The 72,089-nt window shown below is 35.4% G+C and overlaps 1 protein-coding gene across 1 annotated transcript; it reads right to left on the reverse strand.

Moving 5' to 3' along the window:
• Positions 1-33,168: 33,168 nt before the first annotated feature.
• Top2 (DNA topoisomerase 2) lies at positions 33,169-39,469 on the reverse strand. The gene has a single exon (XM_090409676.1). The coding sequence runs from the start codon at positions 39,029-39,031 to the stop codon at positions 34,118-34,120; it is 4,914 nt and encodes a 1,637-aa protein (XP_090265802.1). The 5' UTR covers positions 39,032-39,469; the 3' UTR covers positions 33,169-34,117.
• Between the last annotated feature and the right edge of the window lie 32,620 nt (positions 39,470-72,089).

Here is a 72,089-nt window from a genome sequence, read left to right on the forward strand (position 1 = left end):
ATATAATTTTAATGAGTCTTATCAAGAAAGCTATCAACAGTTTTAGGCTATTAGTCTCTAGTTCTTCTGAAGATAATACTCAGATTCCATTTCCATATATAAAAAGAATTTCTGAACATATTGCTAAAGTCTTAAGACCCCTTTCTCCTATGGTTTGTCATACTTTGGGCAGTCTGGTAGATCTGCAGCTGTCCATCATGAGGAACGTGACTTGTATCCAGTATCATGAACTGTTTCGATTCAGTATCATGAATCGGAAGAGTCGGACCCATGCCATCTTGATTAAACATGGGATTCTTGGAAGAAAACTAAACTCTCAGATAAAAGTAGATTCCTTGTAGAATAGTTATTACACAAAGAGAGCTGTAAAGAGCCTTTTTAGACTACTCAAATGTAAACAGATCTGATGGTCTTTGGCTATCCCCTTTATGGGATCTTCAGTAAAATCCTGATCTTTAATTATTATTATTTTTTAAATTAGGAATTTACTGATCATCTGCTGTCTTACTTATACTGTAATGGCACTTTTTTAATATTAATTCTTTTATTGTTGAAAGTTTTTTTCCCACTTGGTTATAAATTAAATTAAAGATGCCAAGAACCAAGGATTAAACAAGAATATAATTTTCTGGCATCTTTAATTTAATTTTTTTTTATTGCATTTTACATTGTGTTCCATTGTTAATGTACTGAGGATGCCCTTGATACTTATGTAAAAATTTTATATCAATTAAATTTACTTCCACATAAGTTTGAGTTTCTTCGTCTTTGATTTCTATAAACATGACAGCTTACATGCCTATTTTAAGAGGCATAGATAGGATTCTGATAGTATACGTATAGATAGAATACGATGAAGTGTCATCCAACAATGAGTCTTGCTTCAACTCCATGGAAGTGTTGCATCATCCTTATAATACTGCATATCTTAAATTCATTCAGTCATTTCACTTGTGATATTCTCTGGCAATGCATGCCTATCACCTACCATTTTTCATACAAAAATCTTATGTACACTTATGTAAGTTCCTTCTGCCCTTTAAAAAAAAACCTTAATTATTCATTTCACCTGTATCTCCTATTTAAAATGTACACTCCCTTGATATGCCCTCATAATTTACATTCCTAAATTGCCTCAGTTTACATCTACTGTCTTTCTAAAAGATTTTCATATTACCATAATGCAGGGTCCAAAACCATTATTATCCCAGGTGGGGTCCAATCAATTTTTGGTGAGAGATGAATTTCACTGTGTGGTGTGGAACTAACATCCCATTTATTGGAGGTCCAAAATGGCTTCAAAAAAGTTCCATCTTTCATCTCTAAAGCAAGGTTTCCAAGACTATGTAAAAAATAAATAAAAATCAAAAAAAGTATAAAAAATTAATTTAAATAAAATAAAAAAATACTTAGCCCGTCCATGGTAAATACATAAAAAAAATCAAATTCATGTAGGTATTATTTCTGGAAAAATTTTCATGTTACTCCGCTAAATAAGTATTAATTTTTAAGGCTATTTTTGTTTAGGAGTACCCCTTTTTTGTAATGTTGGCTATTTTACTCAATTTTTAGGCATTATTGATGTTTTAAAGACAGATACATGAAGCATACATGGGAAGAATAATATTGGACATATCTGGTTGTCGTCTTATTGAGCAGCATTCGGTATATGGAGATATACATTTGTATTACTACTGAAGTATGACTGTAGAGAAAGGGAGGGGGGGGTTGGAAATGTAGAGATAGAGAGATGTGGGAGTATTGCAGGTGAGGCAAGAGGTATGTGAATTTTAAAACCTGGGTTTTAAGGGTAGGCTGAGAATTCTATTTCTGAGACTACTATTTCTGTTTTTCCTTGTATTTCGTATTCTGTTTTTCTTTTGGTTATTACATTTCTTATTGTTTAAATATTCTGGAATTGGTATGATGCGGTCATGAAAGTGTTCCTGTAGTCTTGCTCATAAAGATCTGATCGTGGAACCTGCGTAGGTGACATCGCAGTCTTGTTGGCAAGGAAATTTGTAAGCTACACTGTGATGTTCTAGTATTTCTTTATATGTGTGAGATTTTTGTAGGTTTTAGAAGTGTTGCCAATTTTTGGTTCATGATGAACACCAACTTATAGTCAGTGTGTTTAAATATGTACTTTTAGGTTTTGTGTGTGTGTGTTCTGGATATGTGGCAGTTTGATGATTTTTTTGTGTTGGGAAGCTTGTTTTGGTTGTTGGATTGTTTTAAGGGTTTTTGCTGTTTTGTTGGCATAATTTATTAGATGTGTTGGATAATTTCGGTTTTTAAAAATCTGTGTTAATTTCAATGTTGAGATAATTATGTACAGTCGAAAACTTGTATGCATTTATAAATTGTGCTATGAGAATGGGCTTTGTCATGGAAATGTTGATGAGCCGGGAACGACTATGGGTTTGTGTTCGTCTAGTTTGGACCCATCATATGTATGCAAAAGATGTCTACATGTGTAAGGCTTTAGAGAAGAATAGAGATCTGCAAGTTGTCCAACTGTGGCAGGCAGACTGCAAACAAGAGTATACAAAAGAACATTCAGGTAGACCTATGTCTGCGCATTAATGCTAGGAGCATCAGACAAAGGAGTAGAGTTTGTTGCCTTAGTCAATATGTTGCAACCTCAGACTGAGACCTGGCTATCAGAATCAGACCTACTAATTGGTATCGAGTGTCATGGATACGGTATTTTTAGGAAGGATAGAGAGGAGGGGGCGTGCTGCTAATGATATCAGATGACTTAAATCCAGTTTAGAGTTGAGACCTATGATTGTAGTAATACTACTAACAATATTTCATGTGGCAGCGAGTTTGAAGCCATCTGGTGTGAGGTGGAATCTAACAAGACAAATTACACAGTGGGGTGTTGTTACAGACCTGGTGGATCAGTTGCTAGTGATGAAGAAATGCATCACCAAATAGAAAATATGAGTGCAAAAAGAGTAATCATAATGGGAGACTTTAATTATCCAAATATTGATTGGGCAGCAGTAGAATCTCATTAGAAGAATGTAAATGCATTTATTGAGCTGTTGTGGGACAACTTCCTCAAGTGACAGAAGGAACTCGAGGTCAAAGAGTGTTAGATTTGATTATAGTGTCAGACGGTGTTTCAGTTAACGATGTAACTATCCTGCCTCCAGTTGGTGACCGTGATCATGCGGTACTCACTTGGGAAGTGATTAATGTTCAATTCAGAAAAGGTTACATGCTGAACTACAAAGCAGAAAATTATGACCAACTGAGGAGTATACTGGGTTCAGTTGAATGGGATCAGTTGCTGAATGGAAAGAATATTGACAGTGCATGGGAAGCATTTAAACAATACTTAAATGATGCAATATCAGAATGTGTCCCGAGAGTTCTAAGAATAAATAGAGTAGGAGTCAAATGGATGTGTAGTCTTATTAAGCAAGAGATTCGTAAGAAAAGGACAATGTGGAAGGAATACCATTTGCATAAGGATGACGTCCGTTATAAACATTATAAGCAGCAGGCTCGAATAGTCACAACTGTTGTAAGGAAAGCAAAGTCTGAGTATGAAAAGAAAAAAAAAAAAAAAAAGAAAGAAAAGCGCGCTAAAGACAACCCCAGAATTCTATCGATATGTTGCAAGTAAAAGAGAGAATGAATATGAAATACTAACTCTTCTAAATCCAGTGGCATGAGGTTTACAGATGTGCAGAAGAGGTTGTTCACTTAATGAGTGCCCATTTCGTTAAAAGTTATCAACCTAGTGAATGCAACATTGAGCTCACTGTTACCTCTTCACTAGATGAAGAAACGCACGTGTGTGAGGCCAAGGTATTAGAGCTGTTGCACAAACTGAATAGGAATTCAGCAATAGGGCCTGATGGAATATCAGCATGTGTGCTAAAAGTGTTCAGCTGAACTGACCATTCCTTTGACTAGGATGTTTAATATGAATCTCAGAACAGGGAAGATTCCGCAAGAATGAAAGGAACGTATGGTAACTCCACTGCACAAGGGTGGTGCAAAGACTGATGTATCCAACTATCGATCAATTAGTATCTCAGGAGTGTGGTGAAGATTTTGGAAAAATTGGTTAGGGTCTGCATTCAGAAATGGGTTAACAGTGAATCTGTACTGCACAAAGAACAACATGCGTTTACTAAGGGAAGGTCATGTTTTAGCAACTTGTTAAATTGTTTTAGCAACAATGTTACTATTGAACTAGACAAGGGGAATGGATACACCATGAGACTTTTGGATTTTGCTAAAGCTCTTGACAGAATACAGCATAGAAGACTTGCATAAATTGGAGAAAATGGGTTTGGGTTTTGCAATATTAGCATGGATAAGAGGATGGCTGACTGACAGATATCAAAAAGCGGTATATGGGGGATGTGAGTCTGCAAGGTTTAAGGTAACAAGTGGTGTACCACAAGGATCAGTGCTTGGTCCACTGTTATTCAATCTTTACATTAATGATATTGGGAAGGTTTTGAGAAGCGATATACAGCTATTTGCTGATGATGCAAAGATAGGTACAGTAATCAGGAATGCTGCTGATATGCAGTCTTTGCAGAATGATTTGAATAGGCTGGAATTGTGGGCATGGGAAAATAGGAGTCCAATGTCAGTAAATGTAAAGTCATTCACTTTGACATGATTAGATATCCAATGTTGTATTATATTGGTGGGATTAGGCTAGAAGAAACTGGTAAGGCTAGGGATCTTGGAGTGTTAATAGATAGGAAGTTGAAGTTCAGGGGCCATGTGACAAAGATTGCAAATACAACTCAAAAGATAATTGTAATTCTGAAACGAACGTTCACATGTAAAGATAAGGATGTTATTTTGCCTCTTTAAAAGGCCTTGATAAGACCTCATTTGGCCTAATGTGTGCAGGTTTGGTCTCCTGGTTTCCATTGCGATTCTGATATATTGGAGAGAGACAGTACAAAGGAGAGTATTAAAAATTATATCAGGATTCTGGAATACTAATTATGAAGACAGATTGAGAATTTGTAGACTGCAGATACTAGCAAACAGCAGAAAGAGGGGTGATATGATGGAGACTTACAAACTTCTGAAAGGGTCATACAGGATTTCAACTGATGGACGTTTTCAATTTATGGAGAGTGGGTAAAGGATGAGAGGGCATCCTTGGAAGCCGAGAATGAAGGCTACCAAGAAGGGTGTGAGGGCTATATTTTTTTCTCTCAGAGGGTCGTGCATGGTTGGAATGGATTGCCTTTGGATATTGTGAATGCAAGCGGTGTGAATGAATTTAAGAATAAGTATGATAGCTGGTGTGTGTAGTATGTGGCCTCTCTCGATGAGTCTCTCCCTGGAGGTCACTTAATACATCATCATCATTTTCCTGCCATGTACCCTCAAGGGGTGTACAGGATATGATAGTACTACATGAATAAAATTACATCATTACTAACTTCCTATCTACAATTTTCCTCCAAATCAGTCAAGACTCCAACATTATCAGATCTTATATTTCTATCGTCTAAGGCACTTTGTACAGTATCAATCCACCTATATCGTGGTCTTCCTCTGGGTCGTTTTGCTGCCAACCTGGCAGAGAACACTTGTTTTGGTAATCTTTCTTCGCCCATTCTGTTTAAGTAACCATACCACCTGAGATTAGCTCTGCTAATGCATTCCTGGATGCTAACAATGTCAAGTTCTTTCCTAATATCCTCGTTTTTAATATGATATTGCCATTGATGCCATCTGTTCATGCCTCTAATCTTTCTCAGGACTCTCATATCTGCACTCTAGTCTTTGGTCAAGTATTTTACTTCTGACCTAGCTCTCAGATCGATAAGTTATAAATGGTTTGAACACTGTCTTGTATAGAGCTACTTTTGTGTTCCGACTAATTTCTCTCTTATTCCATATGAATTTATTCAATTGACTTCCCACCATACCAGCTTTGCTGATTCTGTTATCTATTTCTATATTTAATTTACCACCTTCACTAAAAATCGTGCCAAAGTAGCTGAAATGTTTTACTTGTTCCACAGGTTCATCATTCACGACACATTTGACATTTTCAATGATACTGCTTGTTTTCATTGTCTTTGTCTTTTTATTGCTGACCTTCATACCATATCTATTACAACAGTTATTCAATTTAGTCAGAGAATCTTGCAGACTTGTAGCGGATTTATTAGAAGTATAACATCATCTGCAAAAAGCAAAGAGCTGACATTAATATCTTCAATTTTGATATCATGTTTAATACCGCTTTCCTTGATAATGTGATCCATATAGATAATGAATAACAGAGGGGGATAATGTACATCCTTGTCTCACACCAGATTTAACATTAAACCATCTTCCTGTACTTCCTTCAATTCTAACTGCTGACTTACAACTCAAATACAGACTAAGTATTGCTTGATATAATGCCCCATTGACACCATATAACTGTACCGTACTGAATAGCTTCTCTCTTGGTACCTTGTCATATGCCTTTTCCAAATCGACAAAACTTAAATACAGATCTTTGTTATATTCCCATGCTTTCTCAACTATTTGTCATAAAGTGAAGATCTGATCCTGACAGCCTCTATTTGGCCTGAATGCAGCTTGTTCTTCACCAAGCTTTTCTTCCACAATTCTTCTCAACCGTTTCTCAAGTATACTTGCATAGATCTTGCCAGGAACATTCAGTAGGGAAATACCTCTGTAATTCTCACATTCAGTTTTATTTCCCTTTTTATATATGGGTACTATGAGAGCTCTACTCCAATCATTGGGAATTCGTCTCTCTGTCCAGGCTTTCTGAACTATGCAGTGCAGCCACTGTAAGACTTTAATACCACCATACTATAGCATTTCTGGTCGAATATCATTACTCCTGCTGCCTCCTTTCCACATTTCAAGCCTTTGATGGCTTTTTCTACTTCAAGTATGGATATGTATTCCTGACTGTATGCCTGGTCAGTGTTTTTTTTACCACTCTGCTATCACTGCTTGTTTCATTTAGCAATTTTTCAAAGTAATTACTCTATACTTCAAGGATATCTTTTTCTCCAGTTTTCATGTCACCTTTATCATCTCTAACTCCTTTTACAACACTCTTTCCTCCATTCCTAAGCTTCTTCAACCTCCAGAATATATTGCCACCTTCTTGATATTCATTTTCTATGATCTTACCAAAGTCCTCCCATGACTTTTGTTTAGCTAGTTTTACACCCTGTTTAGCATTCTTGCATTTGTCTCTGTATTCTCTAAGAGCACAAGCTGACTTATTTGATAGGAACGTTTGATATGCTTTCTTCTTTTCCTTCACTGCCTCTTTAACTTCCTGTGTCCACCATGGAGTTCTGATTTTCCTATCCATGCAGACAACTTCACCACATGCCTCTCTAGCTGAATCAATCAGGGCTTTCTTCAAGGCTTGCCACTGAATCTCCAAGGTTTGATTCCTGTTCTCAAACTCTTTCATTTTTTCTTCAATAATCTTTGTGTATTTTAGTCTACAGTTCACATCTGAGAGCTGCTCAACTTTTATTCGCTTCAAAACTTTCTTAGATATCATTCTTTTCAATATGAAATTCAATTTTATCCTACTCAAGACTAAATAGTGATCACTTCCAATTTCAAATCCTCTGTACACTCTGGTGTCCTGCACCAGGGAGAAAACATCACTATCAACAATAACATAGTCAATGAGACTTTTCTTATTCCTTGCCTCTTCTCTCCATGTGAATTTGTGCACATTTTTATGTTGGAACATGGTGTTAGTAATAACCAGTCCATGTCCTGAGCAGAAATCCAACAGATATTTGCCATTATTATTAGCTTTGCTCTTTTCTCCAAATTTTCCTAAAATATTTTTGTATGTCTCACAATCATTTCCTACTCTGCTATTTAGATCCCCAACAAGGACCAACTTTTCCTTTTTTATTGTGTCAGTTGCTTTTTCTAAAGCATCAAAAAATTCCTCCACTTCTACCTTAGTAGAACCTTCTGTGGGACCATAGGCACAAATAAGTCTCATTTGCAGTTCCCCATTCTCATATTTGCCCACGTTACTCTACTTGAGACTGCCTGCCATTTAAGAAGATTAGCCTCGTATTTTGTGTTGAATACTATGGCTACTCCTTCTTTTCCTTGACTGTCATTGCCTGAATATAATATTTTGTATTTATTGCTCAGAAAGATCTCACCAGTTTTTGTCTTTTTTGTTTCCGTCACCCCTATAATGTCGATCTGGTACTTATCTAATTCCTCAGCTAGCTCCATTTCTTTGCCATTCAGTCTTCTTATGTTGATAGTACCGATCTTTAACTCTGGTGATGTTGAGTTGGGGTGTATTTTCAGATTTCTTAATACTAATAATAATAATGTCAGGTTTAGGAACTTTATGCATTTTTCATGTTCTACAGTGTTTAGTCTGTTGCTGAAGGATATTGTATGCATTGGAGAACCAACATGCCTCATGCATGCTGGTTCTCCAATGCATAGAATATCATCCACATATTGGCCGTAAAAAGTGATGCGGGGGGGGGGGGGGCTGAGCAGGTGTGATAGAAATAATTCAGCTAGTTGTTCACTAATATTTTGCCCCCATAGGAAGTCTGAAAATTTGGATATAGATGTTAAATTAAAGAAGTTTGCTGAGATTATTAACTTTATCAGGTTTATGATATTTCTGGGTGTTAATTTTGTTCGTGATCCTAGGGTGTGGTCTTCTGTGAGCAGTGTGTATGATGGCTAAAGTTCTGGGGATGCTTACACTGGTGTATAGCGACATTGCATCCAGTGAAGTGAGGACATCATTGTGGGATAGAGTTAGGTTTTTTTTTTATTTTTAGAAATAAGTCATCAATGTTTTTTTATCATTGATTTTGACTTGGTTAGTAAAGGTTTGATAAGGGTGAAGTGGTGATGTTTTTGTATAAGAATATTAGACATACTGGGTAACTGTCTTTATGGGTTTTAATTTGTCTAAATATATATAGAATAATTGTGGTGCAGAGTGTTGTGTTTTCCATTTTTTTTTTTTTTTTTTATCTATTTTGTTTTGGTTTTTTAGAACGTGTAGGGTGTTGTTAATTTGTTTTATGAGGTTGGGAGGTGGGATCATTTAGGACTTTTTGGTATGTGTTTTGGTCATTTAAAACAGCTGTTATTTTGTTGTGGTAATCTGTTTTGTTTATGATAACTACATTGTCGCCTCTGTCTACTTTTATGAACATTATATTCGGGTTCTTTTTTAATATCAGAGTTTTTTGTAAGTTTAGAGTAATGTTGGATTTTATTTTGCTATTTAAGATGTTTATTTTATGAAATATTACTTCTTTGTTGGGGTCTGTTTCTGGTTTAGCTTGGATTTTGATAATAATGTCTTTGTTTGGTACATATTTTTGGAATATTACAAAGTTTAGACCCTTTGTTTAGAATGGCGATTTCATCAAGTGAGGTTATAATTTGATAGATTTATAATTGAATTATCGACGTAGGTTGTATGGTGGTGTTGTCCGAAGGGTTGGTAGGCATTCTGTTTTTTGAATGACAAGTTTCAATTAATTGTGTGTAGTCATTGATGTGTGATTGGACAGCTTTTGAAAAAATGTACCCATTCATTTGGGCTTAATAATGTTTTTAGTCTGTTTTTTGTTTGGTGAATGTATAAACATGTCTACTTCTTCTTTTGAAATCTCTTGTTTAGGGCGTTTTATGGGTGCTCTGGATGCACGATAAATTCTTTTATTTCTGGGAATTGTTTTGTTGCCGCATACAATTGCGAATTTTGGGGTGTGTTGTGCTCGAGACAATTCTTAAAGAATTTAATGTGTAGTTTTTGAACGATGTATTTTAGGATGTTTTTTGTATACTTTTTTTCGAGAAGTTGATGCAATCACTGAATGCGTGCCATGAGATCATGACATAGATTTGTGTTTGTGAAAGTGCTAAGCGATTACTATTTAAATTCATTTTATGAGTGGAGGAAAGGGAGTTCAGTAGAGAGCCAATGGTTAAGGTGGTTGTTGGATTACAAAACTTCATATATATATAAAAAACAGAGCCAAGCTAAGCGTCAGCAGAACCAATCTCAGGTAGTATGGTCACTTAAACAGAATGGGAGAGGAAAGATTAGCAAACTGCCAGGTTGGTAGGAAAAAGATCCAGAGGAAGACCAAGATATAGGTGCACTGATACAGTAAAAAGTGCCTTAGAAGATAGGAAGTTAGTAATGATGTAAGTTTTTCATTTAGTACTATCATATCCTGTGCATCCTCTTGAGGGTACATGTCAGGAATTTGATGATGATATAACAGAATAAATCACCTTGTTCGTATATGTCAACATCATCCTCAGAATAACAATAATAATAATTATTATTATTGCGTGACACCTCCATGGAGTCTATGGATTCATCGCAGGAGGGCACTACTTTACTTTGCTAAATACATCTCTCTCTCTCTCTCTCTCCCCACTAATACTTAATTCTCCTGCTACCACACTACTACCATTAACACTATCTCCTGCCCATCACAAGCAACAACAGTACTTTTTTGTCTGTAAATTGCATGTGTTCAGATGGCCGATTTGTATGTACGCGGAATGAAAAACCTGAGTTCCTGGGTGAAAAAACCCTGTTACCACCGTATGAGATTGGCTAACTCACCTTCAATTGAAAAAGTCCATATAAGGCTTCCCCTCGTCATGACGAGAAATGAACCCAGATCTTTTTCAATCAAAGGACGCAATGCTCTGCTCTTCTTCCAATTGCACTATGGAGGCACGATACAGAAATAATACCCTAAGTCAGTGTTTCTCAACCTTTTTCATGCCCCACCTCAACGTCGCAAAGATTTTGATGCCCCCACCCCTAGCATAATAGTCAGCCAAGTTCTGAAAAAGTATAATATAAATATGTATAAATATGCGCATGTACATTTTCTAATTGCCCCCAAAATATTCAAATTTCCCCCCTGTTGGGCATATGCCCCCACGTTAAGAAACACTGCTCTAGGTTGTTTCCACCACCACAGTAGTATGGATATCTATTATTCTTTCAATATCCATCACTAGTTCCACTTCTTCCGGCACAATCCTTCTAACCTTTAGAATCCAGCTCTGAATTCCAAAGTGCAGAAAACCTTACGTTTTAATATACTGAAATGACATTACCTTCAGTCTGTCACATTTCTGTGAACTCTTCTCAAGTTTTGTACCTCAGCAAAGAACTGAGAAGAGGTATCAGAATTTACAACATCAATTTGTATAGCTTGGACCTCTGGTATTCAAGCTTGAAGTACATCATGTCACCATTCTGCTAGTGCTTAGATACTTCTCCATATATTTCTTATATTGTTCTCTCAGCTAGCCGTATGTTCACTTTAAATAATCTACTATCTAATCCCATTTGTTGTGGCTTATGTCACTAATTTGTCATGAGGCAATCTCCCAAAATGCCTTTGCAAAATTCCAGAAATATTTTAGTGTATGTATCTCTACAATATCAGTATATATTTCTTATTATAGCAATGATGTTTCACAATACTTATAATCTTCTCCTGCTGAATTTCAGGCCACTGTCAACTAGATCCTGAATCTTAATCTGCCTTCTGAAGCAGTTTCACTAATACAATACCACATCTTTACACTTATTAACATGCAAAGTGCAACTCCTCATTCGTTCATTCATTCAAGCTAAATGTCTATTTAAAGTCTGAAGAAAGGTGTTCAGTGATGCAGATAAAACAAGTCCTTTGCATCCTAGACAAGACTTGAATTCAGTGTTTCCACGGACATCATCATTAACAAATGAGTTGAGACAAGCAAACAAATGAATACCACTGTCAAATTCACATGAAATTTGATTAACAAATAATGTTATTGTCACTCGATTGCTCTTTTGTAACTACTGTGACTTAGGCATAGTGATAGTTTTAAAATGAATGGAGGCATGGTTTTGACATGTCTGAACCACTTAAAAAATGCTGTAATACTGTAATTCAGTCTGTTAAAGTTCTCTTTCTTACTTGCTCAGATGCTCAATGTCTTTTGAAACTCTCATTCCTTTGATTTATTATACTGCAAAATTGGTGGTCAATCATAAGTATAAATATAAGAATATCAAAGTGCATGGAAATGGAAGGTAACACAAACTGAGTATTAAAGAGAATAATCCCTCTACATGCAGAGTAGGGCTATGTTGTTTGTGAGACTGAGAGGCTCATAAGTCTACCAAATTTTTGGATTTGGGGTAGTCATATTTATATTTAGGTTGGGGGAAACTCAAATTTAAATCTGCATCTATATAATAAGAAAGTTGTTTCTGCTGAACATAATGAGTTGGGTCAACATGGTTTGCAATCCCTGAGTGACTGTAGTATAGGTATTGAATATACTTCTTATGTCCACATATGAAGATCTTGTAGATGACAGAATAATCTTCTTTGAAGCACAGAACTTATGCTATGTTTTTGAGGTGCCCCAGCATTTCTTTGTGATCAGGAGTAGCGAAGTCTCTTGAGAATCATGCATCTTCAGGTAAAACACACAGTAAAATAATTAAATAGTTCTAAGGTTTATCTGTTGCAGAAACATCATCTCAGGACAATATAAAAATTGTTATAATACACACAAAACCACAAACAATATGTAGCAATGTTAGACTAGAAGCCTGAAGTCCTAAAAGGGAAAAACCCTCTATGGGTGCAGGTAGCTAGCCTTGGCTGTTAGGCAGGTGTAGGAATTACTCTTTCATACAACCTTATTTATTCAAATTAACTGAATTCAATTTATTCAAATTAAACTCAGCACCACAAAAACATACTGTTTGGCTATGCTATGTGGATGATGCATTCACTATTGGGCCAGATGGCTTAGATACACTCCACAACTTCTTAACACACTTAATCAACACCCCCAGATTCCAGTTCACCTTAGAAAAGGAAAACAATAAGTCTCCCTTTCCTAGACACTCCGATTACAATCCAACCTGATGGATCCCTGGCTTTCTCTGTTTACAGAAAACCAATCCATACATGTAGATACATTCACCAGTAATCCCCCCCACACATACACAACAATATGAGATTATAAAAACCCTATATAACAGGGCTAAATTAATCTGTTCAGATAACAATGCCTACTGAACTTAACCATATTCTTAACGCCTTAGCCAATGGCTATAAGCCCCAAAAAAATCCAGAAAATATTAAAACCAGTTAACCCCCCCCCTCCCTCAAAACAGAGATTACACTAAATCTATCACCACTCCTTATAACCGGGACACGTATGAAAAGTTAACAAATATCTTAAAAAATTATCACCTGACTATCTGTTACAAACCATATAAGAAATTGGTATCCCTTATCCACGTCCCTTGCAGTTGTAAACTGTCCTACTATGGCCAAACAGGCAGGACAGCTAATGGCAGGATATCTGAACACGAAGACTACATCTGGTTTCACCAATACAGCCACTCAGGACTTGCTGACCATGCACTAGATACCCATCACAGAATATGCTGGAAGAAAGCCACTTTACTATACCACAGCAAATATAAGTATGAAAGATTATTCCTGGAATCAGCCTCAGCTCTAAAAAACTTCCCAAACCTCAACAAATTTGGGTGCATGAGACTGCCCCAAATTTGGGAAGCTTGCATCTTAAGAACATCAGCCCAACAGTGAAGACAACCCAATTTAGCCTGCTTGGAGACACCTTTAGGACTCTAGGACCAACTTCAGTTGCCTTTTTCAGCCTCACTTACTCATTGTTAGTGCCTGCATGCACATATCATAGTTTTATGTTCCCAGAAGATGGCAATGTAACATTGCCAAAATATATTAAAGTATTAATTAAAGTTTTTTCCTGAAAAATTTAAAGCCATGTGTAACCAACATATAAGTTTATCTATAAGAATTTATTCAAATTATTTTTATGTTTTTGTTTAAATCTGCTGCTGATTCCAATAACAAAAACCAATACAGCAATCCCTCGATTAATGCGTTCTTTGAAACAGGCGCATTAATTGAAAACGCACTAATCGAATATAGTAACCTATGGGGAAATGTATAATTCGTTCCTCAGATTTCATTTTTGACCCTTAATTTGTTTTATAAAATAATTAGGGTATGTCTCAGGGTCTAGTTAAAGGAAACCATGAGGCTGAAAGATGATAAAACATTCAGAATATAAATTTATTATTCTGCTCTTCTTAACAAAGAATTGAGCTAATGTAGTTTGGCAGGCATTCTGTTTCTTTTTTCATACAACTGACAGTATGGCCCTATTGCCTCTTCTGCAAACTTTACTGGTTCTCTCTTCACCAGGGTCAATCTCTAAGCATTGCTGCTTAAAAACATCGATTGTACAAAAACTATTTTCAAATTGTTTTTGTAATACCTCTTTGGGCTTGTCAGTAATTAAATTTTCTTCATATTCTTTGGGATCTTCCCATTGTGCATCTAAATTTAGCAGGTCGGAATCACTAACTTCTCAGAATGAGATTTAATTAACTTGCATTCATTTGAAAAGTCTCTAAAAATCATTTGCACAATGTGGAAGAATATGCTTCCAAACGGCTTGCATATTGCTAGCAGTGACTTCATTCAACTTTGCGACTTTATAACCAGGCTGAGATTTCTTTGATTTGGCCAGAAAAATATTGGAAGGCATTCGCTTCCAAAAAAAAGGCCGGTTTCATTGACATTAAATGTTTGTTGATCACAATAGTCCCCTTCTTATGCAGTTTTCTTCAAAATCTCTGGATATCTCCCTATCTGCACTTGCAGCTTTGCATGTGATTAGAACATTAAGTAGGCTATTTCTTTTTGAAATGCTCAAATCACCCAGCACTAGCATGGATTCTTCTTTTCCATCACTGATAGAAAAGAAGAATTCCACGAGAGTTTTGATTTAATAAGGCCAGTGTTTAGCAGGATCCGTTTTTGGTTACAATCTTCAATTCATGTAAAAAGAAGTCTCTCTAATTCAATCATTATAATACTTTGATTTCGAGTGCACGCATGATGAACTTGAAGCAGCCTTATCTTTCTTTTTGTATTCAGCAGTTGATTCACCCATTTTTGTGTTCTTGTCCTATCTTTGCTCTGGACTCGCCTTGTTCATTTTTTATTATTTCAAGTTTTTCTTCCAATCAGATTACTTTTCAAATCATTTTCACGCTTCTTTTTTTTTGTTCACTAATTCTTTTACTCATGATTAAAGGTCAGGAAAATAATATAAAATAAAAAAGGAAAACAACGAGATATGATCAGCAAAATGCTATGTAAAGCAGATGACATAAATTTTGGTGGTAAATTTGGAACATAGTGTACATGAAAATAGTAGTATGCCATTAAAAAATAACTTTGCAAAATGTTTCAAATCAGTAACTAAATTATTTCATCCTGGTGAGTGATTTTTTAAAATAGCTAACCATAAAAAATGTATAGATCAAAAATTTTTAAAATCGGTAACAATTATTTTTAAGATGTATATAGGCGCATTAATCGAATTTCAGTATAAAAAAAAATGACGCACTAATTGGGGCCGCATTAATCGAGAAACATTTATTTTTAAGATGTACATAGACGCACTACTGAATTTTAGAGGTGTACTAATCGAATTTGGGTATCGAAAAAAAATGACGCACTAATCAAAAATGCATTAATCGAGAGATTGCTGTAATTGTTTTCTGTTTCACAAGTTGATGGGCATTAAAATAACAAAAAACATATATTTAGAAACACTGATATCTGAAAACCAGATTAAAAATAAATTATTTTAACACAACAGTAACTGTAATGATAAACCATTTATAAATTTTCATGTCAGAAAATGGCCTAGTAAATCGCATGCATGCCACAATTTGGTCACAAATGCTCTAAATTATTGCGAGTTGAATGAAATGTTAGGAGAGAAAAAAAATTATCTTTTATACAAATAGTATAAAATATTTTCATATATGAATTAAACAATTTTCATGAAGTACAAATTGTAAAATCACACTTCAAAAATCACAAATGGCTACACAGAGAATTCAGGATAGTAATTATTCTACCTGCCACATCTTTTAAGCACCAGTCATATTTCTAACTGGTTAATTTTTTTTATTATGATTATTTTTTAATCTGGAAGTAAAATAACTTTCTGGTGGAAAAATTCCTGCTACCTCTGACAGAAACCATAGGGATTCAATAGTTTTTTAAGTGCTATAAATTCTGATTCAAATATTTTCTCAACCTTACAGTAAGTCTGACATAACAAGCACTGCATAAAAAAGTCCACTGATGAGTGTAATTCAGTCACTACAATAAGTTGCAATGAAGGTGATATAACAAGTTCTTTTTGGGTTATTTTTCTGTTGTATAAATACATCAACATAGTATAGAATAGTTACTATTTAATAACTTTTTACAAAACAAATCTGTCTTAAAAATAATGTAAAATTACATGCAACATGATTTAATTATTACTATTCCAAGTCAACTATATTCTGCTGGAAGCACTATTATTATCAATCTCTGTGACTATCAGTGATATATATTTCAGCTAGTTTCTGATATGATAACATTACTGCACAAGAAAAATGAATTCCAAATGTTTTGCCACTTGCATATAGTATTTATACCATGTAGTAAAAATAAGTGCAAAGTGGCAGTTTATTTACAGAGAACCAGAATATTTCAATATGTCTGGACTAGAGTGACCTAGTCAACCCTGCCACACCTCATAGTGCAGTCCATTTTCATGAATTAACTTTTGCAAAACTTCTAACTATGAAAGATATTATGCCATTTGCAATGGCATAATATCTTTCATAGTTGGAGGAAATGGTAATGAGAGAGAGACTTCCGGTGGATGGATGATCTTCACTGCTCAATGCAACATATCTGCCTTGCTTATTGGATAATACCTAAGTCTTGGTTTCTACCACTCTCCACATGCACCATAGGATGGTAACCTACATGAGAATGCCCTCCCATTTGTGAGGATATCTGGTTTCACAGCAGTATTTCTGTATACAAGTAAAATGACTCTACAATTCTGATGCTACATGGACTAAAGTTGACAATAACAAATCATAAGCCTTCCACACCCGTGCTAGCAAATAATCCTGCCATCATAGAAGTCTGAAGCTGATAATATTCAAGGGGACACTGTTAAAGATAAGCATTGACAAGAGTTTTGGTTTCCTTTGTGTGGGTAGCAATATTGAGTCTTTCACATGCCATAGCATCCCTACTTTTTATTTACTTCACATCAACGAGTGACACCATAATGAAATCCATTCTTTTTCCAATGGATCATAAAAAAAAAAGCAAAAAAATTTTCGACTAATAAAATGATAATAAAATAAAACAATAATAATAATACAGTGAAAAGAACACAAACAAAAAACCATCAATAACACATTTAAAAAAATAAAAAATTCCTATCTACTACACCAGCAACATTCACAGGCTTAAGAGGAATAATGGATGGGATTTGGAAGTCATCAAAAACTAGACCTACTATTCCTAATGGAAACTGAGTAGATAATGTCAAGTGTCCAAACCACATTGCACAATTTCTTCTGTCGCAATGGTGGTATATCCATGCTTGTTAGATCTGACATCCCATGACAAAGAATGGCAAACCTAGAATCCAACTGCTTGATCTGCTGTGGCTTAAAATTTCTTATATAGTACTCATTTGCTATTTTTATTGTTGTCTAAATTCCTATAACCACTCTGATCCATTTAATTAATTATTGTTAAAGGTTGATGTTATACAGTCCAAATACCAAACAGTGAAGTTATATCCCTTGGAAACTGCAACTAACTGCTTCTTTCCTCCACTTCAATGATCAACCTGGAGAATGTTCATTTCATGTTAGCAACAACCTAACACAAATAGTCCATCTACTCACTAAACTATGAGATAATCCTAATCATCTTACTAAATCAGCTCCTCCTTCAAACTATAGATGTCAGTTCTGTTCATTGTAACCATAACCTAATCCAAGCTGCTTTTACCACTGAAGTAAAAGAAATATAGACTACGTCTCATGTCCCCCGGCATTACAACATGCCAATTTGGATAATCTCCATGACAATGCCTGCCACAGTGATTACCATTTCTGTTCTCCTTATCTAAATACTTGCTCCAACCAAATAACAGAAATAATTAAACTGAAATGAAGACCTTCATTCCACCCAGAATCCATTGCCACTATCCAAGCCTAGTTTTTTCAGGTGTCCCAAGGCAGTCTAAGAACATTACAAGTGATTCGAGATCAAAAGTATAGCTTTGTATTCAGCATATACCGCAGTGTCCAACAAATGCAATAAACAAAGCCCAAAAAAGCTACATCTGATTCTCAAAGGATTAGAAACAGAAAATTTGCCTCCTTTTTAAATAGGAGGCAAATTTTCTTTGTTTCTTTTCATTGTCCCTGGCATGCACCTTATGGTTGCATGCCAGTGACAATGGGTGCAAGTTTTCCCCTTCTATACTTCCATATCTTAAACAACCTGTCTACAAATAAGGCAAATGTCATTCATCTAGGAGAAGGGAGAAGTGAGTTATAAAAAAAAATGTATAAGAAGAGCTCCTGATTGGGATAAGTTTTCTAGGAATAATTAAATATATATGCGTAATTTTTTGAGTAAGAGAGGCTGGAAATGTTGTGCGCTACCGGTTTTATTAGTGTGGGGATTTCTTTTTTACCAAAACTTAATTACGAAATTGTTATTATTAGACTTAGTAACCTGCAAAAAATGGTGGCAGCATTGTCATTCCATGACTTTAATTTAGATTTCAGTCATTTCATTAAGTGTGAGGTCTGTTATATGTATTCTTTCGATTACATAAATGATTTGTGGATATTTGGTGAGGATGGAAGGAGGGTGTGTGTGCGAAGTGTGACCTGAACGAGGAATTGATGAATGCAAATTTGAAATTGATGACAGAAAGTGTTAGTAACAAGAATGTCGCGGCGAAAATGGTTGCACATTTGAAAGAGAAGGAGGGTGAGAAAGAGAGGCAAAAAGATGTTAAAACAAAATCACTAAAAAGAAAAAGAGCGATTTGAAAACCATAACGGATGTTAAAAGGGACGAAAGTGAGGCGAGAGTGGCGGAAGGAAACGAAATTGAGAGAACGAATGAAACTAGAAATGGCGTGACGCAGAAATCGAAAGAATGGATGATAGCAAAAAAAGAATCAATGATAGCGAAAGTTCGATGCATGTTGGACTGAAAGAACAGAAAAAAGAAAGATGAATGAGTGCGAAAATGGGAAGAATGATAGCGAATGTTGGACGCATGTTGGACCGAAAGTACAGAAACAAAGAAAGATGAATGAGTGTGAAAATGGGAAGAATGATAGCAAAAGTACTCGGTCAAGTTCCTAAGGAGTGGAAGGAGGGCAAGATTGTGCCACTTCATAAAGGAGGTGATCGAACTCAAGCATCAAACTATAGGCTTATCTGTGTGTCAGGTGTTGTGGTTAAGTTGATGGAGAGATTACCCAAAGATTGTCGGAATAAGTGAGACATGGTTGGAAGAGGATGACATCCTGACAGGAATATAGATGGAAGGGTATGATGTGTTTCGTGAGGAGAGAGGGTGTAAAAAGGGAGTGCTATTGATGATAGAGAAAGAGTTATGTCCATATAAAGTGAAGATGCAAGAGGGAAATAGTGCCAGTGGTTTTGAGGCAGTATGGTGTGAGATAGAGGTGAATGGAATCAAATACTTGGTGGGATGTTGTTATAGACCAGGTAATGTGGATGGTGGTGATAATGAAATGTACAATCAAATTAGCCAAGTAAATAAGAAAAGGGTGATCATTATGGGTGATTTTAATTATGCCAATATAAACTGGAATGATGAGATAGCAACTGGAAGTAAAGAAAATGAGTTTCTTGAGGGATAACTACCTCAGACAGTATGTAACAGAGGGCACACGAGGATTGAGGGTGTTGGATTTGGTAATCTCATTAGAGGATGTAATTGTAAATGAGGTGTCAAATCATCCACCAATTGGTGAGAGTGACCACGAGGTGATTACCTGGGTGGTTGCCAGCAGTGCGAGGATCTCTGTGAAAAAAAAAAGGTATATGTGGAACTACAAGGGAGGTAATTAAGAAGAGCTCAGGAAACAGCTTGTGGGTGTAGCGTGGAATGAGGAGTTAGCTGGAAAAGAGATCAATGCAGCTTGAGGGATTTTCAAAAACTGTTTAGTAGATGCAATGTCTAAATGTATTCCAAGGGTGAGAAGGTTAAATAAGGTGGGTGTGAGATGGATGAATAAAGAGATTAAGCATGCGATACAGAGAAAAAGGGCATTGTGGAGGCAGCATAAGAGAAGTGGAATAACCAATTCCATGAGGTCTACAAAGAACAAGGAGGGTGACTTGGTTGGTGAGGGTAGCTAAAGAGAGGTATGAACAGCAGTTGGCTAATGAAGCCAAAAAGAATCCTAAGGAGTTCTTCTGATATGTAGCCAGCAAAAGAAAGAATGATTATGAAAAGATGACAGTGATTGGAGAAAATGGTATAAAGACAGCTGATGCAGAATGTCTGGAGATACTTAATGAGCAGTTCATAAAGATCTTTCAATCTTTTGAATGTGACTTCATGGAGGGATTGAGAGCAGTTGTTGAAAGTTTATTTTTCACTTTTTTGAGAGCAGTTGATGATGATGGGGAGGAGAGACTGACTGTAGTTGAGCAGTCCATGGGACCAATTCCATGAGGTCTACAAAGAACAAGGAGGGTGACTTGGTTGGTGAGGGGTAGCTAAAGAGAGGTATGAACAGCAGTTGACTAATGAAGCCAAAAAGAATCCTAAGGAGTTCTTTCGATATGTAGCCAGCAAAAGAAAAAATGAGTATGGAAGGATGACAGTGATTGGAGAAAATGGTATAAAGACAGTTGATGCAGAATGTGTGGAGATACTTAATGAGCAGTTCATAAAGATCTTTCAATCTTGTGAATGTGACTTCATGGAGGGATTGAGAGCAGTTGTTGAAAGTTTATTTTTCACTTTTTTGAGAGCAGTTGATGATGGGGAGGAGAGACTGACTGACTGTAGTTGAGCAAGAGGTGTATGGGGAGTTGAGTAAACTAGATGTTAATAAGGCTGTGGGACTTGATAATATATCACCACGTATTCCGAAAGAATGTGCCAGGGAGTTGACATCTGCTTTGATATATTTTTTTAATATGAGTCTTGCACTCAGTCAAGTTCCTAAGGAGTGGAAGGAGGGCAAGATTGTGCCACATAAAGGAGGTGATCGAACTCAAGCATCAAACTATAGGCCTATCTGTGTGTCAGGTGTTGTGGTTAAGTTGTTGAGAAGCTTGTGAGAACTAGGATCCAGAGTAGGGTTGATAACAATGGTATTGGGTATTATCTTTGATGAACAGCATGGATGTGCTAAAGGGAGGTCATGTTTTAGTAATCTAGTTACTTATTACAATAAAGTGACTGCTTCCTTGGACAGAGGAAAAGGATACACAGTAATATATTTGGATTTCGCAAATGCTTTTGATAGAGTACCTCATGATAGGGTGACAGTCAAACTAGAGCGGAAGGGGTTGGATATTAGATTGGTGCATTGGATTGGAGACTGGCTATCTGATAGGTATCAACAAGTTGTGTGTGAGGGAGCAATATCGAGGAAAAGGAACGTCACTAGTGGAGTACCTCAGGGGTCTGTTTTAGGTCCATTGCTGTTTAACTTTTATATTAATGATATATAGGTGAAGATTTGGATGGAGACATTCAGTTGTTTGCAGATGATGCAAAGCTGGGACAAACCATGAAGTGTAGTGAAGATGTTGTGGCCTTACAGGAAGACTTCAATAGATTGAGTGATTGGGCATGGAAATGGGGATGTGAGTTCAATGTTGCAAAATGTAAGGTTTTAAAATTTGGAAAACAAAGATGGGATGCAGAATTTATGCTTGGTGAGAATATATTGTTGGAGGTAGAGGGAAATAAGAGATCTGGGGGTGATAGTGGATAAGGATCTATAATTTAGGGGACACATCGCCAAAATTGTGAAGACAACACAAAGGCTTCTGGGAATGATGCGGAGGACACTGACGTGTAGAAGTAGGGAGATTCTTGTTCCGTTGTATAAGGCTTGGATTAGGCCACACATGGACAATTGTGCCCAGATTTGGTAACCACGTTTTCAGAAGGATGAACAGATGTTGGAAAGGGTCCAAAGGAGACTGACTAAGGTAGTTTCTGATCTCTGGAATGTTGAGTATGAGGAAAGATTGAGAAGATGTAATTTGCAGTCTGGTGGACAGGAAGAAGAGGGGAGATATGATAGAGACCTACAAGCTGATAAGGGGTTGTTATAGGATCAATGCTGAAGAAGTTTTACAGAGAATAGTGTGAGATCAGGGGAGAACCAGAGGTCATCCCTGGAAACTGTATAAAGAGGGTGTGAATAGGGGAATGAGAGGCAGGTTTTTTCCGTGCAGAGTTGTGAATGATTGGAATTCCTTGCCTGAGAATGTGGTGTCTGCAAGAGTTTGAATGTGTTTAAAACATGGTTTGATGAGCTGTGTGTGTGAAAAAAGACCTCCCAGATGAAACTTTGACTCCATGAGGTCTTGGGGTGGTAATAATAATCTCCTCAAGTCCTGCAGAGAATAACACAGCCAATTACCTCTCACATTAGGAATACAGACTATACTCCTTTCTTATTTTAAACAGCTTAGACTATATCCGACTCCACTAATGAAAATCAGGACTGCTAACCATGCCTTGGCTATATAAAGACCACATGATAAAATGAATTTAAAATGTGACTAACTGTGTTGTAAATCCTTCATATTTATGTTTGTTCTGAATCTAAGTTCTCTTAGATCATCAAAATCTAAACAAGAATAATTTGATAGTAGTCATGTGTAGTGGGAGAATTAAGCAGTAGAGCCCTCTCTTCCAATGAGTCCTTGGAGGTGTCACATAATAATAAATTCTTCCACAATTTCTGTGGTTGTAGAGGTAATATTTATTCAGCTGAAACATACTTTATTTTCAATACAAAGGAAAACTGAACCTTAAATTTAAGTCCTACTATGAAATAGATGTTTTAACTGCCTTGAAAATGGATGATTTTCACTTCTTAGTGTGAGACCACATCTTGATTATTGGAGGTTTGAAAAAAGTACCACATCTAGCCTCTAGAAATATGAGGTGTGACAATTTAACTCCAGGAACCGTAAAAAACCTACATTTGGAACTATACATTAGTGGCCACTGTTGCCTTCGAAGTAGTTCCCTTGTGCATTTATACACTGGTTTAGATGGTTCCCCCATTTTTGGAAACAGGTCTGGAACTCTTTTTACGGAATACTATCGAGTTCCTTTATCACATTATGCCGGATATCAGCAATGTCAGAAAATTTTCGTCCTTTTAGCACAGTCTTTAATGCTGGAAATAGCTAGAAATCACAGGGAGCTAAGTCAGGTGAATAAGCAGGATGATCTAATTCGGTAATCATTTTTTTGGCCAGAAACTCTCACGATGAGTGCAGTATGGCTTGGCACATTGTTGCGATTTCTATCAGAATTTTTCACATACCCAATTCTTCATTTAAAATTATCCTGACTGTTTCTCAATTCATTTGTAATTCATCAGCCATTAATCACACATCTGCCAGACCATAAACAAATGTGCACTTGGTTCACATTTGCGTCCATGATTTTTGTTTTTGGCTGCCCACTTCTGTAGTCATCGTTCACATCTTCTCACCCACCTTTGAATCACTTATGCCACTCAAAGACACTTCACTTTTTTTTCAGAGCATCAACACCATATGCCACTTTCAATACCTCCAGCGTTTCAGTAGCTTTCACACAAAATTTGATGTTGCACGCAGCCCCAAATTTTGATCACATATTTTTACATCAAAGTTTACATGAAGATCTCTATAGTTATTGCAATAGCCAACTAGCAAATAATTCTATCAGCTTGAGGTTTATGCATGCATTAGTTAAAAGATGTACAAACACGATTACCATCATGTGACTCCAAAATTCACCACATGGGTGACACTACATGGCCATTCTGGGAATTAAATTGTCACACCTCATATAGGTTCCAGATTATCTAACTCTTAACTCACTCATGGTATTGATGTGCTACACGCAGAATTCACATTAAAAAAAAAAAGTATTCTATAATTTTTCCAATTCAAAAAAAAGTTTTCATTCCCATTACATGTCAAACATCTTCCCTATAGGGAAGGGAGGGGTAATGCACAAGGTTTGAGAATCTTGTTTTATAAGCTATACCCACCATATATTCTGTTATTCAATGTCTTATAAGTTCAAACAAATGAACTTCAATTTTGATATTCTTCTGTTTATTGAAAACAGATGGGAAAAAAATTATAAAATCCTTCTTTCTTACCAAATAAAAAAACAAAACTGGCTTGCAAGAAACAGATTGTAAAGAATTTTGTCCACAAAGACACAGATTTTAATAGTGACATGCTCCAAATTTCAAGATGGTTAATATCAAGCTATTTAAAAAATATCATCCATATTGAAATGAGCTGCTAGTTAAAATCATATACTGGGTATTAGAATTAATAAAGCAAAATAATTAACATGTTAAGGATATAACACATAATATGGCAGTTTATAACCTGCAACCAATCAAAATATAAGCAAAACATTTTAACCCAATCAAATGCTGATATGCAGGTAACATGTCAAAAGAAGTAAAATTATACCCAGTTTTCTATATGTGCCCTTTAAATACACTGCACGGAAAGAAGTCAGTGGACACCCCTCCATGGGCAACGTGAATCATGGCATGTAATGACACGTTTGTAGCTGGTATAAATTGTAGGAATATGATGCTCCCAAATCAGTGCAAGTGTATTTGGATGAAATGGCTGTGAGAAGGGAACTAACAGAATTTGAAAGAGGCATTGCAATAGGATGCCATGTTATAGGCCTATCTCTTTGGCAAACCGTTGACAAATGGGCCATTTCCAGGTCAACAATCAGTGATACCACACTGAGATGGAAGTGCAGGGAGTCAACTGCAAGTGCTACCCACAGTGGATGACCCACACTCACCAAACATGCCAGTAAGGTGCTATGAAGGATAATATGTAAAAACTGCCATTTATCGGCTGACATGTTGAATGAGGAGTTCCAGACATTGAGTGGAATGCAAATCTGCACAAAAACATTCAGAGGCTCGTAACATGGTTTTTCCATTGTAGGACAGCAACATATGCAAGTCCCACATTACCAAAATCAACATGCATCATCTTCAGTGGTGCAAAGAGGTACAGTGGGATGTAGAAGCTTGGAAAGCTGTGTTATGAAGTCACGAATCATGCTACACCCTCCTCTACTGAGCAGATGCCTTTTGAATGTCTCTTACCAGAGTGTGTAACCCTAACTATGAAATTTGGAGGTGGCGATGTGATGGTATGGTCCTGTTTTTAATGCCATGAACATTGAACTCTGAGATATCTGAACATTCTGGACAATGCAATGCTTCCTACAGAATTGATTACTGTTTCTTTCAGTAAGACAATGTGCTGCCATAAGGTTGTTGCTGTAACTGTGTGGTTTGTGGACACAAAATCACATTTGACTGAGAGAGAGACCTGATCTCAACCCTATTGAACATCTAAAGCATCAGGTGAGATGAAGGGACATCTGCCCCCACAATAGTCCAGGACCTTATTACATGCCTGCAGGGAGAATGGTCCAAAATTCCCACTGATCGCTATTGTCAAGTATGCCCTGTAGAATTGCTGCAGTCATTGCAGCAAAAGATCCTACATCTAATTAAGGTGGGTGCCAAGGCTGTTTTTGTTCCTCACAGTATGGTGTCTATTGACTTTCCAAGCAGTGTATTTCTATAAAGTTATTAAGTGCAAAATGATCTCAAAACTAAAAAGATTAACACCATTGTTTAGGCCTAGAGAAATGCAGTACTATTATATCTTTCCAATATCACAATAAACTAGTTCAATTTTCCCATTTTTCTTGATCCAAGACTGAAATAAGAGAATTTACAGAATGACAGGGAACATGATAAAAAATAAAATTTAATCCATAAATCGATGTGTGCTGGAGTATACAATACCTAGTTCTCAGGGGGGGGGAACAAATGTGTATGGCATAAAAAATGTTAAGAACCTTGTAATTATATTAGCAAAATCTCCAATGAAATAATAAGTGAGATATACGAAAAGTTTATTATAATATGAGAGAATTCACAACGGTTAGGGAAAAAATTTCATTAAAACGAATATCTAATTTGGCATTCAGAAACTAAAAACTCCAGAATCAAATGGCAATTAAGTTTATTTCATATTACTACTTATACTGTGACTTTTACCTAAATTAACAGCATATTGATCTCAGTGACAATTTTCAATTGATTTACAAAATACATATATGTTAATTTAACTGAGGGAATTTACACTATGTATTGGGATGAAACAAACTGAACATGTACTGGTGTGGAGAAAATTAAAAAAAAAAAAAAAAAAAAACAGATTCTGCATATCAAGTGCAAATTATCTCTATTCCATTTATACAAAATGTAGAGAGAGAGAGAGAGATCTTATTTTTTTAGAACTTTTTTTGTTAATGATAATCTACAACAATTTAAAAATATAGCAGATTTAGTACTGTTAGTAGTCTAAAGGTCAAACCTGGGAATTCTGCTTTACAGATGAAACATACTCCCCCCCCCCCCTCCCAAGCTGTTTCAATCCTTAAATAAGCAGGTTGATTTCACACAGGGTAATGCAAATCATATACCACGACAATCATATTTCACAAATTTTATGCCACAGAAGAATTTGAACCTAAAGTCAAACAGAGATGCTAATCCAACCTGAAAGACATTTTAACCCAATCATACTGTGTAATAATTCACAAGGCAAATCAGTACTGAAAGAGAGAATGAAAAAGTAATACACTGGGAAACTACATGATCCACAACTATCAGATTCACAGACTTGGATCATTGTACTGAGTTATAATATTGAATACTTTCTACATTATAAGAGTACAGATTTTCTTATTCATGCTCATTATTTTCCATCTGATCTTTGTTATAGCGAAGTGAAGTAACATTACACATAGCAGCAATAATGTCATTGCTGACATTAAATCAAATCATTGCTGACATTAAATGACAATCAAAATATAAGCAAAACATTTTAACCCAATCAAATGCTGATATGCAGGTAACATGTCAAAAGAAGTAAAATTATACCCAGTTTTCTATATGTGCCCTTTAAATACACTGCACGGAAAGAAGTCAGTGGACACCCCTCCATGGGCAACGTGAATCATGGCATGTAATGACACGTTTGTAGCTGGTATAAATTGTAGGAATATGATGCTCCCAAATCAGTGCAAGTGTATTTGGATGAAATGGCTGTGAGAAGGGAACTAACAGAATTTGAAAGAGGCATTGCAATAGGATGCCATGTTATAGGCCTATCTCTTTGGCAAACCGTTGACAAATGGGCCATTTCCAGGTCAACAATCAGTGATACCACACTGAGATGGAAGTGCAGGGAGTCAACTGCAAGTGCTACCCACAGTGGATGACCCACACTCACCAAACATGCCAGTAAGGTGCTATGAAGGATAATATGTAAAAACTGCCATTTATCGGCTGACATGTTGAATGAGGAGTTCCAGACATTGAGTGGAATGCAAATCTGCACAAAAACATTCAGAGGCTCGTAACATGGTTTTTCCATTGTAGGACAGCAACATATGCAAGTCCCACATTACCAAAATCAACATGCATCATCTTCAGTGGTGCAAAGAGGTACAGTGGGATGTAGAAGCTTGGAAAGCTGTGTTATGAAGTCACGAATCATGCTACACCCTCCTCTACTGAGCAGATGCCTTTTGAATGTCTCTTACCAGAGTGTGTAACCCTAACTATGAAATTTGGAGGTGGCGATGTGATGGTATGGTCCTGTTTTTAATGCCATGAACATTGAACTCTGAGATATCTGAACATTCTGGACAATGCAATGCTTCCTACAGAATTGATTACTGTTTCTTTCAGTAAGACAATGTGCTGCCATAAGGTTGTTGCTGTAACTGTGTGGTTTGTGGACACAAAATCACATTTGACTGAGAGAGAGACCTGATCTCAACCCTATTGAACATCTGAAGCATCAGGTGAGATGAAGGGACATCTGCCCCCACAATAGTCCAGGACCTTATTACATGCCTGCAGGGAGAATGGTCCAAAATTCCCACTGATCGCTATTGTCAAGTATGCCCTGTAGAATTGCTGCAGTCATTGCAGCAAAAGATCCTACATCTAATTAAGGTGGGTGCCAAGGCTGTTTTTGTTTCTCACAGTATGGTGTCTATTGACTTTCCAAGCAGTGTATTTCTATAAAGTTATTAAGTGCAAAATGATCTCAAAACTAAAAAGATTAACACCATTGTTTAGGCCTAGAGAAATGCAGTACTATTATATCTTTCCAATATCACAATAAACTAGTTCAATTTTCCCATTTTTCTTGATCCAAGACTGAAATAAGAGAATTTACAGAATGACAGGGAACATGATAAAAAATAAAATTTAATCCATAAATCGATGTGTGCTGGAGTATACAATACCTAGTTCTCAGGGGGGGGGGGGGAGGAACAAATGTGTATGGCATAAAAAATGTTAAGAACCTTGTAATTATATTAGCAAAATCTTCAATGAAATAACAAGTGAGATATACGAAAAGTTTATTATAATATGAGAGAATTCACAACGGTTAGGGAAAAAATTTCATTAAAACGAATATCTAATTTGGCATTCAGAAACTAAAAACTCCAGAATCAAATGGCAATTAAGTTTATTTCATATTACTACTTATACTGTGACTTTTACCTAAATTAACAGCATATTGATCTCAGTGACAATTTTCAATTGATTTACAAAATACATATATGTTAATTTAACTGAGGGAATTTACACTATGTATTGGGATGAAACAAACTGAACATGTACTGGTGTGGAGAAAATTAAAAAAAAAAAAAAAAAAAACAGATTCTGCATATCAAGTGCAAATTATCTCTATTCCATTTATACAAAATGTAGAGAGAGAGAGAGAGATCTTATTTTTTTAGAACTTTTTTTGTTAATGATAATCTACAACAATTTAAAAATATAGCAGATTTAGTACTGTTAGTAGTCTAAAGGTCAAACCTGGGAATTCTGCTTTACAGATGAAACATACTCCCCCCCCCCCCCTCCCAAGCTGTTTCAATCCTTAAATAAGCAGGTTGATTTCACACAGGGTAATGCAAATCATATACCACGACAATCATATTTCACAAATTTTATGCCACAGAAGAATTTGAACCTAAAGTCAAACAGAGATGCTAATCCAACCTGAAAGACATTTTAACCCAATCATACTGTGTAATAATTCACAAGGCAAATCAGTACTGAAAGAGAGAATGAAAAAGTAATACACTGGGAAACTACATGATCCACAACTATCAGATTCACAGACTTGGATCATTGTACTGAGTTATAATATTGAATACTTTCTACATTATAAGAGTACAGATTTTCTTATTCATGCTCATTATTTTCCATCTGATCTTTGTTATAGCGAAGTGAAGTAACATTACACATAGCAGCAAAAATGTCATTGCTGACCTTGGAAATCATGACCTCAGAGTACTTAAATAACTTGCTTCTGAGTCAAGGCAAAGAAACTGCAAAATTTTCATTTCTTATATCAACTGCAATCGTTGAATCACCAGTAAATCCCACTAACAAAATTAGCATCTCGCTCTACCACAAACCATATGCAATACACTGAAATTCAGCTGGTTGAAACTGCCTCTTCATAAGCAACTGGTTGGTACACAAATCACCAACAACAATGCAATTGCATTTTAGTACCATACTGAATGATTATTTCAAACAGAGTTGAGTGCGTGTTAAAAGGTCCAACTACTCGATACTTCCAGAAATGATATTGTTGATGTTTGTTAATTTAATGAGCACTTTTGGGTTCATATCATGCTGGTGTGATTCCTTAATAACTAGAAGAAAGGGAAAGGCACATGCAACAAGAACTAGAAGTGAAAGAACTGAGGTACTGGATAAGCACCTCTGTAGCATAATTGGAAGAACAACAGTACATTGCACCCTTCAGTTGGAAAAAATGCCTAAGTTTAATTCTTGTCATGATGAGAGGCATCTTTATACGAGTTTTTTTCAATCGAAGGAGAGTTAGCCAATCTCATATGAAGGTAGCAGTATTTTTTATCCCAGAAACTCGGGTTTTTAATCCCGTGTACATGCAAACTGACCTTGAGAATGCATGCAATTTACAGACAAAAGATGTCTAGTGGTGGTGGGCATAAATGGTGGTAGCAGTTCTGTGTAGTTGGTAGATTAAATAGCAGAGACGGAGAGTAGAGTGCCCTCCCTTGATAAATCCTTCGACTCCTTGTTGATGTCACATAATAATATGTCAAAATATCACCATGATATCACCATGCAGAAAATTATGACTTGTGAATAATCCAAGACTGGATTAGGAATCCTCCAACAGAGTCACTGCAGAGAAAAGTGTTGATAAGACAGATGTTTTGAATTATAGACCAGTCCATCTGGAGTTGTAGTAAAGGCATTGGAGATAAAAACAGAATACGAGACTGGATTGATGGACTTCGATCCTGTATGATAGTACAGGTTTGCATAAGGTAGTTCCTGTTTAGCAATTTATCTGCATTTTATGATCAATCAAGGTAGCAAGGGGGAGTCATATACAGTGACATTCTTGGACTTTGCAAGGATTTTTGTACAAGCTGGGGGGGGGGGATTTGTATAATAGATTGATCAGATGAATAGGGAACTGATTGTCGAATGTCCCTCTTTACACATTAAGATGTGTAAAGAGGCAGCATCCTGAAAAAGACAGTAACCAGCAGCGTGCCACAGGGTTCTTGGACCATTACTGTTAAATGATTTGTTAATATTTCATGTGGAATGATGAAGAATATTCAGCTATTTGCTACTGAAGGAAAGTATAAGCAAGAGCCTGCTGTCAAATCCCTTCAGGAAGATTTATTAAATACTTTTTGCTTGGACAAATGAGCCGGATTACCATTTTATTGTTAATAATTGTAAGGTGTTGCCTTTTGGAGCACAGTACTGTGGAATTCTGATACGTGCTTTGGAAATGAGAATAAAGATGATGGTCAAGAAAGGACTTATGTTCAGATTGCACATTGCTACCAAAGAGTGTACCTATCAGCAGAGATACCACTATACCATTGCACAAGGCACTGATTATACCACGCATAGACAATTGTGTACAAATTTGGTCATTTGTCAACATGAGTTTCTATTATGAGGAGGAACTCTGAAAATTCCAGAGTGACAACTTTAAACATCTAGAATAATGGTTACTGAGAGCGATTGAGGAAATGTAAATTGCAGAATTTAGTGGGAGCACGAAAAGATGTGATATAACAGATAAGTTGTTTAGAGAATTTTATAGGATTAACATAGAAGAGATTATACATACTATGGAACATGACAGAAGGAGAATAGAAGCCAAAGGTCTGTATATGACAAAGAAGGAAGTAATTTTTAAAATGGAGACTGGTGGGTGACAGGAATGCATTATGAGAACATGTTGTAAATGTCAAGAATATGAACGAGTTTAATATCACAACTGACATTTCACACACTCTCTTTGACACTGTAAGGGAATATTACCATAAGTCCAACTTTGTAAGATAAAATGTAGGCAATGAAGACTGGTGGGAAAAGTCAGATGTTAAACTAACTATTTCAAGGAAAGAACTGCTTTTTTTAAAGAAAAAAAAAATAAGATGAATGAATGTTTTTTTCAAAAAAATACAAAAGTGATGAGAGAATAAATAAAAAGTGCATACCATTCTAAATTATCTCATTTTTGCACAGACTAGTTGGCTCTAAGAGGCCAATCAATTTTCAAATTTGTTACTACTACTACAAAACTTGACATTGATGTTGGTTTAGTCCTCAAATGGTGGTGTATTGACAGCACTGATGTAGAGTGATATTATGAATTATCAAAACGATACTTTCAGATTATGCTAATATTTTTAGATTTTATATATTTTTATAGTTATTTTATATATGTGAAATGGTTTGATGAAATATCACATTTGGATATTTCATTAAACTATTAGATATTTGCTCACCCACAGTATACCAATGTGCTATAGGTTTATCACCTTTGTGGAAGGTATCATAAAAAATACACAAATTGTCATATCATTTCATGTACTTTATAATGCTAAAAATATTAAAATTTCTCTAGCCAGAGCAGCTTTGTTATATGAATATAGACAAAGGACAATGATAACCAAAATTATAAAATACGTACACCTCAATGACCAAAATGATAATTTACCTACAACTGATATTAATAAGCCTATTTCATCTGATAAAGCTTCAATGAATGCAAATCAGAAAAATATTAAATTATATAATACTCTTTTTTACTTGATAAAATTAAATGTTATATATTCTGAATTATTATTTCATTCTATGGTCACAAGCTATTTTCAGAAATGAGTTCAAATGCAAGTCATAAAACAACGTGCATTTCATGTTGAAATGATCCCAATGGCTTAAATCCTGCAAAATGAGGACAAAGTTATCTACATTGTGGAAGTAAGAGATCAAATCTAAAACAGCTAAGTTTTACATGGAATATTTAGAGCAAGAGGTTGAAGAAAGCTGTACAGAGTGTGCGTAGAACTTTAAATTTCTCACTCCAGCATTCACTTCTGTAATCTTTCTCTTAGTTAAAGAGAATTATCCACCAAGAATAAATAGTTCTGTCATTTTGATCTGTACATGGACAATCAACAAATAACAAGGCAACATTTGAAAAAGAATAAATTAAAGTTGAAAAGCCGAAGAGCTTAGTCTTAAAATAAAAATATATATTCACACAAATATATAGACTTAAGTTGCAAGATAAAACTTATTTTGCAGCAATTATAGCATTACTCTTACATACTTTATCTTATAATCTAATTATAATCAAAGGTAGAAGGGTCTCACAGTTTAAGTATAAATCTGCATTTCATTTGTCAAAAATAAGAGATGCCAACATTTGTACATTCCAGAAAATATACAAAGATGTTAAAGGAGAAGATACGGCTTTATTATGACACAATGACAACAAATGTTCGTAATCAGCAATATACACCATTTTAATTAAGAACAATGTTTACAAATAATGAGCATGACAATGGTAGTCAATTAAAATCCAATTTTTATACAAATAACAAAGGTGTTGTATTTATGTATGTATTTATATATATATATATATGTATGATACATATATTGCCATGAGTATCTGAGAACCAAACAGCAATAAAATTCATATTACATGGGTCACTGCACAACAGTTTGTGAAGTAAAGATGAAGGATGAACAAATGACAATGAATAATGAGAACCACTGTAGAACACTAACATGACAAGTCACAGCTGAGTGTTAATTTCTAGAAAAATACTGCACAATGCACAAATAAAATAACAATAAGAAACATTCTCTACATTTTAAGGAATGTCCACTATATAAATGTGTTAAACAATAACTATCAGTGAAAAACAAGAATTCATAAACAATGAATGTCACCAGAGAATAAGAAAGCACTCGGCACATAGTTGACAATGATGCTTTGCTCTACATCAGGGCTGAGTAAGCCAAACACTTCAGGTTTGGCTAAAAATGAAATCCCCTTCAAATATAAGATGAGGTGCAAGATTTCGTTATATATTTATATATATATACACACACACACACAGACATAAATAAAAAAAATACATTATATATATATATATATATAAGGAAATTATGAGAAATGAAACACAACCCTAAGAAGTCCATATAGATACATAAATATTTATAAATATCCTTGTCACCACATGACAAATTCTAAAAAAGTCATAAGCAATAGGGCATACGTGTATTATATAAAAGATTGTAGTAGTAAAACTTAAGTGTTTGAACTTACTCAGCTGTTTCATATTTTTTAAAATTAAATTTTCATAATACTAATTACAAAAGTATTTCCTGAAATGTTTTAAAATTCTTCATCACTTGTGTCATCACCAAAATTGTATTTCACAGGGGCACGGGCTCTTGCAGAACGTGCCCTTGGTACACCAGCGGCATCCAAATCAAGGTCAGCAATGGAATCTATATCTTCTTCTTGTTGTTGTTGTTGTTGTTGATGCACCTGCTTCTTCTTTTTCTTCGGTTTTTCTACTGCTGCTTCATCTGAATCTGAACCTTTAGGTGGTTTCTTTTTCTTGATGCCTAGAGCTGGTTTCCTGGGAGCTGCTGTTGATTTTTTTGGCTTTGGTTTAAACTCATCCTCAGAAAGATCTGAATCACCTCGCTTTTTTGCACGCTTTTTAGGTGCTGGTTTGGCAGTTAGTTTGTTCTTTTCCATCATCAGATCATCACTAGAGTCACTATCTACTGTTTTAGAAGGAACAGAAGGAGCTGTAACTGACGGTGCTACATTGTCTTCTTCACCAGTTTTTTCCTCAACAAGTAGACTATCAAAGAGATTTTGTTCTTGTTTCCTTGGTTCAGGTGCAAAACTCTCATCACTATCTGAAGAAACGGCAGCTTGATGTGTAGGTGCTCCATTAACTTCTTTATCATTGTCAGAATCTCCAAAAGAAGCAACTGTCACTGGTTTTTCTGCAGCTTTCTTTTCTTCCTCTTCAAGATCACTTTCACTACTCACATCATCACCTCTTCCATCTGGAATTTGTGATTCAATTTCATTGTGCAAACCAAAACCATCCTCTTCATTATCATCACTGTCAAAAGTATACCTTGCTTTAGCAGCAGCAGCTCTACGTGGTGCAATTCCTCTCTTTTCGGCAGGAACAAATTCTTTGTCGCCAAATTCAGAAGCATCGGAAGCACTTGCATCAGACTCGGATTCTGACCATGGATTTCTCTTTTTCTTTTTCTTTGGTGAACCTGATGTCTTCTTAGAATTTGCTCTAAAAGGTGACGTGCCTTGTTTCATTCTTTTCTTTGTTTTAGTCTCTTGTAGTTTGTCTGGTGAGCTACCAAGCCTTTCAGAAAGTGGTGGAAGTTCGCCATCTTCACTATCTCCCTCTTTCTTTATTCCACCTTCTTCAGATTTTTTTGGCCGCCCTCGTCTTTTTCCATCACCTGCTGCTCCAGGAACTTTTTCTACCCGTTTTCTTAATTCAGGATCTATGCGAGGAAGAACTCTTTCACCCATTGGGGATGGTTTGGTTTCTTCATGCATCTTACGAGGTCTAGATTTCCCACCAAGTGTTCCACTTTTACCCAGCTTTAATGGCTTATTTGTTAATCCAGCCATTTCATCTTGATGCTCTTTCTGTTCTACAGCATCAAGTTCTTCCAAAAATTTTACCAAGTCATCTTCCCAGAGATCTGCTGGTGTTTTCAGTTTCAACTTCTCAAGTTCACTTCTTTTTTCATCACGTTTCTTGATAAGCTCTTCCTTCTTTTCCCTTGTTAGGCTCCATAAATTCATTCCTAATAAATAATCATAGTCCATACCACCAGATGAAGAGGAATCTTCTTCATCACTACTGTCTATTTCTTCCCTTTCTTCCAATTCATTTTTCCTTTGTTCCTCTTTCCATGCTTTAACAGGATCAGATTCATAACCCCTATCTTGCAGTGTACGAATTATTTCATTCTTTCTGCGATTTTCTACAACAATCTTTCCTTCAATTTTTTCCAGTATAAAACGAGCTTGACTATCTAATTTTTTTGATTCAGCACCTAGCATTCCCTCCATGTAATCCTTACGCTTGCCATAAAACTCGAATCTAAGAGCATAAAATTCTTTCAAGATTTCTTCTGGAGTTTCATACTTTCGCAGACATCCTTTATGATCAAATAGCACCATTAAAGACGTAAAAAGTGTTGTTTGTAATTTAAAAACCTTGTGTAGACCTTGTTCTTCTGCTCGTGCTAACTTTTCCTCATTCATTGTTACAACAAATCTAACAGTTGTATCTGTGTGGTATTCTTTATAGTCCATTATCAGCGGAGGAGTTTTTTCTGTACCATGAAGCATTACTTCAAGGACTTGTTCTTTATATGTCTGAGTCCACGTACGTACTGGTAATTCTGTAATTTCTATTTTATTTGGAGCAAGAATGGCAATTTCTCCACTTATAACAAAACGTTGGGGATCTAGCTGTTCAATGTTGCCTCTAAAGTTCTTGAACCATGGTTTCATTGGCACTGGTTCTTCTCCTGCCAACATCAGTCTGATATTAGAAACAATTTCTCTTGGATTATAATTTGGAATTTTTGTACTCCAACCTGTTCCAATCCCCTCTGATCCATTAACAAGTACCACAGGGATAATTGGTACATAATATTCTGGTTCAATCTTTAGATTATCATCATAAAGATTCCTTAAGAGTGGTTCATCAAGTTGCGAAACCAAATGCCTAGCTAAAGGACTCAGCATAGTAAAGATGTATCGAGGACTAGCTGCATCTTTACCCCCTTGCAGTCGAGTACCAAACTGACCAATTGGCTGGAGAAGATTGATGTTGTTGCTACCAACAAAGTTTTGAGCTAAGTTAATAATTGTACACATTAATGATTGTTCACCATGATGATATGCTGAATGCTCGGCTATAGATCCAGCTAATTGTGCAACTTTGACTTCCCGCTTATCATTTCTCTTGAAGCAAGTATATATAACCTTGCGTTGCCCTGGTTTTAGTCCATCCACTAAAGATGGTATAGAACGCTCATTATCCATGTTACTGAATAAAATTAGCTCTTTATTAATGAAGTCATTAAATGTTACTATGGTGGTGTTTTTTCCATACAGATAAAGTTCTGGTAACCCTAATTCTCTACGCTTTTTTCTCTCCTCCATTCCGTTTGTCAGCCATTCTTTCCTTTGTTCTACCATCTTCCTGCTGAAAGCTACTTGAATTGCATTATCATCTTCATTTCCTTGGTACTTAAATTTAATACGATGACGCGTCATTTCACAAAAATATTCCTTAGCTTCTTTGGCAGTGCTAGTACCCAAACCTTTATAGTACTTTATTTTCCAAGTAGGCCAATTTGATGTTTCTTTTTTCCATTCTTCGAATTCAGGAAGACTATAAAATGCCTTTTCTTCTTTACCTTTTGTCGCTTTTACAATAGGTGTGATAAATTCCTCCAGGAATGGTAATCGGAGGAGACTTGGCCAATTATGATGAATAAAATTTATCAATAAGCCCTTGATATGAGACCCATCTTGATCTTGATCTGTCATGATCATCAAGCGGCCATATCTAAGAGTCTTCAAGTCATCAACACTTTCATATTTCTTCTTATACTGTAAACCCATAATCTTGATTATATTATTAATTTCTGCATTTTCCAGAATCTGCTTATGAGTTGCTTCACGAACATTAAGCATTTTACCTCTTAAAGGAAAAACTCCATATTTGTCTCTACCAACTACTCCTAATCCTGAAACAGCCAAAGATTTGGCTGAATCTCCCTCTGTCAATATTAAGGTACAATCTATGGAATTTTTAGTACCTGCATCATTGGCATCTTCCAATTTTGGAATGCCCTTTAATTTTGAGTGTTTGGTGGCGCTGCATTTTTTATTTAGCTCTGTCTGTGCTTTGAATTTCATCCAAGCAGTAACTGATTCTATAATTCCACATTTGAGTACCTGGGTGAAAAATTTATCACTAAGTTGACACTTTGATCCAAAAGATTTGGGCTGGAGTGTCATGTTTTCTTTTGTTTGAGAATCAAATGTTGGATTCTCAATAAGACAATTTACAAATATCCACATATGACTTTTCACTTGAAATGCTTTTATTTGCACACCACCCTTATTCTTCTTTTTAACTGCATCCACAAGTTTAGTGACCACTTGATCTGTTACATAATCCACATGCCTGCCACCTTTGGTTGTTGCAATACTATTGACAAAGCTCACTTGCTGGAAACCATGATCACTAAGTGTTACTCCAATTTCCCATCTGTCTGCACTTTCATAAACAACTTTTAAAGGATTTCCCTGTTCATCTTCTTTACCCTTGATATACTGTTCAATATATTCTTTAAAACCTTTAACAGGTAGCCGTTTACCATTTAAATATACTTTAACTCCCCTTGTGGAACCTGCAACATCAAATGCACGTCGTGACATAAGCGCTACTATATCTTTATCCAAGATATCCATCTTAAATTTTGCGAGGTCTGGGTAAAATGTGATACAGGTATAGTCTTCACCCTTGAAGGGTGTAATCTTTGGTTCAGTACTTCTTCCCATATTGTCATTCCATGTTTGTTTGAACGCTTTATTATAACTTCTATAAGCTGTTTCAACAATAAACTTGGTGCTGAAGATGTTGCAGAGTTTAGCTCCATAGCCATTTCTACCACCAGTTACTTTCTTTTCATCATCATTATAATTAGAAGAAGTAAGCAAGTGGCCAAAGATAAGTGATGGCACAAACATTTTCTCATCCTTGTGCTCCACTACAGGAATGCCTTTACCATTGTTCCATATGCTTATTCGATTATTTTCAGGATCGATTTCGATTTTGATGCAGTCCATATTTTTATCACGTTGTTTATTATCGGCTGCATTTACAAGAATTTCATCAAAAATTTTATATAACCCGGGCACAAATGTTATTTCCCTACTAACCATTCCATTTTCTTCGCCGTCAAAAACCCACATTACTTGCGTAACTGGTTCAACTGAACCAATGTAGGTATCTGGGCGGAGCAAAATGTGCTCCAATTGAGTCTTCTTCTGGTAGATTCGTTCCACAGAAAGTCTGTTCTTATTACCTTTTGATTTTTCACCCAGGCCATCAGTTTTTGAGGCAATTAGTGCATTTTCAGGATCTAATTCATCTGGCTTTGGAATTTTAACTTTAGAAGCCATGTTGTTGAAAATTGTCTGCAGTGGATTTTGCGCACTCATTTGTGGACACCGTTGCTGCAGAATCCTGAGGAACACTTGAATGTCAACATAAAGATATTGCTTATTTACCGAAAATTTTGAGAACTTACCTCTTAAGTTCACCTCCTATACCATTAAACAGTTCACCCCCAGCTACTTCGAAAGCAGCTCGGTATTTGAAGAATCACAATAGGCCTAACGTGCTCCTATGAAATGGCTGGCAGTGTCCCTTTGTACGACTCGACCTAATGTCAGAAAACCGGTAGCGTAAACCTTCTTCTAAAGTTTAATACTACCACTTTCTACAAAATTCTTATAAATTTAAGACAGCGAAAAAATAATGTTATTAATTTAACACCTTTTTGAGTCATGGTACACTTTGGTATTTTAATAGCACAAAAATAATTAACACAAAATTAAAAAAAAATACGACAGACTGAGAATAATTCGTAGTCTCAGACGAGCTTTCCAAACTACTTCCCATGAGCCAATCGTAACAATCACTGTAATTCAAACTTGGCCAATGAAAAAGAAGCACAGCACTACCTGTCGGAATTCGCTGAAATAATTGTCATTTATCGTACGCACGTGGATACCAGAAGTATAGAAATGTGCTCGTCAAGTTTCCAAGCATCGTTGCTAATGTGTTGTTCACTCGCCGCCATACAGCATAAAAATTGTACACTAAACAATAATATATAACATTTATTGTGGTAATGTGTACACTTTTATAATGGTATAAGCAGCAGTATTTAATACTTCTGCTTAAACTAATATTAATACCATTTTCACTCATAATTCTAATTACAAGAAAAATTATGCCGATTCTCAATATGAAGTTTCAACGTATACTACATAAATAAATGAGAAGATTAAAGGTTGCTGAAAGGAAACAAAACGTATTAATATTACATTTTACTTTCTGCCGTGGAACGTAAGAAATACGGTATTAAACCAAGAAAGTCTCCTAGATATAATCAAGAATTCCGTAACGAGTTGCAAAGGCAAAGGGCTATACGTTTCTTGACTTCGATTCTGGTCACTTTTATATTATTTGAAGGTGTTATCTGATTTCCTACAGCGGAAGAATTTTTTTCTCCTGTCAGAAACAGGTTTTTCGTCACGCAAAACGGGCAAACCGTCCAAAGAACACAAGAAATAAATAGATAAAAGCTGTAGTAGCTGGTGCACTGGAGATAAAGAATTGTAGGCTAGAATATTCTCTCAGAATGATGCTCACTCCGTGGAGGTATCATGTAACAATAAAAATAAAATAAATTATCTAACATCTTTTCATTTCACAAACAGAATAGGCGGCATTCTTTGAATCCTATTTTATTGTAAGTCGATAGGTATTATTCTTTATAGCATCTCCATGGAGTTCGGAGACTCATCGCGATAGCCCCAAATCAACCTTGGTACACACAAATCCTATCATACCTCTCCTTGAATCCATTCATCGTCAGGGAACTCACAACTAATTCTAGCAATTCATTCCACTCACTCACCACTCTCCAGGCAAAAAATCTGCTCCACACACCTCTACTAACCACACTCTTACACAACTTCCATGGATGGCCCTAGTTCTCTATTTGTCATATATTGAAAAATGTCACGTGCATCAATTATATAAACCCCCCTTAATATCTTAAAAGTTTCCATCACGTTCCCTCTTTTCTGCCTATCAACTAAACTTTGTAACCCACATTTCTATCCTCGCACCGAGTATTCCACAGACCTGTCACCATCTTCACCACACGTCTCTAAATCCACCTCTGAGACCCAAGAAACCCAGCTGACCAAATTTCTATTTAACATACGAAATTTGGTTAGCTGGGTTTTGGTTAAGAAATACGAATAAAAACAGATCTTCTAATTTGTCCAAAATAAGAACACCCACAAAAGAAAGGAATCTAGTAGACACCTGGATAACTGACAGGTGGAGGCTTGTCCTTAAGAGAAGAAAAAATGTGGAGGTTTTTCTGATAGGGCTAAAGGCAACAAAAATATTCAATGATTTTAAAGTTTTCGCTATGTGTTCAGTAATACCAGGGCCGGCGGAAGCGAGCATGCGGGCGCCGCTACGAAGGGGATGCTGCCACGAGGGTATGGTTCCTAAGTTCATTTTTAAGAAACAAAATTTTTATCATAAAACAAAAAAAATTCATAGCATGATCAATATTAAAATAAATAAGGCCAGATACACCGAATAAAAATTTTAAAAAATTGTATATTGCTACCTCTTTGATCAGCCAGCTGTTTACAGTTTTGCAGCGAGAGTAGGCCAAATGCTTGCCTGCATAATATTGTGTCTACTGCAGTCTATCTAAAGTGAAACAGTGAACGGTGTTTATGCGTACCAGTCATATGGTACGCATCTCAGTATGCTAATGACAGTAGCGCAGTGCGGAGACTATATTTCGTCTATGTGTCGTGTTGCGTAATAATTTCTTGAGGGTATAAAATAGAAATCGAATCAAAAATTAAAAAAAAGTTATCCAATGCACAAAATCGTAATCGTCATGCTGCGAAAGAAGCAGATATTAAGAAACAAACTGGGGATCTTAATAAATTTGTTAAAATATTAAAATATTCTGGTGCAGATTGTAACCAACTCAATACATCAGAAATCAGAGTTGAAGAACTGTGCACATCATCCAGTTTGCATGAAAGTATTGTTGCAACTATTGAACAAGATAACAAGAAGCATGATTTAAGTGAATAACAGTTAGGAGAAGATTTAGTTGTAGTTGACCACGAAATTAACACGTTATTAGTCTCTGTAAATTTAGAAGATCCAAGTGAAAGTGGAAATATTGATGAAAATTTATGAGTTGTTTTAATTGAAATGGGGCCTGTTCAAAAGAAAAATATAATATATCCCGTAGATACATATGGTCGTAAATTTGGCGACACGTATTATAACAGAAAAATGGGAAACGGGGAGCTCGTGCCAAGAACATGGCTCATTTATTGCGAAACTTTAAATTCTGTTTTTTGCTTTTGTTGCAAACTTTTCTCACCTACTGAATCAAGTAGTCTTGTAGAAGGTTATAACGATTGGAGAAATGTAAGTACAACTTTGCATAGACATGAGACTAGTTTAACTCACATGAAAAATTTCTTAAAATGGAAGGAACTTGATAAAAATTTAAAAAACAAAACTACTATTGATTGCCAGCTCAAAGCGTGTATGAAATGGAAAAGAAACATTGGACGAGTGTTTTAGAACGCTTGATTGAAATTATAAAATTCCTTGGTGGTCGAAATTTAGTTTTTCGTGGATCATCTGATAAACTATATGAAAGGAGTAACGGTAATTTTTTAAAATTAGTCGAACTGTTTGTGAAGTTTGACCGCGTTATGGAAAATCATGTTGAAAGGGCCCTACAACGAAACAATAGAATACACTATTTGAGTAAAGAGAGTCAAAATGAAATATTGGAAACTTTAAGTAACGCAATCAGGGATACAATTTTATTATCAATTCGAAAATCCAAATATTATTCCATAATTTTAGACTGCACACCTGATGCAAGTAAAACAGAACAAAAGACCATTATTATTCGCTTTGTTTCCTGTGATAATGGAATTGTCAAGATCAGGGAAATCTTTTTAAGTTTTACAGATGTATCAGATTCCACAGGACGTGATTTATGTGCAACAATAATAGAACAACTGGAAAAATGGAACATTCCCATTGAAGACATTCGAGATTGGGCAAATATGAAAGGGAAAAATATGGGCTCCAAAATTTGCTTTTGAACAAAATCCTCGAGCTTTTTACGTGCCATGTGCTGCTCATGCTCTAAATTTAATCATTAACAATGCAGCCAATCAATGCAGATACAATTAATTTCTTTGCAATTATTCAAGAAATATACAATTTCTTTTCATTCTCTTATACACGTTGGGCAGTCCATTCAAAGTTGGTAAAAAATTTAACATTGAAACGGCCATCAGAAACGCGATGGGAAAGTAAAATTAATGCTATCCGCCCTCTACGATATCAGTTTGGAGAAATTTATGGTGCACTTTTTGAAATTTTAAATAATGAAAATTTTAATAAACTCAGCATGAAGCACAAACATTATGTGCTAAAATAAAGTACTACAAATTTCTTTGCTCTCTTATAACTTGGCATGATTTACTTAACAGAATAAACCCTGTGAGCAAAATTCTTCAAGACAAAAATATGAACATTACACTTGCTTTAGAATCTGTCGAAAACTTTATAAAATATTCTTACAAGAGCATCGATCAGATACAAATTTTAAAGAAGTTCTAAAACCGACAAAATAACTGAGTGAAGAGGTGGATTGAGAACAAGAATTTAAAACTGGTACAGAAGTTCGACAACGAAAGAAGACACGACAATTTGACTACGAGCGTCATGAAGGAACGCCACAATCGCCAAAAGATAAATTTAGAGTGAATGTGTTTTATACATTCACTCTTAATTTACGTTAATAGAACGGTTTGAACAACTAAAAACATATTATGATAATTTCAATTTCTTGTATAGATTACTACAAATTAATAACGAAGATTTACGAAAAAATTGTGACGATTTAGAGATTCTCTTGAAGGACGGCGACAATAAAGACGTAAATGCAGTAGAATTATATGACGAGTAATATGCTTTCCGGGATAATTTTCGGAAGGATAATTTAAATATTCAAAACCCTTTCGATATTCTTAATTTTATTGTGTCCAATAATTTATCTTTCCCTAACTTTCCCTAACTAACGAGAGCCTGTGTAGCTCAGTGGATGTGGCGTTTGCACACCACCGCGCTAGGCCGCACGAAGGAAGTCTTGGTTTCGAGTCTAGTCGGCGACTAGAGGAAATTTTTCTAAGCCTTTTTTCGACCGGTTCCCGAGTTAGTCGATCTCTGGCACGGGCAAGCAGGTTTTTCCTCCCGGAAACTCGGGTTTTTCGTCCTGTAAACTCAAGAAAATCGACCGTAGAACCCACATTATTTCAGACATTAAAAATATATTGTGTTAGGGTTAGAGACCACGAGATGGCGGCACATTTGAGCCGTCTCTCTTCACTGCGTACCGCTTAATTAGTGATAGCCTTGGGCCATCTGTCTCTGATTGGGTACCAGTGGAGATTGAACTGTCCACTCAGTCTCCAAAAGTTAGATAGGGCTAAATGGCCTCGCCTACTCCCGGATATACGGGAATAAAAAGGCGTTAGCTGATTTTTTTTTTTTTATTCCCTAACTTTTCAATTGCTTTAAGAATACTATTAACCTTACCTGTTAGTGTAGCGAGCGGTGAACGTTCCTTTTCCAGTTGAAATTGATTAAAACCTACTTAAGAACAAGTATGTCACAAAAAAGGCTTATTAGTTTGGCTTTAATAGCTATTGAAAATGATATATGTGCGGAATTAGAAGTTAAGACCATTATTTCTAATTTTCTGAATATGAAATCAAAAACATTAAATTTTAATTTAAAAAAATTTCAAGTATATTTATGCAGTTTAATTTATTTTCTGTTATTCTATAAAGATGTTATTTTTTGAATACTCATACTGAATGTTCTAATTATTTCTGAATTCTTTTCTTATTTTCTAATGTATCTTGAGTTTCTTTTATTTTCCTAAAAGATAGTTCCACTTATAAAAATTATTAAAAAATTTTTGCAAGTTACTAAGAATTTAGTAACTTGTAAAATGCAAGAATTTTTTAAACTTTAGTTAAAATAAACTTTAACTTTAATTAAAATTCATTTTAATTTTGTTAGCGATTCGGGTCGGTGAGAAGGCTATAATCCCTGTATCATTATATTCAACGATTAAAGTGGGCTTTATCAAAATTTGCTTTAACTTTTGAGAATTTTTTTGAATATTCGGGTTTTTAAAGATTATCCTGCTTAATCAACACCCCACGGTTCGTTACATTTAGCGAACCAACATGTAGCTGTTCGTCAAAATTTATTTAAGAAATTTCAAATAATTTAAATTTTTATTATCGTTAAAGAACCACACACGCCTGGATCGTTACAGGGGCGCTTAAATAGAAATTGAATGAGGGCGGCAAAGACTCTAGCGTCGGATCAGTACTATCATGTGCATAAGGGATAGGAATGCAAGTTTTTTCTTATATACTGGAATAGGTAGAGATATTGTAACTGTTAAAAGCTATTTGATGAAAGATTCCTTAAAAGTATTAGATAAAAAGATGGAACATGTTGTAATTCTTTTTGTAATAAAAGTTCTTTTGAAGAACGTAAAGATAGAGCAAGATATACTGAAGTCTTAATAGTTACAGCCTTCTACCAGGATGATGATGAGATTCAGTGTGGACATGACAGTCTGTATCCGTCTTCTTCCTTCCGAAAAACTGAAAAAATTTGTAGGCTACCATCTGGTTGACGAAGAATTAGAAGGCTAATTAGTTTTTACTTCTTCTTCAAAGGTGAACTGGATCATGGAATGAAATGCACTTCATTTGGAAAGAAACTGCCATAAACTCAGAGGATGAACCATTCCAAATTGCAAAAGTATTATCCAAAAATATATTGTTCAGTGTTCCATGAAAAAGTTGACAATAGTAGGAGAAATAATTCCCTAACTTTATTTTATTTATGTATATATTTAGATCATATTTAATATGTTAAGAAATGATTTGCCTTTTTTAGTAATCTTACATCAGCTACTCAGCTAGCTTTTTTCCAATTGTGTGTTATTGTTTAATTGCCATTCTCTGATCGTATACAGATTCTCTGATCCAACTCACAATATTTCATTATGTGTAGCTCAGCGAAGTGGCATGTGCCTTCCACGGCGCTAGACCGCTCGAAGAAAGAGCTTCGCAAGTTCTATTGTAGTCGCCAACTAAAGGAACTTTACCTAAGCCTTTTCTGGACTAGTTCCCGAGTTAGTCGATCTCTGGCATGGGCAAACGGGCTTTTCTCCTTGAAACTTGGGTTTTTCGTTCATAAACTTAAGAAAACCAACGGTAGAACCAACATTTTTAGACAGTAAAACCTCGTGGTTCCCTAATCCTAGTAGTATGTTTTACTGACTGAAAAATGTTGGTTCCACCGTTAGCAGCACTTGTCAGCTGCATCTCTTCACCGGTCATGTGTATAAATAGTGATAATCTTGGGAAAGCTATCTCTGATTGGCTACTGGTGGAGACTGAACTCCCCCGGCTCCAAAAATTTCCCCCCTATAGGGGAATAAAAAGCGTTAGCTGATTTTTTTAAACAAATCTCTACACTTTAGAGAAGGCTAAATACATTGACAGAATTATATTTCTAAAACGTAAGATAGCTCATGTTATTTCTAACTGTTTGTAAAATAAAAGAAGTTTATAGGTTTACTAAACCCTACGGGAGGATTTACTAAAAGGTCACTTTTAAATTATCAATTTTATGAAGCTAAAAAAAGGTTTAACCCTCTTAAATAGAAATATCGATTCCATCAAGATCACCATAGAATTTGTATTAGTGAGTGAAATTTTTAACGCTATTTATTCTATGCAATTCATCTACTTCTTACTGACGTGTTTTTAATGCTTTACGCGATAATTTAAACGGTAAGTTTGATTCATTTGTAAGCCACTCTAGAACCAGTACTCATAATGTCGGTGACGCAGATACACTCGTGATCAATATTTCCAACCGTCTACTAACATACTAACACAGGATGAACTTTTTTTGTTTTATGAAATGGACATGATTTCGCCGTTTCTCTCAATAAGGTACCCTTTATGGACTTTTCTCACAACATAGATAGAGGTCTTCGATTATTGTCTCAAAAAACAGCTAATAGAATTCGTTTCGAATGTGCAAAAACTCTTTTTAGCCAAGTCTCCACGTCCCAATATTTCTTTCTCTGAATTTAAAGTGCTGAAATCAATGAAGAATAACAATTTAATTATTACTAAAAAAAAATCAGCTAACGCCTTTTTATTCCCGTATATATAGGGAGTAGACGAGGCTGTTTTTAGCCCTATCTAACTTTTGGAGACTGAGTGGGCAGTTCAATCTCCACTAGTACCCAACAGAGGTAGCTCGTCCAAGGCTAATTAAGATTATCTGCGTGCCTCTTAATTATCACAAATTAAGAGGTACGCAGTGAAAAGTGACGGCTGAACAAGTGCCGCCATCTCGTGATCCCTAACCCTAACAATCCTATTTAATGTCTGAAATAATGCGGGTTCTACGGTCGATTTTCTTGAAGTTACGGGACGAAAAATCCGAGTTTCCGGGAGAAAAAACCCACTTGCCAGTGCCAGAGATCGACTAACTCGGGAACCGGTCGAAAAAAGGCTTAGAAAAATTTTTTCTAGTTGCCGACTACACTTGAAATCAAGTCTTGCTTCGTGCGGTCGAGCGCCGTGGTGTGCAACCGCCATATCCACTGAGCTACACAGGCTCTGCTAATTATTACTAAACTCTTTTTAAGCATTTCTCTGGCCGGGGTTCCGATTTGGTCGAGCTTTGGCACAGCAAGTAGAGTTTTTAATTTGGCATAAAAGAAAAAAAAAAAAGACCATAGAACTCACACTAATTTAAGACATAGCATATATTTGTTTGGGTTTTAGGCCACTAGATGGCAGAATTGTTTACTGTAAGCTCTTTGATTTGTTGATAACCTTAGCTCACTATCATTGATGGCTGAAGGACAGAGACTCGCTGCCTATAGATCTTTAAAAAAAAATTAATCTGCGCAATAAGAACTCCGCATACTCACTTTTGGAATAAGAAACACGGAGGGATTTTTTTTTTTTTTTTTTTAATAATATCGCAGTCATAAAAATGATGCAACATGCACTTTTGGGTTGGTAAAGATGAATCAATTCTTGTCACCAAGAGTGGGTAGTGGGTGTGTAATAATAATATTAATAATAATGTAAGAGGAAATCAGCGAAAGTAGTCAAGTAATAAGAAGTGACTTTCCTGAGATGAAGTCCCTGAACACTTGGAAACTATTAGAATTCCCAGCAGTCATGATAGGTCTCTAGGATCGTAAAAGTCCACACTTACTCGGTTCCATATCAGACGTTCTAAACCAAATCCAATACAATGCTTGTAGTGTATTATGTCTGTTAATTGAATGTATTCTTATGGCTAGTTTTGCCTGTTTTGTAGGATGCAAACATCCAAGTTTAGGCTGGAAATTTTTTTTCTGCTACTGTATGAATGAGATAACTCACCTTCAAATGAAACGGAGACATTACAGTAAAGGATTCCTACCACTCATTCCTTTAGTCTACTATCTCTGTATATAACTTGCATTTTTTGGCTGGTTTGTGTATCTTGAGGCATAAAAAAATCACAGTTTCCAGAAAGAAAATTTTCTCTACCTCTATCTGAAGCCAGCTAAATCAATTCACCTCCAGTTTAAAATCCTACATAGTAGGTCTTCACATCCTAAACGAGATTCATTCCAGAAACTACCTAATGAACGAACATTATCGATAGCTGCAAAGACTCATCAAAGAATTACAGATGAGTCTTCGTAGTTGAGTAGAAGATTCATGAAGGAATTACAGATATCAGTTTTCATGGTGAAAATGGTCTGCAAATGTCGATGTACGAAAAATATATAGTGTATTCGTAAAACCTTGAAATGATTGTGTGTGTGTGTGTGTGTGTGTGTGTGTGTGTGTGTGTGTGTGTGTGTGTGTGTGTGTGTGTGTGTGTGTGTGTGTGAGAGAGAGAGAGAGAGAGAGAGAGAGAGAAGAGAGAGAGAGGTGGGGGATGTGTATTAATCAACCTAGTCTAATTAATACTCTATTCTGATAGAAAGATTTGTATGCAAAGAATAGTTCGTGAGCTTAATCCTTCAGTAGGAGAAAACCTATTTTTCTTTTTTTTTTTTAATGGCTACTGAGTTGAGATACGCTGACAAAAAAAAAAAAAAAAAAAAAACGAGAAAAACCAAGTTAGATCGGTAACTGAACTTCATTTGAAAAAATGTCCATATAAAGATTCCACTCGTCGCGACGAGTATCGAACTTAAGCCTTTTCCGATCGAAGAGCACAATGTATCACTATTCTTGCAATTGCCAAGGTGGCGCTTTCTCCCGGAAACTCGGGTTTTTCTTTTCGAATACAGGCAAATCAGCCATGAGAACACATGCCATTTACAGACAAAATATGCTGTTGTTGGTGGTGGACGATAGATGGCGCTGCGCATTTACAGTTGGAGAATTAAGTAGCGTAGACGGTGAGTTGTGTATGTGTAATGGAGTAGAGTACGGTGCCCTCCCGCGAAAAGGTCCTTGATGGTGTCGTATAATAATAATTTTGCTACATGCGGTCATTCACGGTAATAGATATAAAATAGAATTTCTCTTTAATTTTCATTAAATTATCATAATCAATTTAATTAATTGACTTTAATTAATATAATTCCTTTAAATTGATTAATTTAGATGCTTGAAAAGTCTTGTAATAACGTCCACAACGCTAGATTTATGGATGGAAACTAGCTTTAACCCCCCCCCCCCAACTCTTCAAAATCGACTTAAACATAACTAAAGAAATAATTACTAATTAGGATTAAGAACGAAATGGCAATAAATTGTATAAGATATTCTCCTAGCTTCTCATATAAGTCGCGTAGAAGAAGCATACTCAGTGTTAGCGACAAGTAGAGAATCACTGCCTCCTAATTAAAAAAAAAGTCTGGACTAAAAGATTGTTGTCTACACTTTCATTGAGGATTGAAAAAGCATTACAAAAGGGTTTAATTTATTTTTAAATTATTTTATTGTGCATAAAAAGCCAAACTATCATTGCATTTATCTAGTATATCTGAAGAGATTCCCAACCAGTCACGACTTTTGCTTTTTTTGTGGAAAAGATCTAAATTGAGAATCTTCTCGATGGCCCGAGAAATCTTTTCAACCGAAAGTGAGATAGCCAGTGTTATAGCGAGGTGATAAGATTTCCCTCGTGGAATTTTGCGTTTTCATTCCACATAATACAAACTAACTAGATCATACATAGAATATTAATGAACATCGATTGGGAACAAGGGCTGGCCAATTTGTTACTCCGAATTTGACTTTGAAAACTCGCATGATATAGTGTGGGCTTGTCCGTAAGAATAAACTAGGATGATGATGACAATCTAACATTGGCGCTTTAATTTTCACTGAACATTACTTGAAATTAAAATTTTATCTACTTATACAAATAAAAGAAGAAAAGCAGAGGAAGACCGAGGTGGTAAGACAAATATAATAAATCAAGTGCGTAATACTTTTTTTTATTTTAAAAATTACATATTCTAATTTCGTCGAATAAAATCACGCGTAATAAGGTTTTCAATACTGTACGTCAGTGCAATTCCCTTGAAATGTAACACACCTCATTATTGGGCCAAACCAAGGTATTTCGTTTTTCAGAAACGATATCGCTTGAGGAAGCAAAATATCCATGTGTGTGTCTTATAAATATGACCCACCACGAGAAGTTGCATTTGTGCAGGTCGGGTTGTTTGACGGTCGTAAAGCAATGATGTTCTGTCACTCTGGAAAATTTATACGTTGCATTTTTATCAGAAGCATCAGAGTTTGGAACAAGAAATGAAATTAAAAAAAAGAAAAAGTCTTAAATTAATCAATGCGAAGGATTTTTTTCCAAGGTATTTGTTACGATTAAGAAAAAAACAACTTTCGAGGATTGCCACTATTCTGCAGTTTGGTATGTCCTGCAGTATTTCTATATACGTTAAATAATAATTGCTTTTAAAACTACTGCAATAATTAATTTTGGCATTAATTCTCCCTTCATAAATATACTTGAATGTAGCCTATCTGGTTTCACAGACCGCATTTTTAACACAACGATTATTATAAGAATTCGTGAGTTTATATTGTTTTATTTTGTCCTTTGATTTGCATTTCGTTATGCTCTTCTCTCGCGCTATTCATTATCTTAAGTGAGTCTTGAAGAAAATGATCTTCGATTTTAATTTTTTAATTTATGGCAGCAGTTATTAAACATTCAGCAACGATCTACCTTCCTTTTAAGAAATTCCAATCATTATCATTTACTTTTATAGCAACTGTGTCACTTAGATTTATTATTGCTATGAATACCTATATTTAATTGTGCGTGTGTGTGTGTGTGTGTGTGTGTGTGTGTGTGTGTGTGTGTGTAGTACTGTGAGTGGGCTAAGGATTAAATATTTCCGAAGTACTTTTTCAAGCCTCTAATAGGTAAGGTAATCCCAAACACCAGACGTACGTAGTCTCTGGGCTCATAAGTTACTTACGCCTCTGGATAGCAGACGACATTCGTCTGGTGTTTGCGACTACCTTACTTATTAGCGGCTTGAAAAAGTTTTGTGTTTGTTCTTTAAAGAACAGTTTCTGGAATATTTAATCTTTAATCCACCCAAAGTATTTATACAGATTTTACAGCCTTCGTGGATAATATTTACATTAAAAAAAAAAAAAAAAAAGTTATTCATAGTACTGTACATCTAAGTGACACAGTTGCTATAAAAGTAAATCTTTTGAAATGGAATTACTTAATAGGAAATTAGATTGTTACAAAATATCTAATAACTACTGCCATAAATAAAAAATAATAATTTTAATTATCTGTGAATTCGATGTCTTTGTACTTGTCATCCGTGATAAACAGTGGAAGTTGAATCCACAGTCGCTGAAGAGTGGGAGATGAGCTATTTAGTCTGCCATCTAGGCCGGAATTTGTAGTCAAATGACAAAACAAAAATAAACGAATCTACAATACAGTAGATTCTAAACTTACCTTACTTCATGGCAGTGAGATATGGACAATAAAAAAAGAGAGAGAGAGAGAGAGAGACAAAAGAAGAATTGAATCATCCGAAATGAAATTTATGTGCAGAATTGAAGGAGTCCGAATAATGGATAAAATGAAAACAAGCGAAATCCGAAATTAACTTGGAATTACAAACTCCCTAAATGAAAGTTATTAGCTATAGAAAAAAAAAAGAAAAAAAAAAACATGTACTGAGAATGAATAGAAGCTGAACACCTAAACAAATTCTAAATTACCACCTAAAAGGTACCCGATGCAGAGGAAGACCCTTAAAAAAGATGGAATTGAGTCCAGAACAGGCCACTTGACCTATAAGCCTGGAAAGGAAGAAGACTTAGAGTTAAAAATTTGAAATAAGTGAAATCGAGAAATCTCACAAAGGCAAATGCCTTTCCCAATCTAACAGTAAAGCCTGAAAACAATTAGTATCATTTTATTAACCAACGTAAGGATTATTTTCTTAGTTGTTTGGAATTTCGAGAGAAAAATGCTCAGATCATTGTCCTCAGAGCTTCTGTAATAATAAAATTGGTAGTGATTAAAAAATAAAATAAAATAAAATAAAGTTTTTTTTTCATGGATATTAGATAGTGTTATTAGAAGAGTATAAGTAGGAACACAGCAATACACCAAGGCAAGAAAAAGAAGAACAACAAAAAAAAAAAAAGCCTACTACAGCTACGCCTAGTTTCTTCAGAAAGTAGCAGACGCTCCTATCTTGGCTGCACCGTTATGACCTTCACGCAATACAAGAATTCCCACATTCAGTAAAGATCACATGAATACATTCAATGTAAATATATTAAATACCAAATTTTGTAAGTTTTAAATAAAATAAAATCAAACATAATTTATATTTCACTAGAATGAAGCTTCGATAACTATGTAGCCTCCTGATAGCTTCCAGGACGCTATAATTACAGAAATAATAGATAGATAGATAGAGAGAGAGAGAGAGAGAGAGAGAGAGAGAGAGAGAGAGAGAGAGAGAGAGAGAGAGAGAGAGAGAGAGAGAGAGCATATTCGTATAAATAAATACTAGTTAGGATTAGAAACATCACCATTCGTCTGCCACGTCCACGTAGTCGCAATTAATCCCTACAAATTTCCAAGAAAGTTAACTAGATGAGTGCTCTCTATTTCTTTTGGAGAAGAAAGCTCTAACCTACTTAAAGGATTAAAGATATTAGAGGATTTATTTAACATTATTAATATTAAAGGATTAAATGTATTTGAAGATTTATTTAATATTACCACGGGGAGGGATTCTGGAAAGTTCTGATAAACACCTAGAACAGAAATGATATTAAAGCAACTGATATAACCACAAGAAAGAACATACGAGGATATAAGAACATAAGAGCAAAAGTTACCTGCAAAACTCTGCTTCTGGTACTTTTTTTATTTTATTATTATTTTTTTTTATTCATTTAGAACAAGTTTTCCAAGGAATTTTAATTTAAGGGAAATAGCCTTTGCCGTTGTTCGTTCTTAATCCATACTTGAGAATTGAATAGCATCAAAGTAACTTTCACTAAGAACGTTACTTGGCTATCGATTCTTTATTCATTTTTTTAGGTATTCTCGAGTTTGATATAAAATAGATCATTTTAATGACAAAATCATTCTCAGTAATAACAACATATTATAATATTTAATTATATATGGTGATACCAGAGGCTTATAGCATTATACATTCGCAAGGAGATGTGCTTTTGCATTATGGGATACTAAGGCAAGCTATTTCAAGTCAGCCCACCTTTGCCACGAGTTTCCCCAGTCCTGAAGATACTTCATGCGCAAACTTTCTTTGTTTACACTTAAATAAAGGATTAAACTAAATATATAATTTATAGTATAGCCAAGTGGGAAAAAACTTCCCACTTCCCCCAAAAAACAAAAAACTTCCCAAAGTACTTCTGATTTGCCTAATCTTTCCACTACAAATGTACCGACCGGAATCAAAATACTGAAGGAATGTTCAGCAGAATAGCTATGTCTATTACATGTTTGTATTACTTGAGTCTCAGCTCAGGAATGATACCACAGGAATGGAAGGAATGTATGATAGTTCCATTGTACAAGAGTAGTGGTGAAACTAACTACCGACCTATCAGTATCTCTGGTGTGATAGTGAAGATTTTAGAGAAATTTGTAAGAACTCGCATACAAAAATGGGTAGACAAACAAGCTATACTCTGCAAGGAGCAGAACATGGGTTTATTAAAGAAAGGTCATCCTTTAGCAATGTGCTCATATTTTATAACAATGTTACGGCCGAGTTAGATAAAGGGAATGGATTCAATGTGGTAATATAGACTAGAGAATATGAAATTGGAATATAAACTCTTGACTTGGATAAGTGAATGGTTGACAGACAATATCAGAATGTTCGGCCATTGTTGTTCAATCTGTACATTAATGACATTAGGAAGGGTCTAACAGGAGATGTGCAATTGTTTGACGATGAAGCGAAGATAGGCAGGGCAATCAGGCAGTGACGTACCGAGGGTATGAAGCGCCTGTGGCAAGTGTCTAACTTGCGCCCCCCCCCAACCCCAAAATGACAAAAATGCTATATGTTTTGAGCCCCAAACCTAGTTGCGCCTGTGGCTGGCGCCTCTTTCGCCACGCACTTAAAAAATTATTTGAATAGGCTGGAAATTGGGGCAAACGAAAATGACTATCAGTTTAATGTTAGTAAATGTAAAGTTATGACCTTTAAACTTTAATTTGAAGTTTAAAGGTCACATAGCAAAAATTGCAAATACAACTCAAAGGATAATTGCAATGTTGAACATGTAAGGATAAGGAAGTCATTTTGCCTCTTCAAATGTTGAAAACTTGAAATGTCAGGGCAAATTGTACGATTTCCAAATATCAAATGTAAATTAACTTTGTCTACTCGAGTAATGAATAATTTACATACCGACGAACGGATTCCAGAAGGACCAAACGACTAAATAACTTAAGCATATTACTTAAAAAAGAACGATACAGAATAGTGCAGTAGGAAGAACGATGAACACTCACCCCTTCTATTGGAAAACCTATAGGTATGTGCTCCTCATCATAACGTGAGAAAGAAATGTTTAATTGATGATGAGTTAGTTGGTGTCAACGCTGGTAGCATTTTTTTCTTCTTCTATTTTCTCTTTTTTTCGAAACTCTTTCCTCCCGCAAAATAGGTACACCAGCATAGAACATAGACACAAATTAAGACAAAAATACTGTATAGGGGTCGTGTAATTAAATTTAATTAGGAAAAAGGAGATGTCTTAACTTGAATTTTAAGACATATTTTTTCTACTTTAATAATAATAATAATAATAATAATAATAATGAGTAACATATTATTAAATACAGAACTCTATAAGTGAGCCTAAATAGTATGAGATGTGAAGGGAATGAAGGTGAACAACCAATAAGTGAGAACTGAAATGTACATCAAATAACAGAAACGAAACATGAATAAAACCAATAACGAATAATGAATTAAAAAAACTTATGGATTTTAAAAATTATTAAGAATTAAAAAGTAACGAACAAAAAACGAGTGCAATACACAGCAAGCTGGCAACATGGAATGACAGTGTGCTGGTATTTTATCTTAGTATTTCTATGCTATTAATAATTAGTAGTAATTATGCTGTTAATCATTTTATAGTTCATAGTTCATTCTCACCCCCAAATAGTGATGTTTTAGGTGAAAAAACAAAACAATAAACACTTAATGATTCTCAGCCTCACGTTAACATAAACTGGTTTTTGAGATCTGAGAACAAATGGCAAAACAATCAAAGCTATCCTGCTCTTCAGCTGTCAACTTTGTCCCTGACACTAAATGGTAATTTCTAGTTCTAGCATAAAGTGAAGACGACATGCCTTCTGGTATAGCGTTCCAGTATATTCATTGCGAAGTCGGTCCTCGATCCTGCGTTCCAGTTTCTCTGACTATTATCTTTAGATAACGCGCGCGCGAGCGCAGCCCCCCCCCCCCCCTCCCCGCACACACTACACCAAAATTTTAGTGATTAGCTCGAGGTGCACATAAGCAATTTGAGAACTCGATACAGTAACAATCCGATATTAACTTAAATTGTGTGTATGTAGCAATTTTCTTGAATTTTTTCGGTTCAGCAGAAATCAGGTTATTTTCATCAGGTGTGAAGAGAGAGAGAGAGAGAGAGAGAGAGTCAATTTGTCGTTTTCATTATCCTTCGACTTCATAATCAGTAGCAAAAATCTCAAAGAATTGGAATGTTGTTCAAATTACCAAAGATAATAATGCTGTAATAGAATTACTTAATTAGGCCTGCGTGGCTCAGTGGAAGCGGCGCTTGCGTCCTCTGCGTTTGGTCGCTCGAAGTCAGACTTAAGTTCAAGTCTAGTCACCAAATGGAAAAACCTTTCCTAAGTCTTTCTTACCGGTTCCCGAGTTAGTCGATCTCTGGCACAGGCAAGCGGATTTTTCGTCCCGTAAACTCAAGAAAATCGACCGTAGTTCTCACATTATTTCCGACAGGAACATATCCTGTTAGGGTTAGGTACCAAAAGATGGCAACACTTGTTTGCAAGCGTCTTCATCGGTGGTTGCTATAATTAGTGATAGACATGGGCCAGCTATCTCTGATTGGCTGCTAGTGGAGATTGAACTGCCCATTCAGTCTCCAAAAGCTAGATAGGGTATAAAGGCCTTGCCAACTCCCTATATGGGAATAAAAGGCGTTAGCTGATTTATTTATTTATTTTTAGAATTATTTAAACATTTTAATATGACGTTTAGTGTCAACGATGTCACACAATTGAGACCTATGAATGGACGTTTACTTCGATTATCCTAATTATTAATTAAAGATTGCCACTCCCTGTGTTGCTGTTACCCATAACATGCACTCTACCATTACTGTTATCATTATTATTTTCATATTTCCAAGGAGTTAAAGGACTCATTTCCGCTTAATCCTTCATATTATGCCATCTACAGTATTTTTGTTTGTTAACTGCATGTGTTCTCTGGCCAGTTTGTCTATATGGGAAATGAAAGACACCAGGTTTCGAGCAAGAGAGAGAGAGAGACTTAATATTCTTCTCATCATGGTGGAGAATCGAACTAAGATCGTATCCAGTCAAAGGAGGGTGTCCCACGTTTTTCCAACTGCGCAGGAGGAAAAGTTTGCATAATATGATATTTTAACAATCATTCAATACAAAATTGAAATTATTTCATCAATGCAAGACGTTTATTCCAGTCTGAAAACAATGAACACTTCAATAAACTTGAAAATTAAATCATAATCTTTTGAAAAAAAAAAAAAAAAGGGACCATAGAACTCGTATTGTCACATACATCAGTGTTTCCCCAACCTTTTTGATGTCGCGGACCATGTGTAGCGAATGCTAATAATGTCGCGGACCCCCCTGTAGCGAATGTCAATTCACCCCATAAAATCCAAAATGGACATTTTTTATATTTTACATGTAAAGTTGAAGAAATAAATTACAATTTTACAACACTAAATGCGTCATTTATGACAATGCAATACTGTGATAAATGAAGATATTCGGAAGAATATGAACATATCAATTAGGCCAGGTGTGAACAAGAGGTGTGAGCAACATGATAAGATAAAGTTTAATGAAAATAAACTATCCCGCATACCCCCTTCGAATTACTCGCGGACCCCCGGGGGGTCCGTGGACCACAGGCTGGGAAACACTGACATACATGATACATACATGCATACCTTTGTATAGTAATACAAAGGTTAAGATTTAGGGCTAATAGATGGCTGCAGCAGTCTGAACCAATCCGAAATCTTAAATTCGAATAATTTCGGGTTGGTTGTTTTAAATTTAAGGCCGAAGTCAACTAAAGCCATGAGATCCAATTATTATGTCTTTAAATTTCCGGCCGGTTTGCAGGAAAGAAAAATACTTCGACCTCCGTATGACACTGGATAACTCACTTTCAAATAAAAATCAACTGTAAAGGTATTTCGATTTTCTCTTGAAAATTCCCGTTTAGAATAAAATATTCCTCTTAAACTAATCGGGATTTGAATCCAGGTCTCTCCAATCTCCAATCTCGCCGTATTTCGATAACGGCATGGTCGCCGTTATCGAAATACGGCGGTACAAAACATGAATATAATTTTTGCTTCCTCCCTTCCTTGACTAGCCTAATCAAAACTTGATCATACTGTGTTTTATCAATTCTTATACATTTCACAGAAGGGGGGGGGGTTAGAATTCTTATCATCGATTATTAATTACACTTCTACCGTTTATAAAGACGGGTATTTCATGTTCACAGTTACTCTTTTACACAACGTCTGTAAACATTTAAGGAAGCACTGTCCTTCCAAAGGAGTGGAAGGAAGGCAAGACTGTGCTGCTTCATAAGGGAGGTGACAGAACTCAAGCGTCAAATTATAGACCAATCTGTGTGTCAGTTATTAGTTAGTGTTGGAGAGGCTGGTGAGAACCAGGATCCAGAATTGTGTTGACAACAATGGTATTATCTTTGAGAGAGCATCGATTTGCTAAAGGCAGGTAATGTTTAGTAATCTACTTACTTATTACAATAAGGTGATGGCTTCATTAGACAAAGGAGGTGGATACACTGTAGTATACTGAGATTTTGCAGACTTTGGATAGATTATCGTATGATAAGTTGATAGTCAAACTAGAGCGGATGGGGTTGAATATTAATGCACTGGATCGTATATTGGCTATCTGATAGGTATCAGCAAGTTGTCCATGGGAGTGGGGAGCAATATCCCTTAAGAGAAAAGTCACTAATGGTGTGCCTCAGGGGTCTGTTTTGGGGCCATTGCTGTTTAACCTGTATGTTAATGATATTGAGGAAGAATTGGCTGGGGATATTAATTTGCTTGCAGATGATACAAAGTTGGGACGAACTATGAGGAGTAGAGCAGATCTTGTGGTATTACAAGAAGACTTAAATAGATTGAGTGAATGGGTACGACAGTGGGGGATGCCAGTTCAATGTTGCAAAATGTTAGGTTTTAAAATTTGGGAAACAAAGATGGGATGTAGAATTTACTCATACTCTTGGTGGGGAAATGTTGTTGGAGGTGGAGGAAATAAGAGATCTTGGGGGTGATGGTGGATAAGGATCTAAAATTTAGGGGATACATTGCCAAAATTGTGAGGACAACACAACGAATTCTGGAAATGATGCGGAGAACACTGAGTTGTAGAAGTAAGGAGATCCTTGTTCCATTGTATAAGGCTCTGATTAGGCTACAGATCGACTTGCAATGAAAAGATGTTGGAAGGGCTCCAGAGGCGACTGACTAAGATAGTTTCTTATCTCTGGAATGCTAAGTATGAGGAAAGGTTTAGAAGATGCAATTTACAGAGTCTAGTGGATAGGAGGAAGAGGGGGTGATATGATAGAGATGTACAAGTTGGTAGGGGGTTGTTATAGGATCAACGTTGAAGAGGTTTTTCATAAAATGGTGGAAGATCAGGGGAGAACAAGAGGTCATCCCTGAAGGGAGTGAGAAGCATGTTTTTTTTTGTTTTTTGTTTTTTACATGTAGAGTTGTGAATGATTGAGAGTGTGATGTCTGCAGAGAATATTAAAGTGTTTAATACGCGGTATGATAAGCTGTTCGTATGAGTCTTTGACTCCATGAGGTCTTAGAGTAATAGTGATAATAATAATTTAAAGATTGGAGTTCATGTTCCAATCACTTAACAAGCCAGAAGAGCATGATACATATTTCTATTAACTTTTCTAACTGGTATCCATTACTTCATGCAATGTCTCGTGGCAACCAACATTCATTAAGAACTTGTTCCTCGTGATTTCCATCTCTATCTTTCGTAAGTGAGTTTGGCTAAGTTCTATTATATCCGCAAATGAAAAATTACACAGCATTTTTATATCATGTTTTAAAAGTCTTTCTATTATTTAATAAACAGAGCTGTGGTCATTTTCTCCGTGCTATCATACCTCAGAAAAATATTGCATAATCTGATAATCAGTCCATGGCTCTCGGCTTCTAAAGGAATTGATCATAATTATCCAGCTCGTTCAGTGTGTTTATTTATCATGTTATTTATGTAGATGTGGAGGATTACATGGCGTTTAGAAACTTGCAATGAATTCAGTCTATTACATAAACACACAAACAAACCTCATAAAGGACTTCTTCGAATATAAGAAATTGCATAAGTTGTTTATAGAAAAGGTACGCAATATTACTAGTGTTATTAACAAATACGGTTTTAGACAGCTCCATTTCAAATAGCTCATTATAAATAGATCATTTCAAATAGATCATTACTCAAAATAATAATAATAAAGTTTTCTGAACTAGAAAGTGTTCTGCTTTCACCGACTTGTAGCTGCTAATCTGGTTTAAATTTTGAACAATTCTCAATTAGAATATAGAAATAGTAAAAATTGAAAATCTTTATGTACATTTGCTCAGTTCAAAAATAATATAAATAAAATCCTATCTAAACTAGGTTGAACAATAGCGAAAACAGAAAAAAAAAAGGTAAAAATAATAAGCAGAACTTAAATATGGTGATAGGATTTTGAAATAAGGATGTCTTTAAGTAAATTTAAACCATGTGAATTAACGCAGACGCAGTCTAGTTGGCCAAGTGAGTAACGTACCCTTCTCCAACCAATAGGAAGCAGGTTTGAATCCCGCCATGAGCATGGAGTTTGTGATGGGCTTTAGGTGGGAGATAATTTCATTGCTCGGTGTAAGATCACCATCCCGTTTATTGGAAGCCTGGCTTGAAAAGTTCCACGTTGATGTCTAGAGCTAAGTTTTGAAATTATGGAAGAATTCAATAAAATATTTAAAAAAAAATAAATTAATTAAATTAGAAACCAGTTTCCTAGGCCCAAAAGCCACATACGAAGGGCCGTACTTATGCACAAACGCACGAGGCTCTAACTGGAGCTCCCGAAAAAAATATAGCTCAATTAAAGGGCCTTAAACAATCAGAGAGAGTCCCGGAGCACTCTAGAGCCTCGGGGCTCCGCCCAGCTCGCGAAAAGTGTTAGTACGGCTCTGCACATACGACGTTTTTCAGATGATCGCGAGTAGCAAGATATTATCTGAAAACTTTCATAATAAAAAACATTGAGTGTCACGTGACAGAGGAGACGCACAGATTTCTTACTCTTAAGTAAAGGCAAAGCTTCATATTTCCGAACGTTGTTCAGTCGTAATTAAGGGTTGTGTAACTTTCACTTCTAAAGCTGAGTAAAGCAGCCAGTATTTCACCTTGGACCCAATTTTAATCCCCGCTCGCTAACCGCATGTTGCGCGCAACTCGGCATTTGGCCACCGCTCGAAAAAAGACATTATGCATCTTGCATCTTTCGAGGTTTCTGTCTTAATCAAAGCAATGATATACGGTAAGTGCAGAGCTGTCGTAACCCACGAAGCAACTAAGGCAATGCCTAAGAAAGACAACATTGTATCTCAACCATAAAAACACAGTTTTTTGCTTTTAATTAATGTTTTTTTTTTTTTTCAAAATTACTAGCGCTAAAATAGTACTTGTTGGTTAGGGGCGGCATACTTAATGACAATCTTGGTAAGATGTGCGCTATTTTTTTATCTTCTGCGAACAAATTCATGGTGACAGAAGTCTAATTACTCTTTCTTAGTAAATTTTACTCTTGTAAAGGCATTTACAAAAGACCAGACACTAGATATATGAAAAGACTTCTTATATTATTATTAAGAAATGAAGAAATTATGAAAAAATAAAATCAGGAATCAGTAATAGAAAAAAAAAAAATTTAATGTAAATATAAATGGATGGAACACGTTGAAAGAATGAAAACGGAAAGATTACCAAACCAGCCTTAAATTACAAACCATCAGGAAAAAGAAAACCAGGACTTAAGAGATTCACGATGACTTCTAAGGCCGGAACAGGCCACTCTAGGCCTAAATCATTGATTTAGGCATAGAATGATGATGATGATGATGATATTATTATTATTATTATTACGTGACACCTCCAAAGACTTTCTGTTTCCATCATTTAATCCTTCAATTACACAGAACCTCAACTACTTTAATAGTTTCATGAATGTGTGGGTCAAATGCCCTGGACAAGTCGATGAAGACGGCCATGACAACATTATCTACACACAACGTATCTACGGCCCACCGCTACCACTAGTATTTTTGTCTGTAAACTGCGGTATGTTCTCAAGGCCGATTTGCCTGTACGTGGGATTAAAAACCCGGGTTTCCTGAAGAAAAAAGGCTGCTACCTTAGTATGGGATCGGCTAACTCGCCTTCAATCGAAATAAACCCATATAAAAATTCCTCTCGTTACGACGAGAATCTAAGTTAGACCTTTTTCACCCGAAGGGCGGAAATTTTAAGTTTTAGGAGGGGAGACAAAAAGATCTATGTAGAGGAGTTCAGTAGAGTCCCTCTCGCGATGAGTCTTGGTGGTGTCATGCTATAATAATAATAATAATAATAATAATAATAATAATAATAATAATTTGTTTTATAACAAAATTGTTTGTGCAATGACGATTGCTGATTTTTGGTGGTGTCTTTATTGAAGAACGCCAATTCTTTTCAATATTTGAAGTTACAATGCTGTGACAAACGTATATCCGCTTCCATATCTAGGCCGAGTTTTTTTATTTTATTTTTTTTAGTGTATATTGTATATCATAAATTATGTTTCCCTTTTAATCTGCTAGGTAGTTGACCTTGTTTAGTGGTTTTTATATTTTTATAAGGTATGCTGTTATAACTGCTTTGATATACCACTCCCACAAGTCATATTTTAGTGTTTGTAGTTCCTCAAGTATTTTTGGTTGTGAGAGATGGTCAAGCAGAATAGCTATGAGTTCTCTTTCTCACAACCGTATCGAAGGAGAGTGTAGCATGGTAATGCGCTGTTACGTAGTGTTGTGTGAGGTGGTGTTATATATCTCTGCATATCTTTATCTTAATATTATCTAACATGACATTAAATTTCGATAAGACTTAACTCTAGCAGAGAGCCACTGCTGTATTTTACCGTGATTGGTTTGCTGATGTACGTGTTTTGTATATAAGAGTGCAGATGTCGGATATTTATGTACTTACTGTCACCTCGGTGGATTTCTAAACAACAATGATTTTGTCTTGTCAGGGTTTATGTGGATGGAGTTTATAGTGAGCCAGCTGGTAACTGTGTTATCTGCATATTGGAAAAGCTGGTCTGGGAGAAGTAGTCGATTAACATCATGTATACAGATGTCGAAGCGAAGTGAAAAGAGAGAATCGTTCCTAGTAGTTCTCTGTTGCTAGTTGATCTCATATATGTGATTTGTTTTTTACTTTGAAGTTAACGTCTAAACCACTTCTGCAGAGGCCCTCATATTTAAACATGTTTTAACTTTTTTAATAGTTTCATGAATGTGTGAGTCAAATGCCCTGGACAAGTCGAGGAAGACGGCCATGACAACATTATTTTTATGATAATTGGTAGTGTATCTATAGATTTCTAGTTGCTGACTGAATAAATTGATTTTCCATGTCTGTATATGATTAGTGTGTCTTTAACAAATTGGATATATGTTCAGTATTTTATTACTGATCGAACCTAGGCTAAATGAGTGATGTTTAATACGTAAATCTAAGAATAATATGTATATATATATATATATATATATATATATATATATATATATATATATATATACATTATATATATATATATATATATATATTCTAGGGGGGAAGATCCCCCTAGAATATATATATATATATATATATATATATTCTAGGGGGATCTTCCCCCCTTGCGCCTAACCCAGGGTGACCAGATCTAGTACTTTCGTACTAGACCTAGTATTTTTTATAAATTTTTAGTGTTCTAGTACCTTCACCAATAGATCTAGTACTTTTTTTCCTTCCGAATAATAATAATAACAACGACATGAGAGTTAGATATATGAGTTGAATATTTTTCTCTTCTCTCACCTCCACCTATGTCATATTCAGTGACACAAAAATATGATTTCTATTTTTTTTCTACCTCTCTCACTGTTCGCTAGACTTACCCCCCCCCCCCCCGATCTTGTATTCAAGTCCGACTGGCATTAGCCAATGAAAAAAATATATTCTTCGCTGTTCAAAAACTTCTCGCGCGTTATAAGAAGTCAGTGTTTTTATTCATTTTATTAGCAAAAACTTGTTTAATTCTTCATCGAAAATATTATTATTTAGATTTTTCGTTTAAACATGGACAAGTGGCAAGAAAAAATTTCTAAATTTAAATTTGATTCTAAATCTCAGGAGAAAATGTGCAGTACATCAGTCAGTAAAGTACATAAACGAGCCATTGAAGGTGAAGATCTCAATGCCAGCCCTTCCCACTCACAAAATACCACTGCCGACACAGGTAATTCAGATAAAAGAGAAAGTGATAATAGTTATTATTCAGATTCAGGTTTACAAGGTTCATCTAAAAAGATGAAAAAATCATATAAGCAAAAATTCAAAGAAGAATGGTTGGAGGATCCCTTTCTTAAATCCTGGATCAGTTCAGGTAAGAGTAAAGGACACACTGCTTATTGTAAATTTTGTCATATAAGCATTAATGGCAGCAAATGTAGTCGAAAAATAAATTAAAGAGGCAGAATTAAGATTACGTGCATATGATGCAGATAGGCCCCTTCCGTACCGGGGCGGCACAATTTAGGAGCGGTATAATCGAATACGTAAAAAAAAAAAAAAAAAATAGGGAATAAATAACACACTGAACTGTTTGTGCATATTTGTCATCTTCGAATGTGAGAGATTTCAGTGAGGGGCTCAGTCGCTGGGTAGTTAAATAAATGATACGAGCTTCAACACAACGTACTTTAATCGCTTCTGTCAGCACACTGAACAAACATTCTAGGAGTTTCTTGAGTTTTCTTCTTGATGGACCTATGTTTCACTCAAGATTTCTCCATGAGTGCAGGTCACAAAGATGCCTCCAGTGATCTCGATCCTGAGCTTTTCTCTCTCTCTTCCATGTTATACCCATAGATTTCTAGTGGATCTTCTCATCTTGCAGGTGATCTTCTTGGTTTTCTCTCTATTCTTAGTTGCCCGTTGAATATTCTATATGTCCATCTGTTATCCCTGAGACTGGCTATGTGACCTGCCTATCTAATCCTGCTTTCATATACCGCAGTTACCACATCTTTTATGCCTGATCTCTTTCTTAGTTCCGTGTTTCTAACATGTTCCGTTTTCCTGATGTTACAAATCTTACGTTCTATTGCACGTTGAGTTATTCTGAGAGTCTCTTCTTTTCCTGTTGTGTTCCATGTTACATTACAGGAGTATGTTTGTTTATTATATAAAAATAATTTTTTTTTACTGTTTGTGTTTTTTTCTTTATTTTAATATACATTCCTCTTAATGTGCAGTATAATAAAACGATTCGTAACGTGTTATTGTACTTCGGGATTCTTTAATTTTTAATGGAAGCGGGAGGGGACACAAAAATTTTGCACTCAGGAGGCGCGAACCAAAGGAACGACCCTGGATGCCGAACACAATCTGCTTTTGTGGCTTATGGATACTCTTCCAACTCTATTGAAAACAATTGCTCCTGATAGTGAAATTGCTAAGAAAATACAGTGTGGACGCACTAAATGTAACTATCTTATAAAAAATCCTTTAGATTCACGCAATGAAATCTCAAAAAAAAAAAAAAAACTTCCTTTTCACAAAAGAAAAACTGAGACATTCATCAGCTACAGATTTTACTATTTCTGCAGTTTACTATTTTGCAAAATCTGATAAAAATAATGAAATACTTCCATTGTTTTTCTTGTGGGTTGGAACCCATGTATATATATGTAAATAGCATATTAAATAACTGAAAATTTAATGTTACATTATTTTAAACACTAAAATGAGACTAAAAATTATATGATAAATTGATACACATGTGAAGTGCTAGAGTTACAGTTGAGACTTCTGTTATGATGATTGACAACTGCAGCTCTTGGACTCATAGATGATACAGTGAGATGAGTTTCACTTTTTTTCTTTTCATATTTGTTGTACATGTGTTAATTTAGCGGTTTTACATTGAGTTCGTCTATGATAATAAGGTAGTAATATCGTAAAATGCCCAAAACAGAATGAAACGAAAGCAAATAAAAATTTAATACTTTTTTTTTCTTTTTTATAGATCTAGTACCTTTTTCCTGCTTGAGTTAGTACAAAATATTTTTGCTCGGTGGTCACCCTGGCCTAACCCCCGAGTTCCGGGCTGGTAAGCCGATTCTCCACACTGTTTTGAAACGTCCAACAAATTGTTGTCTCATGAAGGCAAACAAATTGTTGGACGTGAAATGTTTCAAACTTCGGCTTATCTTTTTATATATATAGAGTGGATATATATATATATATATATATATATATATATATATATATATATATATATATATACAGGGTGTATATTTATTTATATATATATATATATATATATATATATATATATATATATATATATATATATATATATATATATATATATATATATATATATATATATATATATATATACAGGGTGTTCGGGATAAATTTGACATATTTATAATTAATTATATTTTTCCGTAAGTTACATGTATTAACACACACTTCTCTTCATTTAAAAGTTTGGACCCTTCTTCATTCATATACAAGATGTCAGAAAGGATGGATAGCTGGAACCCACCTGAATCATGGAAGAGAATAACTTGTATCATGATGATTCGTGCCCGCCATCAAAATGAATTGTATCATGTTTAAGAGTTCAATAAACTTTTGTTCCTTTAAAATACAGTTGTCTGAGATTGTCGCTCAATGCACCACTTGTAACAGTGTACAAACCTAATCATGCAAGAGGGAGGGGAAGGAATTTGTTAAGTTACAAGATAAAGGTCACGAATGCATATTAGTTTCACACTCAGACATATTTTGGTAATTGCTCCTTGTTTTTGAATTTTATATCTTAAACTAAATGTCCTGAAAGGCGCAGTATAAAAATAAATATTTAGGGACACTAAGGGGAGAAGAAGCTTGAATATTTGTATTTGGATGATATCTCATATATAGATAAGATTTGGATAAAGACAAGTAGAATTTCACATGTAAGAGTAGTTGAAAGCCTAATAATCGTAAATTGGGACACAACAATATATATATATACTGTATATATGTATGTATATGTAAATATATATATATAACTGAATATATATATATATAACATATATATTTTATATATATATATATATTTTATATATATAGAGTGGATATATATATATATATATATATATATATATATATATATATATATATATATATATATATATATATATATATATATATATATATATATGCTTACACAAGGGCACTATGCAAGCATGCATAGCATGTAAATTCTTATCGCTGTTCTTGTTTCTAGAGTTTCAAAATGGCATTCTTACCTTGCTATTAAACCCTGAAAGTGTTACAAAGTGCTTTCTGTCAACAAGTTAAAGACGTTGATGTATAAATCATCGAAGCCTACCAAGTAATTTTAAAATTACTTGTATTCAAAGTTCAGAGTGTTCAAAGTATGGAGAGTGATCAACAACGATGGAAGAGTAAAGAGCCAACAAAGGTTGGTCGATTGGTAGAGCCTCTGCTACTAATGGCTCACGCAAAAAGTTAAGCAAGTTTGAGCGCGGTTATTAGTTGGAAGGGTATCAATCTTTCGATGCTGTTGGTACACTCTCCTTCGATGAGTCTTTGGACTCCCTGGAGGTGTCAAATAATAATAATAATAATAATAATTTAATCGTTTATCCAAGTATAAGCAAACAAATTCTGCGCCTAAAGTATCTTCAGGACTGAGGCAACTTGATAAAGGTGCATTATGGGAGATACTAAGACAAGGAGTGATGAGAGCTTGGTTCACCTTTACCACGAGTTGCCTTAGTCCTGAAGATACTTCAAGCGCAGACCTTGTTTGCTTACACTTGGATAAAGGAGTAAACTAAATTTATTATAGACTAACCAAGTGAAAAAAAACTTCCAACAAATAAGCATACATGCATTATTTAACTAAATAAAAAAATTTTATATATAGTTTGCATTTTTATTGATAAATAACACTATTAATAATTATAAGTACAGTTATATTACCTTCTAATGAAGAATGATTTTAGTATAATTAAATACAGCAACGTTTTTAACATAATTTCTAATATTTTTCATTAATAACTCAGAAGTTAAAAACTTACAGATCTAAATTTTGCAAAGTTACTTAAGCGTGGTATATAGTTTGATAGGCTACGCTATCAGTGTTTTAGATATTTTATAGAACAGTAATTAAAATCTTGGAATACATGCGATTGCACTGATATTAATTACTTTACTTGATTAGATAATTCTTCAGTAAATCCGCAAGTAAATTAATCCTAAATACACTTCAGTATTTTACTTTACAGTATCATCTATTTCATCTTTATTTGAAGGAGTTGATATGCTACAGCCTAGTTGTGCATCTTCACTTGACACGACTTGCTTACTTTAAATGTTATTACTAAAAAGAAATATCTTGCACTATAGAGCTAAGAACGTGTGATCGTGACTCACTCGATCGGTCTGCGAAACCGTGGAATCTAAAATGAATGACGATCATCTGACCAGTGGTGTAGCTAGAGATTCTGCCGACCGAGGCGATCCTTGAATTTGCCGTCCCTCTCAATACACACCAAAAATACTACAAAAAGTCAAAACGACGTATAGGGAAATAAATTAAAGCACTATTTTTATTTTTGAAGTAAAACTTTAATTTTAACATTCCAAAATGTTATTTTTCTTGCTTTTCTGTTAGCAAAATCGTGGATTTGCATTGGCGAAGTCTATTTCATAGTAATGTAGGTAATTCTTAATCAATTTTATTTAGAAAAACTCCTTTCACAACTAGCAACACTTACAGCAATTATGAGGAAAATTCGCAGTAGTATTACAATAGTTGGAAATGAGTTCTCGAGACTGTATTTTAGAATTAACTGCAAAAGTTCAAAAATGTTCAAAGTGTCGCCCAGGGCGGACCTCCCCCTCCTTCCCTCCCCCTATAGCTACGCCTCTGCATCTGACTATTACTGAGATAACTGAAATCAGAAGTGCAGCAGTGGCTGAAACCAGGCATGAGTACTTTATTCGCAGCTTTATTACAGGTTTTCGCTTACAAAATTCATTTTCATTTTACAAACTTAAAAAAAAAAAAAAAAAAAAAAAAAACCTAAAAACGGAAAAGGAATTTTGAATTTTTCATGCAATCCTTATTCATGCAATCCAGGAGTTTCCTTTGGAACGGGGAACAGAATAATAATTCCGGAATGTCCTGGGTAACCCGCGACGGTTAGCCATCTAATTCTTTATCCCTCGAAACGGACTCTTATTCCAGAGTTTACGCAAATCTCCAGTCAAACAACATTGAATCTATAAACATAATTAAATAATAATAATAATAATAAATAAAAACACGAGGATTTCTACGGCTCGCTCCTTTCATAATTCAGCGAACAAGCAGGTAAGTACATTGGAAGTACACTGCACTGGGCGAGTAAAGGAGCCTTTTATTCTACACATAAACATCAGAAGTATTCGAAGAGACTGACTTTATTGATGCACTGGTCATAAATGCAGTGGCCACTCTTAATGCATGCGTTACTGACCACTTAATAGTAATCGGCGATATAAACATTACAAATTATTATTATTATTATTTAAAACCTCAATGGAATCAAAAGACTCATCGTGGGAGGTCCGATTGTTACACACATAATTTATCATACCGCACCTTAAATGCGTTCACTGTCTGCGCACTCACCACACTCTCCTGGAATGCATTCTAATCACTCACCACTCTCCATGCAAAAAACCTACTCCTCATCTCCTTGCGGACACTCTCCTTATACAGCTTTCAGGGATGACCTCTTGTTCTCTCCCTATTCTCACCCATTCTATGCTAAACCTCCTCGACATTAATCCGGTAATAACCTTTTAGCATCTTATATGTCTCGATCATCAATTTCTGCAAATTATATTTCTCAATCCGTCTGCATACTCAACATTCCAGAGACCAGAAACCACCTTAGTCAATCATCTCTGGACCTTTTCTAATACATCTTCTTTTTGAAAACCAGGTGACCAAATCTGTGTACAGTAATCAATATGTGGTCTGATCAAAGCCTTATACAAGGGAACCATAACATCCTTACTTCTACTAATCAGTGCCTTTCCCATTATCCATTGTGCTGTCCTCACAATTTTAGCAACATGCCTCAGAAATTTTAGGTCCTTGTCCGCAATCACTCCCAGATCTTTCATCTCCCCTACCTCTTCCAAGATATTTCCACCGATTGTGTACTCTATATCCCATCATTCTTCCCAAATTTCAAAACCTTATACTTCGCAACATTGAACTGACATCCCCCGTCATTTATTAATTCAGCCACTGTATTCAAGTCCTCTTGCAAAACTACAGAATCCGCTCTACTCTTGATAGCGCTCTCCAACTTTGCATCATCTGCAAACAACTGCATATCACCATTCAGGCCTCTCCCAATTATCATTTACATACAAATTAAACAGCAACAGACCCAAAACAGACCCTTGGGGTACACCACTAGTAACTTTCCTCTTCTGGGATATCGTTCCTCTATAGACAACTCACTGATACCTATAAGACAGTCAATTTCGATTCCAGCGTTCCAATCTACTGTCTAGCTCCATCCATTCCAATTTAATTACCAGTTTGTCATGTGGCAATTTATGAAAGGTCTTTGCAAAACCTAAATATACCCCTATGTATGCAACACCTTTATCCAATGCATTTATCACTTTATTACGAGTATAATAAGTAAGTATCTTAATAAAACACGATTTTTCTTGAACAAACCCATGCTGGCCGCCAAAGAGCATTTTTCTGTTGTCAACCCAATTCTGAATCTTGCTCCTAACTAACTTCTTTAACACTTTAACCACCACAACTCCAGACACACAGACTGGCCTATAATCCAAAGCCACTAGTCTTGTCGTCTTCGTTACGAATCGAAACAATTTTACCCTCTTTCCACTTCTTTGATCTTGGCTCAGTGCAAGACGCATGTTGAAAACATATGTAAAAGCTGTTTTTAACTTCCTGGAACATTCTCTCAAACCACGTGGTGAATTGGCATCAAATCGTACATCATTATTTACATCAAATTTATTCGATTCCTCATATACCCCCCTGCTCACTTACTAACATTTCCTTCTCCTCTTCCTCCCTTCAAGTTTTTCATTAACGTCACATTCATAAGAATGAAATATCTTTATAAATTGCTCATTAAATACCTAAACGATATTCTCCACAGAGGTTATTATTCCTCTATTTTCACCAATCAATGACATCCCTCCATAATCATTCTTTCTTTTACTGGCCACATAAAGAAAAAATTCCCTAGGATTTTTTTTTAGCAGCATGAGCTAACTGCTGCTCATACTAACTTTTGCTAGCCTTATCAAACAATTCATCTTCCTTGCCTGCTCTTTGTACATCTCAGGCAAATGGTTGTTATAACCACTTATCGTGTGCTCCTTCCATAATACCTTCTTCTTCTTCTTCTTCCAGATTTCACACCTTTTGATTAATCCATTTTACACCTGCCCTATTTAACCTCTTGACCTTTGAAATACATTCTGATATTGCCTCCACCCAATAGTTCTTGAGTAGGATCCAAGCAATATTTGCTTTCCATCCAGTTCCTCTTTACAATTTATTACCACAAGCTGTTTCCTGAGCTTTTCAGAATTACCGGCCTTATTCCACATATATCCCTTACTAACAGACGTGCTCAAATGACTGGTCACTCTGCAAGTGATCACCTCATTCTTACTCTCACCAACTGGTAGAAGATTTGACACCCAATTTATAAAAACATCATCTGATGAGATGATTAAATCCAATACCCTTGATCCTTGTGTAGCCTCTGTTACGCGCCGCTTAAGGTAATTGACTCTCAAAAACTCCAGAAATTCATTTTCTTTGTCCCCAGATGCAGTCTCTTGATTCCAGTCTATATTACCATAATTAAAGTCACCCATAATGATCACTCGTTTCTTGCTAGCCGGGCTAATTTGCCTATACATTTCCTTCTCACTATCCTCCATATTACCAGGTCCATAGTAGCAACCAAATTATTATTTCATCCTGTTCACCTCCACCTCACCATACTGCCTCAAAAC

This window comes from Typopeltis vanoorti, chromosome 19 (assembly GCF_054136105.1).
Source record: "Typopeltis vanoorti isolate ZY-2024b chromosome 19, IOZ_Tvanoo_1.0, whole genome shotgun sequence".
NCBI lineage: Eukaryota > Metazoa > Arthropoda > Arachnida > Uropygi > Thelyphonidae > Typopeltis > Typopeltis vanoorti.

Excerpts from the sequence above, each read along its gene's own strand:
- Top2 (XM_090409676.1), bottom strand. The coding sequence starts at position 39,031 with ATGAGTGCGCAAAATCCACTGCAGACAATTTTCAACAACATGGCTTCT.